At 41.9% G+C, this 72,089-nt stretch overlaps 1 protein-coding gene across 2 annotated transcripts; it reads right to left on the bottom strand.

Moving 5' to 3' along the window:
- Positions 1–22,085: 22,085 nt before the first annotated feature.
- On the bottom strand, positions 22,086–60,503 carry MYL3 (myosin light chain 3). 2 transcript variants are annotated; one of them, XM_074901062.1, is made up of 7 exons: positions 60,274–60,502; positions 37,380–37,407; positions 31,854–32,003; positions 30,194–30,367; positions 27,978–28,055; positions 26,425–26,460; positions 22,086–22,907 (listed from the first exon to the last, which is right to left on the bottom strand). In XM_074901062.1, exons 1-6 carry the CDS (start codon positions 60,394–60,396, stop codon positions 26,432–26,434), a joined length of 582 nt encoding a protein of 193 aa, XP_074757163.1. In that variant the 5' UTR covers positions 60,397–60,502; the 3' UTR covers positions 22,086–22,907; positions 26,425–26,431. The 2 variants fall into 2 exon arrangements, with proteins under 2 accessions (XP_074757163.1, XP_074757164.1); XM_074901063.1 differs by lacking the exon at positions 22,086–22,907 and adding an exon at positions 25,320–25,504 and having other exon boundaries at positions 60,274–60,503.
- Between the last annotated feature and the right edge of the window lie 11,586 nt (positions 60,504–72,089).

Raw genomic sequence — 72,089 nt, 5'->3', positions numbered from 1 at the left:
GCACATTTTTAACATCTTGTCCTGTCCGATCTGGCTCAAGGGCTACTGCATGAACTGTCTCCTGTTTAATTTGTTCAAAATTGTCATTTCTCTGGGCCCCACATAAAATCGTTCTTTTTCCAGGCCACAGAGAGGGCTGATAATCTGACTGTAATTTGGAATATGCAGTCTCCAGAAACCCACAATGCCTAACAAAGCTTGCGTTTCCCTTCTGTTAGTTGGTGGGGACATAGTTGTTATTTTATTTATTACCTCCATTGGAACCTGACAACATCCATCTTGCCATTTTACTCCTGAAAACTGAATCTCTTGTGCAGGTTGCTTGACCTTGCCACACTTTATGGCAAAACTGGCTCCCAGAAGGATTTGGATTTTTCTCCCCTTTCTCAAAAACTTCTGCTGTATTACTCCATATATGTCATCAATGTACTGTAAGTGTTCTGGAGTTTCACTCTGTTCCAGTGCAGTCTGGATCATTCCATGACAAATGGTGGCTGTGCTTCCACCCCTGGGGCAGTCAATTCCAGGTGTATTGGACACCCCTCCTGGTAAAAGCAAACTGTGGCCTGCACTCTGCTGCCAGAGGGATGGAGATAAATACGTTGGCAGTATCAGTCATGGCGTACCACTTGGCTGCCTTTGGCTCTAGTTCATATTGAAGCTCTAGCATGTCTGGCACAGCAGCACTCAGCGGTGGCGTGACCACGTTCAGGCCACGATAGTCCACTGTCAATCTCCACTCTCCATTAGACTTTCACACTGGCCATATCGGGCTGTTAAAGGGGGAGCACGTCTTGCTGATGACTCCTTGGCTCTCTAGCTGATGAATCAGTTTATGGACAGGGATTACAGAGTCTCGACTGGTGCAATTTTGCCATCTGAGCACTTTTGTAGTGGCAATTGGCACCCGTTGTTCTTTGACCCTCAGCAGTCCCACAACAGAAGGATCCTCCGACAGACCAGACAACACAAACAGCTGTTCAATTTCTTCTGTTTCCAAGACAGCTGTACCAAAAGCCCACTGATACACTTTTGGGTCCTTAAAATACCCTCTCTTGAGATAGTCTATATCAAGAATCATGGAGCATCTGGGCCAGTCACAATGGGGTATTTTTCCAACTCTTTTCCCGTTAGGCTCACCTTGGCCTCCAATACAGTCAACTGCTGAGACCCCCCTGTCACTTCTGAAACACAAATGTATTCTGCTCCTTTAAAATTTAGTGGCATTAGGGTGCATTGAGCACCAGTGTCCACTAGAGCCTTATACTGCTGGGGGTCAGATGTGCCAGGCCATCAAATCCATGTGGACTAATAAATTCAAATGTCCCTGTCCTCCCCCTGGCTGGAGGCAGGGCCCCTTTAGTGCTGGTCATAATACCTGCCAACAACAAATGGGTTAGTGTGATGTGCACAGGTTTCAGTCTCATCTTGATCTTTCACTTGTGAATACAAATCACAAGTTCTTCTCATAGGATTGTGAGCAAAGTGAACCTTTCTGCTCTGTTTGGGCACTTGTTTACTGGAAATCGGAGCAGCATTTCTCCTAAAAGAACCCTGTTTTGTAGTTGTTCTTCCTTCCAACTCATGTACTCACTCTTCTAGTAGGTAGGTAGTTTTCCATCCCATTTCTTCATGTCTTCTCCATAGTCACACAGGCAGTGCCACAGCTTCCCCCGTGGTCTGTACCGGTTCTCTCGAGTAAAGACTGCTCCCAATAGCTGAGATTCTAGTCCGTGCAGGTGTGGAGTAGGACATGTCCTCTTTAATTTGCTGGAATTCTTGAGATAATTTCTCCACAGCTGCAATGAGGACAGGAAGAGAGACTTTCCTCTTATTGTCGTAGTCGGTGACCCAGTTCATCAACTCTTGGTCCCTCCTTGTCTCTCCAGCCCATTACTGCTGATGCACTGACATACAAAGAGGGTGTGCTCTGTACAAACTTCCTCCACATGGGGCAGGTGCATTGGACTTCATCTGGATCTGTGGGTAGCTGTGCATTATCTGGGTCATACTAAACCATCTCCCACACAGCTAGCTCCCTCAAGTATTGAATACCTCTCTCCATAGTGGTCCACTTACTGGGATGACATCCAAAGTCTTCCTTGAAGGGATACCTCTCCCCTCTCACAGGAGTCACCTGCAGAGGCTGAGATTTTGTGTCTTCTTCCCAATGGCTTTGTTGATGCTCTCTTCCCTAGACAGGGATCCCAGCTGCCTTGCCTCCCTACCCTCTAATTCCACGCTACTGGCCCCTCCATCCCAGCATTGGAGCAAGCAGGTAACGAGATGCTCACCTGGATGGCAGCTGAAATCTTTTTGCACGTCTCGCAGCTCACTCAGGGATAAGGATTGGTTGACTATCACCGGCTCTGCATCCTCCTCCTTTTCTTGTTTGGCCTTATTCATCATCAGCTTGTATGCTGCGAGGAGATTTTCTTGTGCATTTCTTCTTATGTGTGGGAGCAACTGACACTGTCATAGGTTGGTCCTCTGGTTCACTTGCAGCCCCTGTGGTCAGGGCTGTAGTGGCTCCAGTTTCTGTTGCAGACTTTGGAGTGGTTTCAATGTCTGTTATTTTGTTACCAGACCCAGAGCCTTTTCCTTCATTTTGAGGGTGCTGAACAGTGTTGAGGAGCACTCGGTAAGTATGGGCCAGACCCCAGCATGTTGCAGTGAGCTGTGCCTCTCTGGAATTACCCAGGTGACAACATTCTTTTTCCAAATATTTTACTAGTTCTTCAGGATTTTACACCTGTTCAGGAGTAATTTCTGATACACCGGAGGTGCCCACTGTTCTAGGTACTTGCCCATGCTTCTCCACTCCCCCACCCACTCATAATTCTCCAACCTTGGGGTAGATCTCCAGGTGATACTCTTAAATAGTTACTTAACCCTGAACAAAACCTGAACCACATGCAGGAACACACTAGCTCCTAACAGTAAGAAGACCATATAAATGTCAACATTCCAAAGATATTTGAAAATCCTGAAATTCTCAAACACAATTGTAAATACTCTCAGAACCAATGACGGCATCATGTCATAGATCAGCATTACAGAGTACAGTAAAAACAAAATCTTAACCTCACTCTCACAGACAGTGAGCAAATGGGAAATACGTATTGCAAGTGAGGTGATAAAATCTTAAGGAGCCAAACAATAGACATTATGACCTGATCTGTTGTTATCTCAAACCTCAGGCCCCACATTGGTCATCAGAAACTGTGATGGTTTGAACTCTGCCAGTAGAAAATCACCACATAGCCAATTTTACTTTCCTCCCCGCTCCCCAGTGAAATAGCGAAGGGACAAAAGAAAATAAATTCTTAGGTTGAATAAAAAAAATCTAGTAATAGTAACAAAACAACAGTAACAATAGTAAGTCCAAGCAGGCAATATATAATGCAGTTGCTCACTGACCAGCGACCAGTACGCAGCCTGCCTTCAGCAGCGATCCCAACCACACCAGAAATCCTGTCGCACTGACAGGAAAACAGAAACAGAAATGAGAGAGCATGCATCCCCTTATACACTGAGCATGACGTCACATGATATAGAATACTCCAACGATCAGTCCAGGCTCCCTCTCAGCCCAGGGAAAGTTTACTCTGTCTTGGCCAAAACCAGGTGTCAGAAACCCTAGAAGATTTCAGATGACACTAAGAGCTAATGTTTAAGCATTGAGTTAAATCTGCAATATCCATTAAATTTGCCACCTTCCAAATTCTGTATCATTCCTCTGCTTTTCCAAGCTTGTTGCCCAATGACACAAACGAGTTAGTTGAGATGCAGTTAAAACCTTCATAGCCAGTCATTCAAATATAGGCCATTAACTAAAAGGATTTGCACAGATCACCATCTGTGACAACAGAAAAATAGAGACCCGGAGTCTTGATGGAAAAACAATAAGCTGAGCTTTTATATGAAAATGTCATTTGAGCGTCCCTGGGGTATTCAAATTATAAACAACCAAAAAGGTTCTAGTGATACATGAGTGGAAAGAACCTCATCTAATTCACTGCACTGCTTTGACTCATGATGTTCATACTTTCTCTGATATTCCCCTAAAAGTTTCTAGTAATTTCCCCAGAAAGAAATCTGTAATATGTTTAAATATTTTGCACCACTGCTTACCCAAATCTCAGTATTCAATATCAAAACTTTCTTTTAGTGTAAGAAAACAAATAATTTTCCTTCACCGAGTGGGCTCAGTGAACAGTTGATTCTTGAAACTTTTATAAGAACCTCTTTATTGTAAGAATTTATTTATAAGAACCTCAGAAAATCAGTATATTCCTGTTCTTAATTATTTACAATTTGAACCCTTTATTCCCTTAAGATAGCAGCAGATTGTTTTGCCATTTATCAGGCCTAGCATAAAGGACACAGCCAGCATCAAGATGAACCAATAACAAAATTGTATTTGACACAAAAGGGTCAGTACATGGGCGAGCGCTCGGGTACAAACAAGTCAGTCAGATTGTACATAATGGACATCAATCCCACTGACCCCAACAACGACACCGCACGACCAACAATGGGTGGAATGAATGGTGAAACGCAGTCTACCATAGAAGGGACGGGAGACAACAGAGTCAACAAGCCAAACACATAAGACCAAGGAAGCCACACACTGAATCTCTACACAGCCCATGTTTACAAGAGCCAGACCTGACTGGAGCCCAGTCCCAGGGAGGCGGGAGGTCCTTCCCCAACAGGGAACTCTGCACAGGGCATCCCCCTCACACACAGACACTGCCCCTCCTGCAAGGGGTCCCAGCTTTATCCCTCAGTGGGACACCTGACCTTTGGTCACTTAATGCAGACACCCGGGGCTCCTTTACCCAACGGCTCTGTCTGCCAGGCCGGCACCACCCTGGGGGGAAGCCTAAAGGGAAACTCACCCCCCTTTGGGAAGGGCTGTGGGAATCACCCAGATGTCAGCCTTCATTTGGGGCTTGGGGTTGAAACCCCAGCATTTCACAGATATACTTCATTGTGATGACTTTCTCAAGTTCCCTAATTTCAAGACCCATTGTGTGTTACACACATGTTTATTTAAAAACAGACGCCAGTAGAAGAATTTGGGTATCTAAAAATCATTGTCTAGTGCCATCTGAGGCACTTTTAGACACTCATGACATCTGTATAGGTCTGACAGATTTGATAGAAGACAGTTGGAAACCCATGACCATCTGACTTTGAAACTGGAGACCTGGTGGAATAACTTTAGTCATCTAAAATGTAATGAGATTTCTGAGACTAGATAGATGAGTCATTCCTGAGTAGATGAAGCAACTTTTGTAGCGTCTGTTTTGCAGATGGAAAGGAAAGGCCAAGGGAAATGTTGTATCCAGCATAAAAAATATTAATTTTCTGGTAAAGTCAGGTGTCAGATATAGAGCACTGGAGTCTCTCAGTTGTGGTTTGGCCAAGGTTTTGAAGCTGAATTTTATACCCCATGCACAAAAAAAGTTCTGCTCAGGCCTTTGGCAATAGATTCTCATTCCTAGTCAGAAAAAGGGTCATGTTTAATCCAGTTTTTTAAGTGTTTTATGTCTCATGATGGTTTTTCTCTGTTGGCTATGCAGGGATTAGAAACAGAGAAAGACATCTTGACATATCCAAAATCTAAGATATTGTGACAGGTGTCTAATTTTACCTTGAGTATCATGGCTAGTGATCTGAATAGGGATTATCGCTCACAGCTTGACTAATATGTCTCACATAAAGGTTGATTATCTATTTTATGGACAAGTTCATGTGGTTCTCTACAATTTTGGGGTTAGCAATTAACCTTCCTCATGATATTCCTGTAATTAATGTCAAATACAGGTTTAGCCTCAGGAATATCTGGAAAACATGTGGCTGAGGTAATTGCAAAAGCATTTGTAGAGATTTTAATAGGGACCACTGTATAAAACTTCCCTCTGTTGATGATTTTGGCATGCTGACATATATTTCTCAAGTCCCTTACACGGAAAGGTGTTCTAAATGGTTTATTTGCTGCCTTGTCTCCATTTCCTGAATTCTTTCTTATTAAAAAGCAAAGCAAGGGGTCAGCTATTAAAAGCTGAATTGGTTTGTCTGCTTTGATGAGACTCAGGTTTTGCACAAGTTTAGTAAGGTGCTGCCATTAAGGATTACTTAAGACATTAAGCGCCCAGCCCATTGTGGATTGAGCTGGACCATTTCAGGCACCCTGAGTTACCTGAAATTCTCACTTGGCCTTTGCCATTGGTCCTGTGGGAGGCAGAATCCTCAGCCTAGGGGATCTCAAATAGCACCACGTATCTATGTTGAGGAAGTCAAACTGAGTCTTGGCTCTCTCTTGACTGTGATGGGAGGTAGGAAACCCTGTGCACAAGCATTCACAGGGAGACACCTAAATGTGGGTGTCTAGATGTGGATCTGGCTTTAAGACAAGGACCTACATTAGGAAGCTAATGCTTCTATAATTAACAGAGAAAGATTCCCTTGAGAGAGCAATTTAGAACACTGAATTACATCCTTCCTCTAAATCAGTCTTCGAAACAACCTCTCTCTCTCTCTAGACTACAGGGTAGCATTGGGTTATCTAGGCTCTTAATGCTGGCCCTAATTTAGATGTCTGAATTTTTGGGGGATCACAGCTACAGCAGCATATAACCCGAGTGATTCACATGTGCTTAGGAAAATCTCTACCAGCTTTTTTCCTGGGGGAATGGAAAGTTTTGTTGTTATTTTCGTTCCATTCCCACCCACTGCAAGGATGGGGTACATCCTTCTACATATAACTAAGTACATGTTTGGCTGTGTCCTTACTGTCCAACGGTGACACAAACTTCATCATCCTTTAAGGCAGATTTGCTCTGACTGGGGTGGCCCTTGGATCAGCCCTACAAGATCAAAGATAAAAGGGAAGAGAGCCAAATGCAAATTTAGAAATATAATTAGCTAGCCATAGCTATATTCTTAATTAAATTGCTACAGGCCAACCACTGCTCCTTAGGGAGTCTCTAAAGTCTAACACATGCCCCTGTATTACAGTAGTAAAACCAAGGAATAATTTTTCTCAACAATAGCTTTCCTGTGTGCATTGAAATGGCCTAATTTACTTTCATGCCTGAATTTAGTGGTTTGAGGGTAAATATATAACTGTGAGGGGTTTTTTTTTTCCTTTTTTTTTTTTTTTCCCCCCCTAGTCCTCCAACCATGATGTCAAAGTAAGGGAAAGTATTTTGTAAAAAAACAAATTAACAAACCACAAGAAATCCATATGGCATTTCCCCTCATATTTCCCACTAACTCCTGCAGCTGTGAAATCCAAACTATACCTTTTCTGCACAAATACACCTCTCTGCAGAGTACCACAGACCTTAAACCAAAGCTGATGGCAGAAGCAGAGAAGGCAGCAATGACCTCTTATAGAAAGAGCTACCTATAAAGAGACTTGAGTGTCCCATCCATTCAAAGGGTAAGGGGAGTTCACGTGAGGGAAAAACCAAGGGAAAGGGTTCAGCATAACCCAGAAGATGCCATACAAGCCTTCTGAACTGAGGCTCTACTTCCCAGAAAATAGCTGGACATCACCTGCTGAGGGGAAGTAAAGAAAAAATATTTTTGTTTTCCTTTGCTTCTGCACATGGCCTTTGCTTTTCTATGTTAAATTGCCTTTATCTCAGCCCATGAGTTTTCCATCGTATTTTCTCCCCTTGTCCTGTTGAGAAGGGGGAGTGATAGAATGGCTTGGTGGGCACATGGTGGCCAGCCATGGTCAATGACCACAACTGGGCAAAGCCCTATATCTTCTTGACAAGCTACTCATAGATATTGGCAGGCTGTTATTCAGTCCCCACAAAGCCCTGTCTTCTCCAGGCTGTACAAACCCAGTTCCCTGAGCCTCTCCTCACAGGACAAGTGCTCCAGCTTCCAACCATCATGGTGGCTCTCCACTGAACTTACTCATTTGTCAATGCTTTTGATGTAACTGTGGCCCCAGACTGGGTGCAGTATTCTAGAAGTGGTCTAAATTTTGATCCAAAAAACCCAGCAAATCATCACTCCTTCTTTCACTTGATAGATACATGTGTCCCACACTACAATTTTTCCAGAAAATGTAAGAAAGCCTAGGCCTGACATTTACTTGACCTGGCTTTAGATGCCTAAGATATACATGTCTAGTTCAAAAGCCTTCCTTCACTTACCTTTCTCTGCTACAGGTCCCTACCCGCCAGCGTCCTGACCTGGATATCTCTCAGGGTAAGATGAATCAGGTGTAGGTAGACCACTTTTGGCTGCCTGAAGTTCCTAATTACAAACCTTTCTCACAGTATCTCAACCATCTCTAAATACATGGGAACAAGTATTTCAATCAATTGCTGCAACGAATGTTCTAGCCTCCTTCAGAAGTTATGAAAATGTCTGCAGTTAACGCCATCCAGCAATCCCATGGCAAATTTAAAAGTCTGGGAACTTGCACATAAATACACTCATAAGCCAATGGCATGCCACTTTTAAATGAACTCTCAAATAAGTACTCAAAACTCATGTCTGCCAAATCTCTTTTCCTTACGTGCTTTCCAACTCAACACCTTCGGTCAAAAGCAGAAAAACTCAATGAAGAAAGAAGGTGAACTCCATCAAATCAACACACAGTACATTTAAATGCTCCTTTATGTAACAGCTGGTTATTTCATTTAGAGTTAAATAATAGAGGATTTGTACATCTCCCAGCCTCTCACGTGTCTGCATGGCTTCCTTCCTATTGACAAATTGCCTTTGTGCAGATTGCACTGGAAATAGATATTAGTGTGGTGTATATGTGTGTGCGTGTAAAATGGTTTTAGGCTATGGTTAGTGTTTAAAAAAAGCAGAGTAAAATAGGAGGGTAATTTTCGGAGAGAAGCCAAAGAGACTGAAAAAGTACTGGCATGCTCAGATGCAGAGGTTTTTCAGAGGTCAAGTAAGTGAACACTGGGCGGCCAAGTGCTGTGTCTCAGCAGCTAGGAGAGGTTCAGAAAACCAGCTCAGTGGCCACTTCAGCCACATTGCTCTGCCCAGCTTCTGTGGTCACCGAGCTGCGAGAAGCAGTGAAAACGCAGTGCAAAGGCAGCGGGATGGAGTTCCATACCCCTGCTGCCTCTGTTACCTCAAGTCATACCAGGGACATGGCCAGGTGATCAGTACCACCAAAAATTGAGGTAAAGGCAATCGAAGAGGTCAGCATAAGCTAGCTGTAAATTACTTCTGGTTGCTACCTGTGGCTTTCTTGCAACAGAGATCTGCACCAGCTGCCAAACCCACCTGGCTTTTTTGGGGAAAAATATGCCCACATTAAGCTCTTAAATAGCTGCAGATGGTGAACACAGCCCCTGTGTCGGCAATGTCAACACATACAGCTGAGTTAGTCTCCCTTCTTCCAGTCAGCAGAGGGGAATGGGGATTTTAGGGAATAATTCATCTGACTTAGCTTCAACACAAATTTTAGGACAAGAAGAACTCCACTCCAGTTCATTAAACATACTGAGCACATCTCTGTTGACAATGAAAAGAATTCAGAGTATCCAGCTCATGTGGAAATGTTGACTCTTAGTCACATAAATCCCATAGCAAATACTTCATGACAGCTATTATATATTGCTGTCCTACAGGAGTCTGTCCAAGGACATTTATTCTGTGCTTTGCCATCCTATAGCAGATGTGAAAAATGAGACCTTCAGAGCATTAGAGGATACTATTCTCAGAAATTGCCACCTTTGTGTGAGGTGAGTTTCATTCCTGTGCATGTGGCAGGCAGAGCAGTACCTCAGCGAGTCCTCATTACATCTCTGCAGTCCAGCCAATTGTTTGCAAGGTGCTGATTACATCCACTGTCCACATCTTTCACTGTACAGAGACAGATAACCAGAAACCATAGAAAAATTATTAAGCCCCCTAAAACCCTACAGAAACTCAGAGACGAGCACACCTAGAAAGAACATAGCAAGGGAGGACAGGAATACAAACCGGCTTTCAGCAACACACACTTGTGCCAGTTTCCCTCAGACTTTCATCAATATATGCCCTTCAAGAAAGCCAGTAAGAAATCACCAGTTTCAGTAGTACCAATTTACACTCACAGCTAAGTCAATAATTGCATATATTTGGATTTTTATTTATATCAGTGAGATGAAACCTTCAGAAGGCTTCATAAGTAGGAAGGTACTCTTGTGGCAACTGATTCCTGACCCCACTGCAGATAACTATGCAATTCATGTTTAATTCAAACAAGTCTGTAATACAAATGGTCCCTCTGTCCACATGCAGAAGTCAAAAAATATCCCACTGGACCAAATTCCTGTGTCAAATTCAGGATCCCAACAACCTCAAATAAAAAGGTTTAAAAAGAATATATACCATAAGAAGGAAATAGGAGGAAGCCTGGATAATGGCAATGACAGAAGTCCCTGCAGGGACTAAAAATAACAGAAAGAAAATCAGACAGTGGGAAGTTGTCTCCTGAGTTGAACCACTGTCAGTTCAGTAGCAGGAATTTCCCCTTTTGTCCCTATATTTGGATCAGATTTAAGCACAAGAAATAGTCTTGCCACGGACTGCCTTTAATTTAATTGAGGAAAAAACCTCCTACTTTCTACCCTTCAGTGACAAACTATGGCACAAGCAGACTCAGTGTCACACCCAAGGCAAGATGCTCTCTGTGCTCCACAGACCCCTCAGATACCTTCTCCCTCGATGCCTGAGACAGCTTGGAGGGAAGGATGCTCTGATGCCAAGTCCCAGCCTGCAAGAAGGGCTCTGTGAGATGGTGCTCACCAGCACATACACGGCTTCCCTGAAGCCCTTGAGCTCCATCAGCCCAGCCAGCTGCTCCTACCGTTTGGAAACAACAGAGATGGAGGGAGGGTCACAAGGGTGTAAAAATCTGGCTGTGGGAAAAGTAAGAGATGAGCCCACCATGTATGTTTTAGGTACTGTGGATGTGACTGGCAAGCCTGTACAATTATTTGGCAAGCCAGGAGTAAAGTCTTATCTGTAGGAGCTAAAACATAAATTTGTGTGTGTTCATGCCACCGAAGCCCTGCACAGTGGGGACCTTCAGAGGTTTTTGCGGCTGGGGAATATTTCCTGGGTAAAAAGAAGGCCAGAGGTAAGACTGGGATTGCAAGAAGTCCCTCCAAACCTGAAGCATTTGCCCATCCTTGGGAAACTTTGTGATTGTCTGTCTGGTCATATCCCCACATCCTTTTTTTTTATTATTATTTTTAAATTTTTATTGTTTGTTTGTTTGTTTTTCTCCTAGAGGGGGTTGTGAGGGAAATCACCCCCTGGGGAGGGAAAGGAGGGAGAAAAAGTGTCTGTCTTTTGTTTATGCAACATCCAAGGATGCTGGGGACAAGCTGAGAATCTTGTTCTCTTGGAAAAAAAAAAAAAAAAAAAAAAAAAAAACAACAGCCAAAATAGAGCCAACATATCTTTAACGGTGGCACTGGGGAGGGGATGGTGGAGCATTTGCATTTTTGGGTGTCTTCAGGAGCCGTTGTCTTTGGTTACGCTGCCCTGTCTCTAGACGCTTCCTGTCTTTCTGAGGTTTTGTCAGTTTACAGAATATCAGTGTTGGGCTTGAGGTTCACCCAGCAAATTGTTTTTTGCTGTAGTCAGCAAATGTGAAGAGAATGAAGAAAAAGACAGGCTCCCTGCCCAACAATCCACCTCCTCTTGAAGACTCCAGAGCACTGTTTCCCCAAAGCAGTTTCTGAAACAGATGTGCTTTTATGGATTACAGGCAATTTATTTCTAGCGCTCTGTTTTAAAAAAGAGTTTTCCAACCATAAACATGTAGACATCCCAGAGATCCAGCTCTCTTCTTTCCACCAGACACCTCCTCTTTGGGGATAGGGAAGCCTGAAATTTCCCTTTTACATTGCAGGTAGCATTTAATCCTCCATTACAGCTCAGCCAACACAGGACCAGACCGAGAGTCTGAGAAATGGCAAAGGGAGATCTGAGATGGGGGTCATGTTTTGCTAAACACCGTAGCTGGGCTGAGTGTTTCTTATAACCTGTTCTACCACACTGTGTTTCAGACATCACGCTTTGCTCATCTTGGACATCATATACCTGTAGTGGCTCTACCGTTTCTCACCAAACTTACCTGGCTGTCACTCCTGCTTATATAAATGCAAAGGGAGACACAGACCACTGTACCATGACTATCCAGACTCAGGTACCTACATAGAAATGCACATAGATAAACATACCTGTCCAATCCTCTCCCTTCCCAAATACATTTTCACTCATGGATTGGAACCAGACCCAGGTACAGGCACGCTTTGACAGAGACACATGTAAAATTGGCTGCAAAGCCACATGCGAGCATCTAACTCAAATATGAGATGTGTGGGTACCGGTGTCCATAACAGATGTTTCTTCATAATCTTCTTTTATTGATAATGACTAGAAAGGGGTTTCTTTAGAACAAGAGAAGGATATGTTCACTGAAGAGAAATGTTTGATGCTGGTGTACAAGTTGTGATTAGAAACTAAACCTTCAAAATGACCATCAAGGAGTTTAATTTCCTTTTCAGCTATCACAGGATGCAGCCAGATAGCAAAAACCTCAATAAATTAATGTGGTAAAGGCCTGCCACAGGGTGACAGGTACCGGATACAATCCCTCCCTCCCCACAGAGGGATGGCAGCAATGTCATCTCCATTTTCTTGTGACATTATTCCTGGGAGCAGAACATCCTCTGATTTTTATTCTATTCTTTATCCTGCACCTTTTGCCTGTGGGTTTTTTTGAGCAGGAGAAGCTCCTTAGATCTCTGAGGTGATCTTACTCAAAGCTGTTCTGCACAAAACCATGTGGCTCAAATTATTCTGGTGTGTTCTCATAAATTCTGGCTGTATTTTCATCCTGAGAGAACTTTATTTAGCTTTTTTAGATGGTTGCTGTATTTTAAGCTCTGTCAGGGAGCAGCATGAAATTGCTAACACAGCCTACGGCACACACTTTGCCACCCACAGATCTGTATGCCATGAACCAATTCTAACCTTGAAACTTCTTAAAACAGTATTTTTGGCTTCTGCTATAAATATAAACCAGTCGCCTGTAGCACATATTTTCAGTTGTCTTCTGGGGTTTTACATTTCAGATCTTTGCTTTTATGGCAAAACTGGGCACTGAAGCAGAATTTACCATCTTGATTATTTCTGTATTATTTATTAATGTTTATCTGATTGCATTTTTTTTTTTTTCAGTGCTTGTGTACATAAAAACAGGGTCTGGACAGTAGCCAGTATTTCTTAAGTATTTACCCTGGCTCTGAAACAGACTCCAGCTTTGGCCTTGGAAAGAATCACTTTAATCCATCACCCTTATTTTAAATAGCAGCAATGGGAAGTTTGCTCTGATGTGTATGTGTCAGTGCCCCATACCACATTGTCCAAAGCTCCCAAACCCATTTATCATAAGCACTATATCATTAACTATGAACGAAGAGTCTCTTTTAAGATAAACAGTTTGTTTCTTTAGGATGAGGAGAACTTCAACATGGTCTCAGGTGTCCTATGATTCCCCAAGCAGGCATAGCATCCTTCTAAACTCTGCATCTGTGAGGCTAATTATTCTTCTCCCAGAAAAAGGCCCCTCAGATGATGAAACAGGGCCAGACTATGAGTTCATAACATGGGTGCCACACTAGGATCAGTATTTATTAATACTGGTCCTATCTGATATGCTGTGCACTTAAGACTGCAGTGCTGCAGAGGTATCACTACACACTCCCTGACATCTTCTTTGACATGGCTGTCAATAAAGTCCTGTTATTTGTATTTGTAAAGGGAGGTAAAAGCATCTCGATGTGATGCCAGATGCAACATCCCCTCTGTGCACATGGACAAAGAACTTACTACTTCCTAAATTCACTAGCTTGATGCTTAATCTAGGTTTCATTCATGTCTGGAATGCTGGATCTCTAGTTAAATCAGGCTTATAGTAGGGGAGCTTTGATCAGGCCACTTCGCCACTGTGCACAGACTATAGCAATAAAAAATAAGCAGTCTTGTTTGTATAATTATCCTCACAGCTTCTGCTGGCAGAGCTGCACCAGACAACACTCAACACCTTTTCATGCTACCGAACAACATATATAAAGGGAGAAACAAACATAAACACAGTTCACTGCATCAGCTCATGGTTTGAATCGGTTCCCTTTAGTCCAGTGCTCGTGATCATTCTGGAGGGTAAAATTCTTCATTGTATCACCTACAGCAAGTGTGGAAATCGATCCAACTGCTGTCTTCAGGACAGAAATGACAGGCTCTGGTTCCTAAGGGATCGCATCCTCTAAGGGATGGCACCAGAGAGCTATGGAGCGAGGCGAGGCAGATATCCTCTGAGAATGCCTCTAAACAAGGAAAGTTTCCAGCCTTTTGTGGCAACATTTCTTTGGGTGATGAAATGCTCGCACAGCAGACATGCTCACACTTTGCTGCTGAGTGGGACGTGACAATGGGAGTCAGCTGTAATGGGAATGCAGGAGAGGTGAAAAGTGTCAGAAAGCAAAACTCCGGCTTATGGGGATGTTGTTAACATTTTCCAGACTAGAATTCATCCTCATTGTCCAAAACAGAAATGTGAAATCACTCTGCTTCTTTTCATCTACAATTTGGCCCTAGAAAATCGCGGAAATTTGGGCTATGCTTTGAAGAATTTTCCTCTGTCCTTTTTTGTGTCCAGTTTCTGGATGCCTTAATATTGCTTAAAATGGTATATTTTTTTTGTCACTTGGTCACTTTTCTGTTTGATGGTGTCGTGAATCACTGAGAAAACATCAAAAAATATGCATTTTGATGAAATCAATGGTGTTGAAAGAAACTAGACTGAAAATGACCCAGTGAAGCAAATGTCTTTTTGTTCTGATCTGGTCTAGTATCAACCACAGCCTGATCCCAGTCAATGGCTGTAATCTTTGGCAAGAACAATGATTATTAGAGATTTATACATTAATAACAATTAATCATGGGGAGTAGTTACTAATAGTGCTTCTGTTCATTCTGGGCTTTGCACACCATCTTTGTGATACTGGAATGTATTAATGAAATATTTTGCCTTTCACAGAATCTTCGTCTCGGTTGGAAAAGACCTTGAAGCTCATCCAGTCCAACTGTTAACCTCATATTGACAGTTCCCAACTACACCTTATCCCTAAGGGCTATGTCGATTTGTTATCTGTTTCCCACATGCATGTATCAGTCTTCTCTTTCCACTTTTTTTTTTTTTTTTTTCAAAATGTAGGAGACTCCATTTGTTGGACAGTAAAAGAGGGTGTCTCCTGGCATTTTGTGGAATTTTACATTGCTGAACAAGAGAAAAGAAATTAATCTTCTAAGAGGCAGAGATCTCTGCAATCCACTGCCACAGGTGTTTCTGCAACCTCATGTCCTTCCTCTCCAATCTGCTGCCTTTGGTGTGTGTGTCCCAAATGTTCCCAACCTAAAGGAAATTTCTGAGACCTCCATAGTCCAGTAAAGTGATTGCTTCAGTAAGACAGGGACTTGAAGATATGCTTGCCTGTAGATAGTTTATTAATATGATATAGCTACTGCTGATGCTTCAGAAATACCCACAAGCGATGTGTAGAATTCAGACTCATTGGATTGTCCCAAGGCTACTCAGTTTATCCCAAGATCCACTTTTATGCAAAGAATTACATTACTATTATAAAATTTACCTCTTCAAACCGGGAACATGTGCAACTCCCACAACGTCCACTCTCTGCTCTGCAGCAAATGCCTCACCTGACCCAACCCCACCATATCAAGCAGGTACTCTATCCACAAGGCCAACAAATCAGAAGAACATCTTAGGAATCTCCAAGAGACTGTTTGGTTTGTTTGACTTTTTTTTTTTTTTTTTTTTTTTTTTTTTTGTGGGACTATAGATGTTATATATCTGAGACCTTGGAGAGATCTTCATAAAATTTATTCAAGTTTGAATCTGGGCAGAAGTTTGCTTTAGACGACTGTTACAAAGACAATAAATCAGCTATACAGACTAAACTTGGATTTTGGCTTCTAAATGTAGTACTTGGAAGGCCTGAATAGTTTCACTTGCTGACTATGGTGGGTGCTCCTCTCTACATGTCTGTACTGTAGGTGTCTGAGTTATCGGAAATAATTTCTGTCTCATTTACACACTAGCGTTGTAACCGTCTTTATGGGGATTTAACATCCACAGATATTTATGTGCTTTAGAAACATACCTGTACATAATTTCTTGGGAGAAGGGAGAGAACTGACCCCCACTAATATTAAAATCAGTAGTGACATTTCAACCTTGGGTACCCTGTGAGAGTAAATAAATCCCACTGACAGCACAGAGACATGAGATGGACTGACTCAATCGAAAAGACAACTATATTATTCTCTGGACACAATAAACCCTTCAAAAATATTTCTCTTCAAGAAATACCTGATTCCCAAAGATAGGCTTTGCATGGACTTACTCTGTGACTGTTTATGGTTTCTTGAAACATCTTGGCAAGTTTCAAATATTTTTGTTCCCATTATGTAGCAACCCTCAGCATTTACAAATGGCAGTGAAGAGGAATTAGCCATGGTTTCCACACACCTGGAAGGTTTTTGTCTGCAGTTGATTTGACTGGGATAAAGGGTTTTTTCTTCTTCTTCTTCTTTCTTTGGTGGGTGGTACAGTAAAATACAGGCAGTCTGGCAGGGGTAAGACATGATGAAGCATCATCAGACAATGACCTCCCCAAAACTAAAATGTTGAGCAGAAGCATCGCTCTCTAAGATTTCAGGTTGCTGAGCTCAGATGAGGTGAAACCTCTTGTTTTTCATACTCTGCTGGAAGCAGGGATAAACTGAGGATACATCTGCCTAGATCAGGGCAGGATTCCCCAAGGCTGTTAAGTTTTCTTCACTCATAAAAACACTGCATGATAGAGATAGACTTATACCCTCCTCTTCTGGCCCTAAACCACATCTTTTTTGGTTTTTTTTTCTATAATGAGAATCCTTTTTGCTCCTGCTTGATGCTCCAGTGATACCTGATCTGCCACTGGTAATACTGAATCTGGTCCGTTCTGAGGACAAGTGCATCCTCATGCGGCTAGAAGGTTTGAAATACAGAATAAACATGAAGAGATATGTCACAAAAGCAAAAGTTGCCTTCTGAAGGCAGTTGCCAAACGATTTTCAAGTTCTGTGTCTGTTTGTCAGTATCTGTGCATATAAGTTTGTCTATGAGTGCACCAGGAAGAGGCTCACAAACACACATGCACAGATTTTCATTCAGACCAACCCTGAGTGTGCGACTGAGATACTCTCGCTCTGTCTGGTGTGCATGACACAGAATGTGCTGAGTTTATACTCGTATACCTGTTTTACTCAAGTCACAGAAAAATATTACTGAAGTTTTATTTCTGGCAAGCCAGCAAGACATTAGAGTGGTAGAAAAAGGAGATGCCCTGTAAGTCTACCTAAACCAAGGGAAGTTCTTGAGAAGTTTTGAGCTGGTTGGAAGACACACAGTGAGTTTACACTAGAGAAGTACTTTGCGTTGCATTATGGTTGGTTGGGGTTTTTTTAAAAAAATCTGTTCCGAGGCTCCCCAAAACCTAGTAACATCAAACTAGAAACTTAATTCCAGAAACTTAAAACCACATTTTGAGCGATTCTGTGTGAGCCTGTGTTATCTATGTATCTATATACTTTTTCCTATGTACCCATTGAGTCCTTCTGGTGGGACAGAAGCACAGCTTTGAATGCTAATGCTGTCCCAAATGACACACCGTTACTTCAGTTCAGTATAGGTCTACCTACACACATATATTATTCTGTCATTTCTCCTGTCTTTTATCTTTGGCATGCATCATAACTCTCCCGTGGCACTTTTATTACAGGAAAGTGAAAGAATTCGAAGAATAGCTTGTTCAGAAACACAGGTAGTTTTGGATTTATAAATTAAAACATTCATTTTGCTGTTGTGCTGCGGTTTTGACATATTTAAATACTTTCACTAGATAAATGGGAGAAGGAGGATAGATGGACGCAGGCTACAGAAGACATTTCAGAGAATCCAAAGAATTTCTACCTTAAAAGTGGGAAAAAAAAATAGATATGCTGAATCACAAGGTGTTTGGTGAATTTCTAAATCCTATTGTCTACATTACGCAGTGTGGTTACATCTCTGCATAAACACTCCTGTATGTATTTAACATCGGTATCATATAATCAGATATTAATTCTACCAGTAAACATGAATTTTTGCATCATTACTCCTCCAAAAACACTGCTGCTACGATCAGATAAAAGCACCTCTTTTATCTTGGCAGGGCTTTATCTTGGTCGAGAGAGGTGGGAGTGAAGTAATATGCAGGCAAGGTCTGTGAAGCAACAGTTCTGTGAGTGAATTTGTCAAGCTTATAAGTTGAATAAGATGAATCTCATCCATAAGAGCTAAATCAGGACTTGCAGAAGATACGCGTATTTCTGAGAAACCTCTAGAGTATGAGATAATAGCCTAGAGCATTGCAAATGACAAGTCACACCACTGTTTAGGCCACTAAATTGAGCTCAAATAGCCTATTCTGGAAGCAGTTGCTTAGGGTCATTTTATTCTCAGTGGAGGGGAAAACAGCTTTTCTAAGGGACAATTGATCTCATCGTAAGAGCAAAAGTTATGAAAAATCACAAGGGTCAGCTAAGAAAAATGAATCCTGAAACTAGTCCTGGGAAAAACTGCAGATTCTCTACAGAATGACATTATGGAGGAAATTCACGCTTAAAATCAGGTGTAATTTTAACAACAGGTTTGGCTGGGAAAAAAAAAAAAAAAAACAAACAAAAAACAAAACACCAAACTCTGCTCAGAGAGGAAAATGTTGAGAATGTAAAAATGTTTAGTTTCAAAATGATACAGATTAATGCATTTTGATTTTTCATTCCAAAGCAGTAATTAATTACCGGAGGTTTAAAAATAGCTCTTAGAGTGATGAATAAGTAAAAATAAATAAATAAATAAAAATAAAGAGCCAGAACATATCATTAGGGGATAACATTTTTAATTGACTCCAAATTAAATTATTGATTTATTTACTTGGTTTTTTTTGCTTGTAGACATAGCTGAAAAAATATTACAGTATTGACTTTCCTTTCGGCTTCCACATCAAAAAACCCACGCTTCACCCCCTGCTCTAATCCAGGCTTGGGTGGGTTTAGGGAGAGGGTAATGAAATGCCAGACAATATCCTGGCTCTATCTGAACCTCCTTCTGCATGACTGGGTGTCGCAATGCGAGTTCCTGCTTGAATGTGCTATGTAATTCTGGCAAGAAGTCAATAGGCTCGAACTCCTCAAATAGCCAAAGCATGGCACTAAGAAATCGGTTGAGCAGGCAGCAGCCCAGACAGCCAGTCCATTAGCAGCTTAACCACAGCAGATGTAAAGTCACCAACAAAACTCCCTACGCAATCTCCCAAAGAGCCAGATGCTACTGCTATAAAAAGATCTAGAAACTTGGCATGTCTCCTGCCCACGTTTTTTTAAAGGAAACATTCTCCAGATAGGAGGGGGTGTGTGTGTGGGGGGGGGGGGGAGGGTGTTGTGGGTTGTTTTTTTTTTTTAGTTTGGGGTTAGGGGTAAAGGGGAGGAGGAAGGGAAGGGAAGGGAAGGGAAGGGAAGGGAAGGGAAGGGAAGGGAAGGGAAGGGAAGGGAAGGGAAGGGAAGGGAAGGGAAGGGAAGGGAAGGGAAGGGAAGGGAAGGGAAGGGAAGGGAAGGGAAGGGAAGGGAAGGGAAGGGAAGGGAAGGGAAGGGAAGGGAAGGGAAGGGAAGGGAAGGGAAGGGAAGGGAAGGGGGAGATATTGCTTATTTATTCTGGTTTGCTTGTGAGTGAATCTTGTGCTCATGGAAACAATTCAGCAACAGCATGTCCTGAGACACAGAAGGCAACAGGCACAATTCCAGCCTTCTCCCACACACAGCTTTGCATATGCACCTCGGACTGACCTGCAGATTCGTCCTCAAAGAGCCCTGGGGGTGAAATACCAGCCATTATTTTCTTCTGTTCTGCTTCACTGGTGACCCCAGCTTGCCCTGTGTGCCACACTCTTGTATTGGCAGGTAGACATAAACTCAGGTGGTTGTGCTTGTCGTGTTCGTCTTTCAGGTTACTCCATCGGATGACCTTGTTTGCTCACTTGCAGCACTACCAGCCTTTTTTTCTTTTTTTCTTTTTTTTTCTTTTTTTCTGAAATATGTGTGAGCCTCATATCTCAGCTGCTGGATTCGTATGATGAGGGCATTTCAACTGAGATTTTAGTAACAGCAACAACAAAAACAGTAACAAAACGAGGAAAAATGTGTAATCCTCATGGTACAGATACCATCTGTGCCAATAAGATAAGCATCGAAGCCTAGGACAGATGGAGACACCAACTCTACAGATATCTGCAATTAGATGGGTGAATGCCACCCATATGTCCAGATGAAAGGCTCACCTGCATCTGTGGATGAGGGCAGATGTTGTTTGGGGCATGTATGGTGAAGTATTCTGCAAGATTTAGATGTAATAGCTCAAGGTGAACCCATACTGGGACTCTGAGTAGAAGCAGGGTGCTGGCTTTATGTTTAGCAGTTGAGAAAGCAAGCAGATGATGGCCCATTGGAGAGATGAGGATTTCTCCTCCACCTGTGATGCACCTGATGTGGTAATTAAGTCTCCCTGAAGAGAAGTCAGAACAAAAACCCCATGCTTTGATCTTGAGAGAAATTTTGATTGTCTGGCCCTAGACTAGACCACCTAGCAATTGTGTGATGCCAATAGCCCAGTTCAGAGATGAGCTTTGGTGACAGAACAACGGGGGATGAAGGACAAAGAGGAAGTAGGCACATGGTACCTGCTAGCAGAGTGTTTCTGGATGGAGCCCTCATAATGTTCATCAGTTCATCAGTTGCATGAGCTCAAGGGGTCTTTAATGTAGAGATACTCTTGTAAGAACATGGCAGAAGACAGGAGACATTCCCAGATTATTCATTGCACCAGCAGGGAAGGGACAAAGAGCTACGTTGTCCAACCACTGTACACCTTTGATTCAAAACAATATTAGGCTATCATTAAGGTCTAAATATATATTTACAAGATGGTGACAAAAAGATGCCTATGAAATGCTGTTTGATCCAGGACAAACTAGGCCCTAGGAAATCACAGGAGCCAGTGCTGAGAATGGAAGTGGTTGCCCACAAAAGGAACCCTGAGGGGGACGTGGGCCTCTGGGGATGACTGTCTCTGGTGTTCCTCTGGTGTACTAGAGAAGACCCAGTTTCTAATCTCAAGGCTTTATCAATGGCCTGGTCAATGCATGGTTCTGTTCAGGACCACAGTTTCAGAGGTGTTTTTTTCAAAACCAATGATTCATGGTGATAATTTTTTTTTTTTTTTTTTTTTCCCCACTTACTTGCACCTCTGTGTACAGTTAACCCAGACTGGATATAAGATATTCCTGTCATTATCAGCATCTTTCTACTCCTCCCTCTTCACTAGCTTTTTAGATTTCCTTTAGCATTTTATTGCCATCAGTTTGATACCGCATTTAGCTCTCTAACTGCTCTTATGGCTATTCAGTGGCACATTTTGTTAGAGTTTGTATATTCACGAAATTTGATAGCTTGTGTTCTCTCATTCATAGCCAATCTTCTCTGTGGGGATGACCTATTCAGCCATTGCTATGCAGTTTGTATCCTGCCATTCCAATGTTCCGCTGATTATCTTTCCGCTACTAAGTTTCCAAGTTTTCTGTTTTAACCATACCTCCTGCTTAAATACAGTGTTACATATTCAGACTTTTTGATATTTCCTAAGAAACCGTATCAGCCTCTAGCTTCTCCTTTTTCAGCCCCAAAGGATATATCTTTTTTTTTTTCTTTTTAAATTATTATTCCCCAGAAAATGAGCCAACTGAATCAATGTGCTTTTTCACGCTTCTCAACTTTCCTTTGCCTCTACTGAGGTTTTTCCCAAGAGCATTTATTTCCCATTTCCCATTCCCTTACACAGACACAGAAACAATGATGAAACCAGGTGACAAAGCATCCCGTGTTTTACTGCGAAAAGCTACAGGACCAAGATATGTATATTAGAACAATTTCCAGTTTGCATTGGGAAAGACTTTTTGCTTGTTTCTTAGGTCAGACTGTTAGAATGGGAAATAATCCCTGTGGGGAAGAGATGCATTTTAGCAAACACTGTGTGCATTTCTGTTTTGTTATGTTTTGTCTTTTACATCTTATACATTAAAGGCGATATCTTCCAAAGCTGAGAAATGTGTGAACAAGGTTGTCTTTGTTGCAATTACTGGTCATTCTTCCTTTACTCTTTTTCTGTAAAGACTAGGAGTATTCCTTGCATACATGAAATTCATACAACTGATTTAGTTTCTTTTCTCCCTTACTCTTTTTTTTTTTTTTTTTTTTATGCAATAAATACAAAGAGAAAGATCCAGTTGTTTTGGAAGGAAGAGGGAAGGCAAGGATATGGCTACATGACAAATACACTTTTTGATTGATTTAGTAATGAGAAAACTTACTCCCTTTTTCTCCCCTCTCACTTAACAGTTTTGCATTGCTGTTTATATCCTGTAACGGAAAAAAAAAATTATAATGACCAGGTATTCACAGTTCAGATTCCAGTTTCTTCAGTTTCCTAAGTGTATTGAATCTTCACAGAGGCCACCCTCTTCCCATGAAGAAAGACGAAACAAACAAAAAAAATCATTTATCCAAATAACTTTAGAAATAGCACATTTTGTAGCTCTGTAATGGGAATCCAGGCTGAAAAATGAGAAGACATTCCATTCCATCAAAATCCAAGGCCAGCATCTGGGGTTCTCGACTCCTATCTTGTCCTAAAAACAAAGTTATTTTTAAGCATTAGAGGAAGAAAGAAGAAACAAACAACGCCACCAGGAATCAGCCTCACTTGTCCTCATGCATCTGTACTCAGCTTATTGGCAACGAGGCCTGCAGCTGAGTGTCTCTGCACTATGTAGATGCCAGCTGACATCAAAGAGTAATCCCACAATAGGACAAAATATCCTTAGTCAGTCCCAACCCCACATTCTTACACTCAGTGTGTAGATGATGGAGAAAACATGGGAAGCAGCAATATGAAGAGGCAATATAGCCATGCCATCCATGAAGCCAGGTTAAAGACTCAGCCTTCCAGAAACAGACCAGTTCCTGAGCCACTAGACTGTTTCTCCTACTTCTGTTATCCCTCTATTATCTGTATTTCGTCTCCTAGTAACATATGAGCACAGGGATTTCTCTTAGCTAACGTCTAGATTTCAGACAGGATTCAGTTCTCAAACCATAAGTATCTAATGTAATTTGAGACTCCCGAGGCATTCAGAACATTCCCATGCATATGGCAAATATGACATAGTGTTCGTGGGAGATTTGTCTTTCTCAGCATTGACAGCTGGACTCACTGCATCTACGTCCCTTCTTTGGATGACATGAACCACTTTGCATGCTCCGTCTAACTGGACCTCCTTTAGGTCTACAAACAGTGATACTCTGCTTTCACGTAGACACTTACTTGTAGGCATTTTAATCTGATGGGAGCCGAGGAAGACTATGTTGGCTGGCCAAATACTGATGGCATATTCTAGGATTTCACTTACAGCCACATGAGTTCAAGCCATAGGGCTCAATTCACTTCCCCGCACCTTGGCACCTAAAGCCACTTGAGATGTCCTAGAGTGCCCTACCTGGCTGCCAACTGCCAGAAAGCACTAGCCTGATATGGGCTCTGCATCCCATCTGTGAGGCCAGGGATATATGAGACACCAGGAGCATCTCAAACAATGCCATGAACCTACATGTGGGACACCGAATTGATCCTCTGTGTACACACTATGGACTGTCCCTACAGCTGTACTGTGCTACTACTTGAGCTTATGTCTTTAAATAGAGTGGGTTTGTAACACAAGGTCTGTGTTAGAGAAGTAGGTATCTGAACAACCCTGACAACATCCAACTCACTCCCAAAGATGTTCTTTCCCAGCATTTTGAGCTGTTTGATTAGCTCCCATGAGTAGATATGCACCCAAGAGATAGATGGTGAGATAAGGTTGACTCTGTTCATACACATTCAGTCACATGGCAGGAGGAGAGTTGTGTGCATTGCCTTCACAGGGGCTCCATGTAGTTCACTGTACATATCCCACAGCCCCGCTCCACATTGCAACCGTCACTGGAGCACAAGTAGGGTATAAGTGCTTTGCAGTTATGTGAGAAAGCTTAATGCATTCTCAATGCCAATCTGAGAGTATTCTCTACAGCAGTGTCTACTGTGAAGGATGACTAGCTGGCTATAATCCTGCAAAACACTTGAGCTGAGGGGGGAAAGGGGGGGGGGGGTGTGCTGAAAAAAAACCAGTGGATGAGTCACTAAGTGAAGATGTAATTGATTACACTGTTATAAATAGTGTGTAGCACCTGTGGACAAGCCCGTGGAGAGGCTTTATGTAAGAAGTCAATACAGAGTAGTCAAAAAGCTATGCTCAGAAAACAAAGAATGAGAAAAGGAAAGACACAATTCAGTTCTTACACTGGGATGCAGCTATACCTTTCCTCCAGCGTATGGGAATGGCCAAGACACACGCACCGCTACTTTATTTTTGGACTGAGATCCAGATTCCCCCTGAGTTCAAATCCAATGTTTTGGGATTTGTTTGTTATATGCTCTATGGCAAAGGGCCACCACCCTTTCAAGGGTAAAGATTGCGTTTGTCTTTCCCTAAACAGCAGGGAGTTGCCAACAGCAACACAGCAGGGAGTGGAAGATACCACCACTGAATGACGCCCTTCATGGCTCATGGGCAAATCAGTGGCACATTGGTTCTCTGTGAGCTAGGGTGTCTCAGCTCCCTTTCCAAAACCATCATAAGCAAAGACACACTTGCTGGCCCCTATGCTGCAGATCCCAGCCCTGTGAGAGCTTCACAGCCTACCACTGCTCACTTGTGTTCTTCAGTGGCTGACGTTGCTTTAGGTGACTAGAAAGGTGACTAGAAAGACTTTTGGCATCAGACTAGGAATTTCCCATGGGAGTGTAAGTAAGATTAAGTATTGAAATATCTCTAAACAACATGTAAGGATCATGCTAGCTGTGCAATCACCCCCTATGGCTGTGGACCAGTCCAAATCTTTGGAATCGGGGAGCCAGTGTTGGAAAACCAAGTGTATGTTCAGAGAAGATAAATGCCTTTAAGACAGAAAGGTGAACCATAATAAGAAAAGAAAACCAGTCATCTTTTTTAGCCAGTTTATATTTTGTTCAATTATGTCTTGGAACATAAATCCCAAAAATCTGGATGTGACTCCTCCTTAACTCATTCCCTGGGGTGCCAGTGAACATAATCAAAAGTTACCACACAACAGACAGGTCTCAGTGGGCTGGGATAATGTCAGCTCCAAAATGAAAACACAGCCAGGCCTGGTCAGGACAAAGTAGAAAAATAAACCAACGCAGAAGAAAAAAGAAACCCCAAACAAACAAAACCCAAACCAACCAGAACAAATTTGAAAGAAGCCACTGCTTCTCTCAGTTTATCAGATACTTTGCAGAATATATGGAGTTGGTTAGCTCTCAAGGTCAGACCTTCCCCAATAGCTGACAGAGATAAATAATGGTGAATGCCAGCTGAAAATAGCAGGCGCCTTTTCCAGGAATACAGAAGGAAACAATGACCAGGAAATACTGGAAATAAAGTGCAGCTCATTTGCAATGGCGAGACAGAGATACCCTTAATGGTGGTGTGGTTTGGAGAACGCTACTGAATAAAGCCAGACAAAGTGCTAGACAAAGCTCATGTCTTTTCTTGGAAAACCAAACCATTGGCCAGGAGGTGCTGGGAGTCAGATTTATGGAAGGCCGATAATTATCCTCCTAGTGTAGGTTCGGTGACATATGCATGCTTTACTCCTTATTTGCTTTTCCTTGTATTTTTTGCCCACTCTTTCTCTAGTCAGCTCAGTTCTATATCCTTGCCTTTTTAGGAGAAGTCTAGGAGCAGAGACTTGTAAGTGGACATGAAAAATATGCATCCTTTGAAGTTTCCAGTCAATCATAAAAGAATGAACACTTGTTCTTTGGAGATCAAACACTTTTAGGATATATTATGTTGGACTTCTGAAATAAAGATGTCTGGATTTACCAGACAATTGCAGAAAGGTCACTGATCTTCCATGCACTTGATAGGATGAAGATAACATTTGACTCATTCTGATCCTGCTTCCTTGTACGGCATGCTGAAAATATTCTCTTTGATTAGTCACTTACACATTCTTCAAGCCTGTCTCAGATGCTCAAACCAAAATAATAATAGATATTCATGGAGGAGAGAAGAGACTCACCTGTCATTCAGTTAGCCATGATATGTTTCACAAAAGCTGGGAAGAAGAAAAAGAGAAGGGTCATTTATCAATTCCTTTTCGTTGATCTCAGTAACATCCTGGGTATCATCTTGGTTGTTATTTAAATTCAACTCTTTGTGGCTCCTCTGATGCAACGAAGACCACACAATTTTGTAAATAAGTTTCCAGACACCAGGTGCTAAATGCTTTGTAAGACCTTAAGATAATCTATATGCAGTGCAGTGTAGTGTAGCCAGCAGTCTAGATATCCAGTGGGAATGAACACACACATCAGTCAGTCCATAGCTTGTTTAATCCCTTACCCCTGGCTGCCATACAGAACTGGCTTCCCAAAGTATACAGCCATGAGAAACTCTAGGGCCTCATCCTGCAAGTCTCTGAAGGCTTCAGCACATTCGTACTAAGTCAGGGGGCACTGAAGGTGCCTCTGGAGTAAACCTCCAGAATCCACAGAAGGTCACCGAGTCAAGTATTGTGACACTATCTCTCCAGTGAACTCAAGTTTACAAAAGAACAAAGTATTTCAAAGCCAAATTAAGCTTTTGTTTCAAAACTTTTGGGGTTTCATTTTTCTCAGTGTAAAAAAAAAAAAAACAAAACCAAAAACCAAAAAATTAGTTACACATAATTTTGAAATTCAAAAGGAAAAGGAAAAATACATTTTGCAGTAAAGGAATGTTTTTTTCCTTCCTAGTAATCCCCCCATGCTATGAATTTCTCTGAGCTCAGCGTAAGTTCACGAGTCATTTGGGTTGGCTAAATCAACAGATTTCTACAAATAAACTACTTGTAAGAAACCGTTCCCTGAGTTCAGATCATGGACATTTGTAAATAGAGGGGGAGCCACCAACCCAAATATTCATAAAAGGCTTAGCGGATATGACAATCGAGCTAAATGGTACAACGGTCAGTCCCCAGTTAGCCTTAAGGACTCAGCTGTGTACAAGTCATGTGTTCATGATTCCTTCCAGAATATTGTGGTTTTATTGAACAGCCTGAACAGCTTGCAAAATGCAGGAGAGAACCATGGTCCATTTACTCATGACCAAATCCTCTTATTGTGGCTTTCTACAATAACAATTAAATAAAATGGAAGGTCTTTGGACAGTCTTGTAGGATTATTAGGATACCAAAGAGGATGATAAGGATCAATTTTTTTTTTGAGTTTTTGAAGGAAAATTTATTGATTTTCTATAAGGAAGTCTCAAAAGGGATGTGTATCTCTTTTTGAGAGGAAAAGGAACTGTGAGACCAAGTAGAAAAAACAATGTAAAAATGTCTTTTAAAAGGCAAACAAAATAAGAATATACAGCCCCACCTCCTGAAAGGGCCAAGGCCATTAAGCTATGGAAAATAGAAGAAAACTTCAACAGATGGGGGATATCAGATCAATTATAAAATCTGAATTGGTCTAAAATGTGAAAAGCACACATCCTGCTCCAGATCTTCCACAGATTTAACCTTTCTCAGGACAATTGCCAGAAATCCTTCAGGCACGTGAGCACTACTCAGACTGGAGTGGCCATACCTACCTTCATAGTTGATACAGCCGTTGGCATCTTCCTGACCAGCCATTAGCTTATCAACTTCCTCTTCAGTCAACCTCTCACCTGGGTGGAAAGCAAAATGCCTGTTTGGTACCTGGGTCCTTTTTTTTGAGAATTTACGAAGCACATTTCAAAGAACCAAATAATACAAAAGAGAGTGAGAGGGAAGAGGGGGTATTCTCTTCAGTTTAATTTATGGTGCTGACTGCTAGGAAAGCTACTTTTGTACTTGCAAACTAAGAAAATTTGATCTGAAAACCAGAAAGAGAGAACAAATATGGAAAACCGCATGATATCATATACACATACTCATTCTTCTAAGTATAAGCTTTCTTGAAGTGCCAAATCTTGAAGGATTTAGCAATCTTTTAACCAAGTCCTCACTAAACAAACTGCCTCAGAGGTTCAGGAATATTCCAAGGTCAAACTTAGGACCTCTGATCTGTATCAGTAATCCATTCCATTTAATATAATTATCCAAATATTAGGTACCTATTTGCTCGTAAGCTTTCATTTTGGTTAAGCAGAGATCAACCAATTCCATCCCCTTATTCTCGTATTAGCCACTGATTTTAGGGTGCAATCAAATGAGTTCCAGAAAAGTGAAAGAGAAATTTGACAGTAAATCAGCTGAAATCATAGGAAAAAAACAAAAAAAATAGAATAGAATAGGATAGGATAGAATAGGATAGAATTGAATCAGATAAAATAAAATAAAAATAATAAAATAAAATAAAATAAAATAAAATAAAATAAAATAAAATAAAATAAAATAAAATAAAATAAAATAAAATAAAATAAAATAAAATAAAATTAAATAAAATAAAATAAAATAAAATACATTGGTTGTGTCCTGCTGCTCATGTTGTTCCACTTTTCCACCACTGAGTTCTGGCTCATAGAGACAAACCTGTGAAAATTCAACTGATTTTTTGAAAATCAGACAGAAAAGCATGCTAATTTACAGAATATTTGGCTGTGCCTAGGATTTGATCAGTATTTAGAGGTACTACTCTAAACAGAACCATTAACTTTTATGATTGAAATACTGTCTGTCAGTGCTTGAAAATTAGGCATTCCCACATTGTCCCTGGTTACTGGAAATAGAATAGTAAGTGCAAAAATATTTATTGTATTACTGTGAAACCCACAGAACTGCCCATCGTGGTTTCTTTGTCCCAGGTAAGGTTAGACAGAACATCAGTCCTGACCATGGGGGTGGTTTTTTTGTCATCGCTGAATTTGGTCCCCAACCTGATCCAATAGCATCAGTGAAATAGGAGAGAAAATAGCATTGTGCTCTTTCCTTATTCCCTGTGTCATCAATAGACATGGGTATGTCATCGAATGAAAACCCCCAGGCATAAAATATTTGGCTTCTTGAGTTGATATCCCAGGTCAAAACCCATCATTGGAACCTTTTGGTTTAAATCATACCTCTTTTCTAAAAGTTGTGGGAGTTTTTCTGTTGTGGTTTTTTTTTTTTTTTTTGGAGGGGGGGTGTTTAATTGTGAACAAACACTATTGGAAAAGGCTGATCTTGAGAAATGCTTAATGGATTCAGATGACAACATGTCAGTGCCATCTAATCCAAATTGGAAACCTGTCATTAACTTACAGCCAGATTTTCTGTCCTGCAGTCATTCTGTTGTCATCACTCTCTCTGAAAAATTTGAGAGGACAGACAGATATTGATCCCTCCTTTAAAAACAGGGGCTTTCCATTTCAGAGACACTGCTGTTAAACAGATGACTGATAAAGTGTTTCATCATAAAACTTTTATTGAAGGTACAGAAAAATGGAGACAAATATGGAAGGAATAGATGGGGTTTCCAATATTTAGATAATTTTATGGTGACAGAACATTTATGGGAGAAATAAAACACGGGAGGGAGGAAGGGAGGAAGGGAGGAAGAGAGGAAGGAAGGAAGGAAGGAAGGAAGGAAGGAAGGAAGGAAGGAAGGAAGGAAGGAAGGAAGGAAGGAAGGAAGGAAGGAAGGAAGGAAGGACAAATATTTGAGCTGTAGGTCAGTGATTTTTAGCTTCATTGTTAAAGAACTTTTTTTAGCCTTTGTAACTGAGAACAATGTACTAGCTGAAGGTTTGCCCAGTCATTTTCTCCGTAGTGATTGCCCATAATGATAGAAGCTGTTTGGGAAAGACCTCAGTGATGAAACTGCATGAAGAAAGGTTCACCTTACCCAGCGTAGCCAAAACATGGCGGAGTTCAGCCCCCATCACTGTTCCATTTCCCTCCTTGTCAAACACACGCAGCCCCTCCACAAAGTCCTCATAGGTGCCTGTGTCTTTTGTCTTGGCAATATGTTGGAGCATGGGAAGGAAGGTCTCAAAGTCAATCATCTTGGAATTCATTTCTACAAAAACATGGATAGAAATGAAAGTTTTGGTGGATTCTGGGAGAGCTGAGGACTAACTCTGGGGCAAACACCATGGATATGTGATGACAGTAGAAGAACATAAGTACAGATGGAAGAATGGTCAGTGGGAAAGAGGTCTGGCAAAGAGAGAAATATGAGGTTTTGATAGATAGATACATACATAGATATGTCCTAGTATCTGATAAAATCACAGAATCATCTAGGTTGGAAAGGACCTTGAAGATCATCCAGCCCAACTGTTCACCTAGCACTGACAGTTCCCACCTACAGCATATCCTTAAGTGCTAAATCAACCCTACTCTTCAACCCCTCCAGGGATGGGGACTCCCCCCCCTGCCCTGGGCAGCCCATTCCAACGCCCAACAACCCCTTCTGCAAAGAAATGCTTCCTGACATCTAGTATAAACTTTCCCTGGTGCAACTTGAGGCCATTTCCTCTTGTCTTGTTGCTTACTACTAGGTTAAAGTGGCTCATCCCCAGTTATCTCCATCCTCCTTTCAGGTAGTTGTAGAGAGTGATAAGGTCTCCCCTCAGCCTCCTCTTCTCCAGACTAAACAACCCCAGTTCCCTCAGCTGTTCCTCATACGACAAATACACATAAACATCAAGGAAAATAATAGACACCAAAGGCTGTTTCATGCAACATAAAATTATGAAACCAAGCAGAAGACAGTAAGAGATACCCAATATGAAATCAGCTTTGCTTTACAGCCCCATAAGGCAGAAAAGTTTAAAACTCTACTGGGAGAGGAGCTTCCAAGCAAATAGGCAGGACCAGGGCTGTGTGCCCCATTTTCCTGAATCTTTAACTTTCAAGAGCATTAGAAGACATTTTGTCCCCATATGACTCCTTGTCCTACCTGCCACCGTGTCATTGTCATATCCTGACATATCATAGCTGTTGAATGATGGACTAATGGTCGGTTCCACCCAACCCAGTGGAAGGAAAGACAGAGAAGTAATCTAGAAAATGCCTGAATGTAGGTATGTTCTGAGAGAGTTCTGAAGAACCTCTGTTCTTGAAGAGATATCCAGTGTATAATGAATGCTGAAGGGAGATACTACTGCAATCATTACAGAGCTTCTCACATGTACTTTGTATAAAAAACTGTGTCCTCGCAATCTGTCTATCCCTTTGTTTCTTCAGATGTATTCAAAATGTCTGTGTTTTTGCAAACAGATGTGAATGCCTGTCATCAAAGCAATTTTAAAAGAAAAAAAATTGTCATTGTAAAACACATTCATGCACAGGGCCATTAAATTAATTCATTCCTCTAAGTCTGAGACAATTACATTGACCATGCGGTCACTTTTTTCCTCATTTACTTTTCTCCTAGTTATCTGCAGAGGCTCTTCCATATCCTTTGTTCTTTCACAATTAATCTTTCCATCAGAAAATGGAGACCTTCACAAAAAATTATTGGAGGGATCTTTTTCAAAACAAACACAGAGAACACCAACCTTCCGGTTTGGGTCTGCCAAGCACTTTCAAGACTTCAGCCTGGGTTGGATTCTGCCCCAAAGCTCTCAGGACATCTCCGCATTGTGCATATGTGATTTTCATCTCAGATTTAGGAGTCCGGTCAAAGAGCGAGAACGCTTCCTTAAATTCTGGAAGACAAAAAGATAAGAAGAAATGCATTCCATGCTCCCTCAGATAAAGTCAAAGCAGCCCTAGACCTTCCCTCTTAACTATGCCTGACCCTTTTATTTTGCAGTTTGGGAACGAGTTTGATGAGCTTTGTTGTTGCTGTTATCTGCAATGTTTGTGTTCCTCCTCCCCTGCATTTGCTGTTTCAATAAGGGAATGGACTCAGAAAGGTCAGATGCTCTTCTCATGGTATTTCCGTCTCAGCTAATATGAGGAAGTGCAGGAAATCTTAGAGAAATTGTTGGCCTTGAGAGCTTTCTGGCTCATCAGGAGCACTCAGCATGGCACAGAATTCAATAACAGCTCTGCCCATTAGCTAACTGGATATTGTATTCAGTATTATACACTTAGAGAGCACTGACACAGCCCACTGAGATAAAGGAGCACCTCTGGTAGCAGGTAACAAGATGTGCCATGATAACCTACTGGAATTAACGCACAACAAACAATCAGTGGAGGAGGTCAAAGGTGTATGGAGAACCGTATAATTGATCAATTGTTGTATCTAACAGTGCAGTTCTAGAAAAAATCCTGATTTTTCTTTTTCCTAGCACCCAGCCCAATTGCATCTGGAGAAGTAATGTTTAGTATGGCATCAGCTACCGACAGCAGGCCGGATCTCATGTGGAGATGAAGTCATTCCCTCCAGTGGTTTCACATCTGCCTGCTTTCCCCTGTGCACCCATGAAGAGCCCTTCCCCTTGCGAGACAGGCAGCTCCCTCCACTACATGCTTGTGAACATATCCTCATGTTTTCTCTTTACTTCTGGCCAAAGAGGGAGTCCCTTACCACTACAAGCAGCAACATCTTGGCAAGAGCATTCGCATGGGAGAGGTCCCTGTTCTACCACTAATCATGTGCAGACGTGGTGCTTGGGGACATAATTTATTGGTGGATTTGGCCATGTTAACAGTCGGACTTGATGATCTTAAAGGTCTTTTCCAACCTAAATGATTTTATGATTCTAATTAGTGGGGTCCATGCAGGTCCCTGCAAGAACACTAATTACTCAGGCTCCTTACTGGAGTTGCAGACACAGAGCAGCATCCCAGGGTGCAAGCAACAGTAACAGGCTGTTATACTTTACTAACACACTGCATAGTGCATGATCTATGAGTGATCACAAATATCCCTTTGGCTTTAAAGCTGTGAATCCCTCAATCTGCCCCTTGTCCTGCTATTACTCTTCTGTATATGTTTCCCTCCCACTCTCCTGACTCATTCAACCATTCAGCCGTATGCTGCGAATGCAAGATTTTCACTATCTTTCCTTTCTCAATTCATTCTCCTCGTTATTCCACCTCCCTCTTTTTTATTTCCGCTCCTTTGTTTATTTCCCTCTCTCCTTCCTTGTTCTAGTGTTGCTGGATTTGCCTTTTCTCTCTCCCTCTCTTTTCATTTTTATCATTCCCCTCATAGCTTTTATCATTATCCTCATTTCTCTCTTCATCCAACACCTTCAAACTGATGCATTTTCTCATTTTAGAAATTAATGTTTCTCTTGTTCTCTTCTTTGAATTTTCCTCTTTGCTGTCTCTTTCTCTCCCTGCCTCTCTCTCCTGGATCTTTGCCTCCTCCTCTGTCACCGGCTGGAGCCCAGGTCCCATTGGCAGCCCTTATTCCAGCAGAGGGCAATGGTGGATTTTCATGGGCTCCTTGCTGACAGTGGAGGGGGCCACAGCCCCACTCCCCGATCTGTCTTCTCCTGGGGGTCTCAGCAGCTGAGATGGATGAGAAATACACCGACCTTCCTGAGCTACTCCTCTGACTCCTGCTTACCTACTCCCTGAGACCAACCGCCAGAGCACCACCTTCAAAATGTTCACAATTCATCATAGTAATGACAGCTCACCTTTTTTTTTTTTTTTTTTTTTTTTTTTTTAATTTAAAATCAGATGTAACCACCTCTCACCAGAGCATTGTCCTGTGGGTTTGGAAACACCATTTTGTCTATATAAAGAAGCAGCCTTTTTTATTATTATTACTATTCATTTGCATTAGCATTTGCTGTCTTAATGCAAGTTTCCATCAAACCAGTATGACTGTAGTCTCCTTTGTCATCCTGATAGGCATTAAACCACCGGCAGGAGCAGTGTATATTTTCATATGCCTAGTTACTACCCATCTTCTCATATTTAATAGCTCATATTCTTCTCTTTTCAGCAATTTAGGGGGCTGAAGAGGCAAGGGATCCAGTTTTCACATTCAATGAATTTCACTTGCAGTTGAGGTAGGAGGACCTATAAAGATGGGTGTGCTACCCATGGTTTCACCCAGAGACCATTCTTCTCCTTCTGAGAGTAACATTTTGGGAACTAACATAATGAATCCTTGAAGGGAAGTAAGCCTGGCGCAGCAACATCTTTTCTTTAAGAAGAGGAAGAGGTTCAGAGTATCCTAGAAGATAGGGTTGGAACCCCCCCAGTCTCAAGGTTGGATCTTGAGATGCTGCGTTGCCTGTTTCTCCTCTATCATGACAGTTCGGAACAAGCTGTCAGAAAACCACTTGGGTCAGTGGTGGTAGACTGACGGCCAGTATTATCTAACACATAGGATGGACTTCCTATTAATCTGGTTTCAGCTAACAAATGGGGAAGCATCTACTCTCACTGAGACACCTAGGTCCTCATCTGGTCAAGAGAGAGAGAGGGAATTATTATACATTGGAGGTCTATTTTTTAAAAAACACATATAAAGGTGTGACAGGTGACCTTGACCTCCTAATGACTTCCTGAAAGATGAAATTTGACAAAATTAACAGTGCAGCACAGAGTTAAAAAGGAACCCAGAACAAAACAAGTACAACTAAAACCCAGAAGAAAGGGAGAGCTGGCGATCTTGGAAGCTTCAGAGGCTGAGGAGAGAATGGGAAGGAGAAAAGAAAACAAAAATATGTATTCTAGAGGTCTGGTGAGTTCCAACTCTCAAGTCATGACAACAGCCAGTATAACAGCTATAAACCATAGCAAGTCATGCTTGCTTTCCAACCTGTGATTTTAACACAAAATAATACAGTCTCAAGCACAGGAATACTGATTGTCCACTTTCTTAAACTGGTAGCACACTTACTAGCAAGGTTTTGACATGTGCAAACTAGTATAGATGACGGCACATGTCAGAGACAATCCAGGGACAGCTGTGGTCCATGCTGTAGATATAATTCTACATTTGGAGTATCTAATCTCTACCTAGAAGTAAATGTCTATCTAGCACTATCAATCTGTCTGCGTACCTGCCTATGAACTTACAGACTTTCTAAATATCAGGTGAAGGAGAGGAGACTAAAAAAAAAAAAAAAAAAAAAAAGAACCAGAAAAGGCCAGGAGGAAAGGAATTGAGGAGCTGAGTGATGAGCTGTGATCAGTCCCCAGGTAATGTGCAGGATATCAGTTACTACTTCCAGCAACTCATAGAAGAACATGTGAACCAACTGTGGGATGTGGGATTAACCTTGAGTGATATAATGTTTCTCACCAGTGCTAACACACACTATAACTCTGCTATGTTATTGTAGCTGATGTGGAGGTCTCATAGCCTTTCTCACACAGATGTTATCTGCTTCCTGCCCCATGACTTTCCCTTTGATATTTCAAGGACATTTTATTCACAATTCTTGGTTTCCCAGCTTTGCGCTTTCTTGGTTTCCCAGCTTTGCGCTGTGTATGCACTAAGTACAGCTAGACTAGAAGGGAGCAGAGGCTGTTGAAAAGAAGATGGAACTTCCTGTTTCTAGAGATGGTTTACATCTGCTCTAGACCTGCTACCTTTTATAGCAGCCCTGGAGTTGCTCCAAATTTGCCATTTCCTAACCAGTCCTATGGGCTAATGAGTAGACAAGCATCCCATTTCTTTTCTTTTCTTTTCTTTTCTTTTCTTTTCTTTTCTTTTCTTTTCTTTTCTTTTCTTTTCTTTTCTTTTCTTTTCTTTTCTTTTCTTTTCTTTTCTTTTCTTTTCTCTTCTCTTTTCTTTTCTTTTCTTTTCTTTTCTTTTCTTTTCTTTTCTTTTCTTTTCTTTTCTTTTCTTTTCTTTTCTTTTCTTTTCTTTTCTTTTCTTTTCTTTTCTTTTCTTTTCTTTTCTTTTTTTCTCTTCTCCTCTCCTCTCCTCTCCTCTCCTCTCCTCTCCTCTCCTCTCCTCTCCTCTCCTCTCCTCTCCTCTCCTCTTCTTTCTTCTTTCATTCTCTGATATAGTCTCTAGAGCTAGTTCTCCTCAGGGAGAGAGAAAACAAGGCATAGAAACTAGATGGGTCCTATCCAGTCCCCAAACACAAGCTGATGAGATATCCAGCTGTTGTGTGTTTCTGTAATAGTTCAAAGGTTTGTGGCTCAGAATTGTGCCTCTTGTATGATTCTCCCATGACTTTGGGACTAGAAAATGGGTAGGTTCCCACAAATTGGCAGTTGCCTTCAATCATATGTTACTTTTGACCTGCTGTTAGAAAACAGAAACTAAAGCTATTAAGGGGGGCTTGAAAATCCCAAGGTAATGTTGGAAGTCTGTGGCAAAGCCTCAGTCACTAAGGCATTATCACATTTGTTTCCAGTTCAGGAAATCCTTCCTTCTGTATTTTTCTTCTCTGAATTAGCCTGACTAGATAGTCCATGGGTTTTTTTTTTCATCTAATTAACCCATTTTCTGATACCATCTTTCATAGGCTCTGCCAAGTTCTGCCAAAAGACCAAAGAATAATTTTGCCAGATGCTTGCTTCCAATATGAATTATCCCTTTAAGTAAAAGGCTGGTAGTTGGGGAAAAAGAGGACAGCTGCAGTAGTAGTATTCCCAGAACTTCATGCATGAGGTTTCAATATCAGTTTCTTGGGCTGGGACAAAGGTTTCAGAAACTAACACTGATGTTTTGCTTTGAAAGGAAAAAAAAAAAAATCACTATTGTTGTCATTATTTGCTTCTTTCTGAAAAGCTGTTACAAAACATTTAATTCTGACTGTATACAGGGAAATGTTCTTAAAAGCAGAGAGGGTAGACATTCTCTCGAAAGGATTGATAGTTTGCTACTGGGTTTTCTTAAATAAAAGATACATACTTGGACTGAGGATTTGGGGGGGGGGTTGGTGTCTTTTCTGGTTTTGACTCATTGTTAGAGCAGCTGATGCTTTCTTTAATGACATAAGTACCCAATCTGCACAGTGCATGACCTTCCCCCTTTTCTCTTGACCAACTCAACAGAGGATTTGGAGGAGGGATGAAGCAGGAGTAAAGCCATGAATTCAGTGTTCTCAGTGGAGCACAAATACTGCACCTGTGTTTGCCCCAGCACTTGCCAGCACCTCCCAGTGAGGGTATTTACTATGCACAAAGGAGAAACACAACTTCCTCACCTTCAATCTGATCAGGGGTGAATTCAACCTGAAAGAGACAAAGAATAAAAGCCAGGTAAATACAGAAAACAGAAGCAAGTAAGAACACCAAGTTAGTCTCTGTGTTATGGTTCTGGATGCTTGTGAGGTCCATGAAAGAGACTAACTCATAAATCCAGTAAAATAATCTTGTAGAGCCTGTAGATTCTTCTTTTTCCTCTGCCTTCCCTTATCAGCCTTTGCCCCCACCACATGGCTACAGATGCCCTTTGTCCATTCTTCTGCCCTCCTGTGTTCCTGATGTAGTTGTTTTCCCTATCCCAAGTGATTCCCCCAGAGGGAAGATGATGTCCCCTCCAGAGATGATTATGTTAAATCCCAGGCTACTTCACTGAGAGGGTTTTAACTGTAGACAGGTAGGGATCTACTCTCTATAGTCTTTTCTGGCAGAAGAACTAGGGAGTATCAAATGAACTGGCATGAATCAGGCTCAAAAGACAGTAAAGGAAGTGGTTCTTCGTTCTTACAGATAAATTGTGGAAAGATGGTCATGGGATACCGTGAATGCTCACAGTCTACATGTGTGTAAAGGGTCACAGGATCATTTCCTGGAAAATAAATTCATTTCTATACAGTACATAATGTACAGAAATGCTTAGCTTAGGAAGTCTCTGTTTGATGTTTAGATGAGTGTCTTGGGGAAGTTTTGCCTGGTTCTTGTACCTTTTCCTAAAGCATCCTCTAATAACCACTGCTGAACAACTCTCTGGACCTTGCTCTGACTCTGCCATCTGTCTTTTCTCATCATAGAAACATAGAGCCATGGAATACTAGAGTGGTTTCGGTTGGAAGGAACCTTAAAGATCATTTAGTTGCAACTCTGCTACCATGGTCAGGGACACCTTCCAATAGACCAGGGTGCTCAGAGACCTGTCCAGCCTGGCCTTGAACACTTCAAGGGAATCGGGATTCAAAACCTCTCTGGGCAACCTGTTCCAGTGTCTCACCACCCTCACAGGGAATAATTTCTTCCCAATATCTAATAAAAATCTACTCTCATTTTATATTTCCTCCTCTTTCCTAAGTTTTAGGGTTGTCCCGCACCCTACTGTTACATGGCAGTACCCTCTAGCAGCTCTGGACTCCAAAAATGCTACAAGATGCCCACAGGCTGTTGCTGGGCTCAGATGCAAAATAAGGAAATACAATGACAGAATGTAACGTCCACGCTTCTGAACAAACAGGCACAGGTCAACAACGTGAATTTATGTCAGAATTTACACTTGCCTCTCACAGAAAACTAGCAGGGTGGGTATCTCTGCTGATGGGGACATTCCTGCAGTGCAGGAAGACTGACAGATCACCCTTATGGTGAATACATAAATAAAGAGAAACCGTATTTTGGTATGCATAAACATGCAAACGCATAAACAAGCAAATGCATCCATGCAAAGCATGCGTTTGGGACAGGCTTAACAGTACCTGAAGGTAAAACCTTGGAAGCATTGCTCTGTGGGCATACACGACCCTTCCCCTCTCCCCAACATATGTACAACCCCACACATTTTGGGTCAGATTTTCCTTATGAAGCTGACGACCTCTCATTGTTTAGTATCGTATTTTGTTCCTTACTAGCAAAGCAGCCAAGTGGAAGAAAGGCCTAGTGAGAACCTCAAACGCAAACTCCCTGTTTCCTTGGCTCAAGGTGAAATTCAATGTGACGCATCATATTAAAGGCTGGAGCTGTTGTAACTCCCCAGCTCTCCAGCTAGGATGTCTGTGACATGGCAGAGCATGACAACACCAACCTCTTCATTCCACCCAGGGCTCTATGGGTAACTCCCAGATGATTTTCTGTCTCCAGATACCATGAGCAGCACAAGGAGCTCTAGCATTCATAGGACAAAATGAGGGTCTACAGGGCAGATACAGAGAGCCCCAAACTCCTGTTACCTACCAGTGTCCTGCCTATCTCTCCCTACCACAGTGTTTCTGAGCATCTTCTGGCTTAGGAGAAGGAAGAACAGAAAAACTTCTGCTGGACTCGGAAGGCAGGACTTGCCACTGATCCTGCAAGTTGTTGAAAATCAAGGCCACTATTTTTGTGTCTGCCCTGTTCAATCCTTATCTGAACTAGCTCATTCAGGGGGTCACCACTTTGTTGGCAGTTCCCAGCCATGATTTACCTTGAATGAAATCCATTTAATAAAACAGTTGCCTAAGTGGCAGCCAGGAGGCTGTCTGGAAGGAAGCGTTTAAGAAATGCAAATAAGGAGCCCCTGAAAGAATAGCAACACTCTTCCCTTTTCTAACACATGGAGAGATTCAAACACACTTTTGTCATGTATAATCATCTAGATTGGGTGCTATCCCCAATCCTCATACCTTGGTTTAATTAGAAATAAATAACCATTGGGGAACACATTGATACAGGCACATTGTCAGCAGCAGCCTTATGCCCAGTGTGTGTAATTATATCAAGCTTTGAGAATTTGACTGAAGCTAGTTGCATATTGAGTTTATTCAGGCATCAATAGCCAGCATGGGTGAAATAAGGCCAGAGCTGCCGGCAATTCATGTTTAAATCACTATGATGGATGATTCCTGGAGAAGAATTCATCTTAGCTACACTTAGCTGTAGAAATTCAGCTGTGACAGTGACCCCACATTTGCTGTATACCAGTAGAAGGCAGCGGGCGCTTCTAGGGTGTGATTTGACTTGTTTTAGGTCTAAACTTGGGGAGAAGATGAGTGATGCTCTCCTTTTCACTGAGTGGATGAATCAGTTCTGCAATGACAATAAAGAGTGCGGGTGACTAACACAGATGGTCCTTTTCTGATCTGGTGAGCCCCACCCAGAAAGTGTGAGCTAGCCCTTTGGCAGACTGCAGGTCAGGAGAAACTGTGCCAGAGGGAAAAAAAAAAAAAAAAAAAAAGGATTACTGCAATTTCCCACAGCTGGATCAAAAGGAAGGTTTGAGCTAAAGGGCTGAACGTGCCTCAGCTCTAATCATGGCCTCTATAAAAACACCAGCTGGAGCTGGAGTACCATGCGTGACAGCTGGTCAGGCAGTGGCAGATGGTTTGACCAGACCTACCACCCAGGCATGGCTTCCTCTCAGGAAAGCTGCAGAGATGTGTGGGTGGTGGCTGCTGCTTCTATTTTCTCCCCTCTCAGCACATACCACTATGGAGTTGTAAGGAAAGGCAAGTCATCATTTACCCAGCCACAAGGTATCATTGAAGATGGATGGAACCAACCCTGGATTATATTTAGGCTGAAGACGGCTAGGGTTTTGTTTTCCTTCACGTCTCCCTCGGAATGGTGTGGATCATGCAAAACCAAAGCCATCTCCTTGTACCAAGAGCAAGGGTGCATCTGTCCATGAGGACAATAGATTCACTGTCCCAGAGAACCCAGGCAGAAGGGATCCAGAGGACAGGCTGTAAAAATGGGGTCAGGCTAAGGCAAGCAGTGGGCAAAGGTGCAGCCACAGACAGTGGCCCCCATACCCATTCTCTGAGGCAGATCTACTTTTGCTGCTCTACTGCAATGAGTATCCAAGGGACTGAAAGCCCACAGTGGTATCTCCAATGCTCAGGTCCACTCCTGCCCCCAGGCACTTACACCAGCATCATCCCACACTTCACTGAGCTCAGTAAGCTGAGCAGCCCTCATCACCCAAAGCTGGAGGTTGCAAAACCGCAGGCTTAACATGAACTTGCTTTCCAAGATACGTCTTTACATTCTCCTGTTCCTTGGAAGTAGACTAGGATGATTTCCCTTGGGGGTTGGTTTGTTTGTTTGTTTAAAATATACTGTCACTTCAGCAGAATTGAGTTTCCCCTAGCATTTTTTCTGTTGGAAACTGAGGTTTTAAAGCAAGGACATTCCTATGAAGCATCCACAGTACCAAGCTTACAGTGGTTGTATTTGATACAAATCCATATGAGAGATAGAGCTGTTGGTGGCAAATCTCTTTCCACTTGTGTCCTGCCCTGGTGTGTGTGTCTGTGCTGCATGTCCTCTGAAGATACCAGATGTCTGAATTAAATCCTTTCCATAACAAATAAGAAGTGTTATGACAGCTTCCCTGCTGTTTTAGCAGTCTTAGCTTTGGGGTGGCCCGTCACCTGGTCACTGGTGTCATCAGCTGTAGCCCAAATACTAGTGTTCTCTTTGCTTAAACAATAGCATTACGCTGATTTTGTCCCAGAGACAGCAGGGGGGACGCATGCACGCCTTTGCACTGTTAATGTCATTCACAGCTTCATATCTCAGGGAATTTTTTTATAAACCCATTGTATCTCAATCAAGAACATAGCTCTGTGCATGATAAGTCAGACATAACTCAGTCTGAAGTAAGTCCTATTAATAAAACTGTTGCTAACCAGCAGTCAGGTTATCTGGGGGAAAGCATTTAGACAATGCAAGCAAGGAACCCCTCCAGAAAAGAAAAAATACTCTTCTTGTTTCACAGTCTTCTGAGGAATCTTAATAAAAACAACAAGGTTTTCACTTAGCCGTGGCAGGGCTACTTTTGGTGAAGGTTGGGGTTTTTTAACTGTGCAATTAGGAGACCAATCTAAGAGGCAGAAAAGCAGCAGATGAAAAGAGGCCCAGAAAGAAAGACATCAAGATCAGTATCATCGTGTTGAGGTTACATTTATATTTTACAAGCCTGTGATTTTTTTTTTTTCCACTAAGACCTTTCTAAACCTATTAATATACATCATTCCATCATCCGCTCTCCCATCACTTTCTGTGCAGAGTAATTATGATGTATACATAAACTCCACTTGCCCATGGGCAAACCTTAACATGTGGTCAAGTCTCACACAGCTCCATCCCTTACTGTTGTTTAATAGTCACTCCTGATCTCTCATCTCCTCTGCCTTCTGAAACTCTTTTGGTACATCTACATTTAGCTCCCAGGGTTGCCTCAAGGACTGCTCATTATTTCTACTCAGCTCATGGTCTGATGGGAGGGAAGGCAAAGTACAGCACGTAGACACTTGACTAGTAGCATATGAGCTGTACACACAAGAGTACAAGATGTTCTACCTGGTCTCACGGGGAACAGATAAAATACAGTGAACATTTCGCAGAACAGAAACACAACCATAAAATTCTATTGATAGTCTGTGTTCTCCGTTTTATGTTTGGTCCTCAATGTTTTCGGAAGAAAAATTGTATCAAGTTGGACTGAAATGACAGGTCATTTTGAAATGGCAACAAATATATTGTTTGGGATTCACATGGAGAAATTATCTGTTGACCTTCTACAATACATAACTACACTGATAATGAAAGTGAAGTGAAAATAGAAATCAACCATTATTTTCAGCTGAATTGGTGAAGCCTTTCATTAAAAAGGCAGTCTTTGTCAAGCTCATGCATAGGATGCTGCTACATAAGGAAATACACAAGCACTTTTTTCTCTAGCCTGGAGTCTTTCCATGAGAAGATTGTCACCCTGAATCTTTCTTTTATCTAGTTTTCCCAAGAAGTGAAAAATTACAGCAGTATATCACCACTGCTCCTGCTATAACTTCAGCAGACTTTATGGCTTCCCGGTCTCTATTTTGGAATAAGCCTGGATGAGGTCTGCCATGTTGTGGCTTTTGATTCACCTTGGTCCCTCAAGAAGTGGATGTAAAAACCTTGTGTGAAGCAGCAGTGTCTGGTTTGGGGTTAGGAAGCACTGGTTTGAGTCTCAGAGTCACTCCATGGGATGCTCCCAGGTGGTGACAGAGATGGAGAGAGAGAGAGCTGAAGTAGGTTAATTGCACTGAAGGTGTGAAGGGGTGTGTGTGAAGGTCTATGGAGAGACTGAGAAATGGATTTGGGGAACCCATGAGGTTCCTAGCCTAAGGAAAGAAATACAACACAATCCTGAACCTCAGACTAAATCTGCTCAGCCATACTATTGTGCTCTGAATCCTCACTAAGTGGGGAACCACGGCCTGGATAAGTCTCCAGGGCACAGGTTCAGCTTTGCAGGAAGTTTGTCCAAGCACATGGCGACTCAAAGCAGCCTCACATTTGGCACTGATGCTCGGCACCTTCAGCCTGAGCTAGAGCACTGAGTGGCAGTTCCTTGGTAGGGTTTCACATCCCCTTGCTTCTTACTTTCTTGTAAACACCTTCTGCGGTTTAAGGACCCGCGCACTTTTCAATCACTGTGCTTTTCCAACTCTGGCAGTGGACTATAAATTGATATCTCCCTTTCTTGGATGTGGAATGTGTCGCCGCAACTTTCCGGAGTGCAAAGGGAAATTCCAGAACCTTGACAGGAGAATGACACAGCCACTTTAGAGAACTGAGCTTCTGGCAACGGCCAGTGCTAGAAATATAAAACACTCTGTAGACTGACTGTTCTCCCTGTAGCAACATGGTTTTGGATTCTCCAACCATTTACTGACAGCTGGCTTCCTGCCTTCTCTGCAAGTCCCCCCTTCACCAGCCTCACCAGCAGATGTTTGTTCAGATGTTCGCAACCATGGAAGACATTAAAAAACCTTAAAAAATACCCTCTGCTAAATCCTGGAGGGGAGCCTGGGGTGTATGAGAGGTCAGACATTGCCTGTGCTGTCTGTTCAAAGTAGGCAATGTCTTGTGGGTTGGGTGTTTGATGGAGAAGAACCCCAAAGATACAACTTGTGGACCACATTGCAACACTTCCTGGGGTCTTCAGGCTCTCAAACCTCCTGGTAAGTGGGTGCTAAGAAGGAAGAACGTGCACCTCTCAGCCGTCATGTATGGGGACAGGTGAATTCCACCATTCCACACGTAGTTATGGAACAATATTGCACTTGTGCCCCTTGTAATATGATTGTCTTAAGATGGAAGGTCTCAAACTGGACAGGAAAAATTAGTCACCAGGTAATACATTTGGTGGCTATGATATGGTGGAAGGTGCTGGTTAAACGGTTTAAAATAAGGGAAAAAAATGAGGCATTATCATAATTACACTTATTATTTTGACATAAATGCCTTTCACTTTGTCTTTCATTTCCAAAATCAAATGTTTGTTTTGTAAACACTGGCAACTTTTTTTTTTGTTTGTTTGTTTTAATTTTAAATTCAAATATTTTTACATTAACATGGCATATTTCATGTAAAATAAACTTTAAAAATCCCACCCCACCCCACCCCCACGTTAGATCACTCCCAACCCTACCAAAACAATTCTTTTGGGGCTGAACATAGTCATTTCGAGTTGCCAAAGAAGAATTTTTGTGGGTTTTTTGTGTGTTGCTGAATCCTCCTCCTGCAAATGCAAGCTGGTTTCTTTTAATATTTTAATTCCCCCACCAAGCCTGAAAACAACTTTGGTTAGCTTATTTTGCTCTCAGATGACACAGTTGTGTAACACCTCTAGGTTGCTGATTGACACGTCAGTCATGCTAGTAGTGAGCGAGACCGTGTGAGGCATTAAGCTGGCCTAAGTGAAATTAGCTTGATGGGTCTCAGGCAAGATGTAGCAGAAGGGCATCTGTGAAGCAAAAATCTCCTGGTAGTAAAGGAGTCGGGTTTGGATGTGGAAGCTGAAAGTCTTGCTTGTACACAATGACGTCCCCCAAGAAACAAAACACCTTGGCAAAGTACCTCCACCAACAGCATCAGCCACCACAACCACCTCCTGTGCTTTTCCTCCTCCAGTGTCTAATCTGACAGTGGTTTACAGCCCCAAAACAGATGCAAAAGAGCTTCAGTGTCCTGGGTAGAAAATATTTTTTCCCAGACATTCCCTCACACAACCCCACATCATGGGGTTCACACAGCAACATGATGTAAACATCATACTCTCCCAGTTCTGTCCCAAAGGTGTTGTTTTTCTCCATCATCCTCATTGTAGCTATCCCCCAGTCATCCCTCAACAAATCCAGTCCATCCTCATAGCTTCTGCAAAATCAAACAGTAGCTGGACCCCTTTAAAATGTCACACCCCTTGCCCTGCAACTGTCTTGGAAAAAAAAAAAAAAAAACAACAAACCCAAACCACAACAGGGTTGAGCTGCCAAAGAGTCACCATGATAACGTGCTGGCAATAGGGAGAGCTCTGCCTTGGTTTCATGAAGCTGGCAGGCACAGCACACATGCCACTCCCAAAATAATCACACTATAACCCAGCCCCAGTTGCAAATGGGCCAAAACTTCCCCGTAGAAAATTCAAGAGTATAAATTAATATCTGCTATACTTCATACTCCGGGTGTTGGTTTTGGTTGTTTGGTTTTGTTTTTTTTTTTAAATTATTTTCTGAAGCAGCACATTATTCATTGTGAGATGAAAAACAACGTGCTCTGATCTTACTATGTAACCACAACCGGACTGGATGTTCCTGCCTGCCCTCAGCATCAGCAGAGAGACCAAGTTCAAAAAGCTGACCCTCATCTGGGACACTGGTCAAGAGGACAGAAATTTTAAATCCTGACCTTGTATTGAAATGTCAAATTCTGACAGAAAAAAAAAAGAAAGAAGAAGGAACCCTCTCCCTGCCATCACAAGATTTTCCTTTTTTGTTCAGCCTGATGGGGTCCTTTGCTTGATTTAGAGGTTTATTTATTTATGTAGAAAGAAGCCAACTCTGAAGTTTCCTACAACAGCAATTGGAGCTGACATTTCAGAGTTTTGTTCTGGCTTCTTTTTGGTCCACTTACAATGGTGTCGATGTCCAAAACCTCATCATATTAACAAGTTCTCTGACCTATGAGGGTTTTCTCCAGGCTTTGCAGGAGAGCCTGCAAGGTGACACTGAAAAATAAGTTTCCCCAGAGACCCACAGGGTCTGTGCGTGTCCCACAGCCTCGGTCCCCAACGTCCTTTCACACTTAATACAGCCAGCTCCTGCCGTCACACACAAGGATATTGGAGGTAGATTCAGTCGCCATGTTTATAAAGTGCTGTCACCACGCAGTTTGACATTCAACGATATTTCATTTCTAGACACAGGCGGGTGCATTATGGGGGTGGTGTTTTTGCAACCATTAAATCAAAGACAGAGAACATTTTTACCCCCTGCCAGGCTGTGACTGTTACCTACTAGTCAGCAGTAACCACAAACAGTGAAAAGTTTGAGCTGTTTTCCTTACCAATACTTTATCTTTTTTTTTTTCTTCCCCCCCCCCCCAGCACTCAGCAGTTATTGTGAGGCTGCTTTTAACCATAGCTGGGTTCTCAGTGATGCCTTTTCCTTAATTTCCTTGCTTCCCATTGCTGTTTTTATAAGGCTGGGTGGGTTATAAACTGGTTTGTTTTTCTAAGATCATTCACAGGAGCAGACTTCTCGCAGGAGATTTTTCAGCTGCGGCTGCGATGTTCTGCTGCTTCCCAGAAAACACAATCGACGGATTGTCACTGTTTCTATTCTGGGGCTTGGATGTGTAAGTTTGCTGGAGCAGAGAAGCTTGTGTAGGCTGGAGGTTGGGTTGGCTCCGGCTGGATTCCACCATCCTTCCCAGAGCAATCCCGGCAGGATGGACTGAGGGGTTCAGCTCTCCTGTACCTAGTGGAGGTCTGGGAGGGGGGCAGTGGTCCCAGAGTTGGCCGTGCAGACACTTTGCATGGCTACAGTGTGTGCTTACACATGCACCAAGCATTAGGATAAAGAAAAGAAACTGCATAGGGGTGTATGCATGGGTGTAAATGTTTGCTCATGTATATCTATCTATCTATAGATGTGTGTATTGATTCATATTTACATATGAATATACATAAATGCACACCCACATTTCTTTCCTACCCATGTCTATGCACACATACACATACTATATATTTTTATATACATACTTACTACATATATATAGATGTCAGAATGGTCAGAATGGTTTGTGTTGGAGGAGACCTTAAAGTTCATCTAGTTCCATGGACAGGGACACCTTCCATTAGCCCAGGTTGCCCAAAGCCCCGTCCAACCTGGCCTTGAACCCTTCCAGGGAGGGGGCAGCCACAGCTGCTCTGGGCAACCTGTGCCAGGGCCTCACCACCCTCACAGGGAAGAATTTTTTCCTAATATATATAGTACGCGCAAGTCACACTGATAACCATACCCATACGTTAACCCCCAAGGCAGTCAGAGAAACCAGAAGTGAGAGATGATGGTTTATAAAGGACTGGTATAAACCTGCACTGATATTTTTGAATCTATAGGATCTTTTGGATGTGGAGCACAGATCTTTGGAAAAGTAAGATGCAGATGTTCAGCTGGGATAAATCAGTACGGGTGCATGCATGACTGGAGGGAGCTATGCTGATTGACCCCTCCTGGGAATCCATGACATGGACAGCATTCACAAGTAAAAGCCGTTAAAGCTCTCCTGATCCCTCTTATTAGCAGCAGTAACATCCAGTTCCCTGGCCATGGCTGGGATTCTGGGAAGCAGCTATCTCATCAAAGAGATCTGGGCTGCAAGCTGACCACATAGCCCGAGCATAGCATGATGATTTCAGTTTAAATTTAGGTGAGTTCCTCTCTGCTTGTCTGCTTTTTTAGGATTCAGATTGCAGATAGGGCAGGGGAGGGAACAATGCCGTGTATGAGATGTGAAATTAAAGTCAAGAAGGAAATTTGCTTAGCAGGGAAAAAAACCCCTAACATTCTGGAGATTACATTGGCATTGCCCCTCTACTAATATTACATTCATTTCCTTTCCCATATTTCTTTCCACTTCTTTAGACTGGCCAGCATATAATAGTTTTATATGAGAATATATATATATCTGAAATATTGTTAGGAGTTATGCTTTGTTGTTGTTTTGCTGGTGGTAGTTTTAGTACTACCTGTGCTTTAACCAATCCTTTTGCCACTTGGAAACCTTACAACAAAGTCTGAGTAAACAGATCAGTCCCTGGGCTGGGGGAGGAAAGAAGATGGAGGTGAAGGAGCTCACTACTAATCTAACATCAGAAAACTCTATACTTTGAGACTATTCAGAGACATTACAGCTTTAGGAGAGGCTGGGATGATTTCAGGCTCAAAGTCCCAGAGCCTGTGCAGCGAGGTGACCGGTTCTCATCAGTTGAGGCCATGTATTTTGGTGCAGAACTAACTGGTTACCCTGGTTTGGGCCAGTCCGGAGCAGGTACCCATGGCACAACTCTGCCTGAAAATCACTGTAGATACACTCTGCCTTTTCCTGCTGTCAAGGGGAACTGCTTTGTAGCAGGATTTAGGTATTTATATCAGCTCTACTCTTCTGACACATCAAAACCCTTCATGAAAACCCAGAGATACAATGATCACTATCCCCACTTTTCTTCTGGAGAATGTAAGTGCAGAAATAAGTCTTTACCCAAGATGTCTCCTCCCAAAATCACCACTGGGACTTGCACAGAGAAGCTTTTTCACTTGGGAATGCATTTCACATGAAGATGCATTGCCCTTGTCCAGCATGGCAAGGACTTGATGACAGTTTGGGAAGCAGCCCGGCCCTGGAAGGGATGGGATGCAGGACCAGGAGGGAAGGCAGCCCATCCTCGTCTGAGTCACGTTCCCACCCAACTCACAACCTGTGTGGCTCCGCTCCCCGCAGGGAATACCCACTAATGCCTTTTTCCATCCTGTCAGCACAGACACTGGGGAAAAGTGCACCCAGGCACCTCTACCCAAACACTATTGTCTTTGTAAAAGTTAGGGGAAACCCAAAGTTTCTGTTGCTGTTAAGAGCCACTGTTTGTCTCCACCCTCATCCTTCCTATAGCTACTCTCAACATTTTTTCCCCTTCTCCAAGTTAAGCCTTAACTGGTTTATGAGAGGAATAAATACTCTGACTCTTTCCAGCAACTTGGGAAAAGTTAGCACTTTGGCCAGGGCTTTCTGCATGCTCTGCGCTGTGCATTTAATTTAAATTTAATAGTTATTGCATGTTACACAAATGGTGATTAAAACCATATTGATTGAGGTTTAGCAGCTATGTGAGAAATGCAGATCTTATTACAGAGCTGCTCCATATCCAGAGTGTGCTTTTAATAACTCCCTGCTCATCAAGGGGCAGATTGGAGAGAGGAAAAAGAAAAGGCAAGGCTGGAGGGACGATGGTGAAGCTGCAGGCCAGGCAGCTCTCGCTCGCTTCCCACCTACAGGCACACACCCCCATCGCACGAGATCTCCACACCGATATGTTGCTTGCTTGCCCATCTATAAATCAGAGAAAACCTACCCTTACGCACAACTAAAGACATGCAAACAAGCCTACAGAGGCCACATCCACACCACGTGCTGGAGAAACAGACAAACACGTTGGCTGAGATCTCAGAAGATAAATTTCCATGGCAGGACGTATTGCTGTAAGGGCTTTCTAGGTCAGGACCTGCTGCAGAGCCTCTTGAAAACCCCAGAAACTGTCAAAACAGGGCTTATTTGTTATTCTCTCATTCCCCCCCCCCCCCCATTCTTTTCAAAAAGTTGCAAAGTTTATTTGGTGACAAAGCAAAAATAAACAACCTCTTGTGTCCTAGTTTGCCTGAGACAATGACTGAAAAGAGAAAACGAACCGGGGAAAATAAGAAGTGCATTAAAATCACCCTGCTGAGAGCAGTGTAAACCCTTTCAAACCAACTCTTTATTTTGCTCAGTTCTTTGCTTTGCATGATTTCAGTGCTTGATGCAGAAGTGAAAAACAGGCTGGGAGATACTGCAGAGAGACAAGGGGTGTATGATAGCGCGGGACAGATAAAGATGTGAAACATGCAGAGGGGAAATGTAGTGGGAGATGAAAAATAAACCCTATCTGTGCTTGCAGAAAATCTTACTTTAGATCATTTCAAATGACTCAGTAAAGCTGGGCTACCCTTGGATGGGGTTTAACCAGTGCCACAGCCTTTTCTTCTGTATTAGGCAAATAAGGTTAATGGGTTTTAAGACCCACTAACAGAAATCTTCTCTTTTCCATGACAGACTAAGGAAAGCCACATTCAGAAAATCCCTCTGTGCTTCTGTCTCTCAGCAGTCCGGACACAGACTCAGAAAGCTGCACATTTTGCTTTAAATGCTCCAAGGCCTGAGGATTCAGTAATGCTACAACTCTGAGTTATTTCAAATAAAAAAGAACATATGAAAATTGACAGGTTTCCATCTCTCTACGTCCCTCAGACCAAGCTGAGCTGTTTACAGATTTGGTTTTGTACATCCCTGTGCCACAGACATCAGACATTGCAGCAAAGTTATTTTTTGGCAGCTGCATAACAAAGAGTTGGAAGAGGAAACTGTCTAGAAAAAAAAAAAAAAAAAAAAAAGGTTTTTAAAAATAATCATACTACTATGCGTTTTAGGGTTCCACTGAATAATTTCCAAATTTTCGGAGAAAAAGACATTTTAGTTAAGAATGAAAACAGGTTTGAGTTTGTGTTCTACTTGATGACAGTTTTAGTTGGAAATGAGGGAGAAAAATTGTTCCAGGTTGGTCAAAATATTCTCTTTTGCCCAAACTGCAGTAATTTCAACCATTAAAGATTTCTGGGTGGGGTTTTTTTGTTTGTTTGTTTGTTTTTGCTTGTTCGTTTTTTGTTTATATATATATATATATATATATATATATATATATAAGGAAAGAACCCTCCAAAATTAATGGTTGCTTCAGATAAAAAAAAAATCTAACCACGGAATTAATTCAAAATTTGAAACTGGTAATTTTCCTTACCCTTTTCAGATTTTTTTTGAAATCTCTTCACAAAATCTGTGTGTATTTGCAAAACATTCCCGTACCATCAAACTGCACTTTTCAAGTCTCCCCAAAAAGTACTTTTACGAGGAATGTCACCCAGCTCTGTGAACAAGAGAGATATACAAAGATAGCCAGACTTTCATTGGACTAGAAAATTCATCTGGAAAGTTTTTTTGATTTCCAGTACTATTTGGGTTTTGGCCCTAAGAATGAGTGGAATATACCACAAAGAAACCCTTTTGCTGTGTTTTAATGCATGCTTTCTTAACATCTTCATATTTCTTTGCCATTCCTCATCCTGGCCTGCACCTCTTAGGGATCACTGCTTTGGTGTTGCCCCAGCCATCCATCCCACATCCCTTCTTCTGATGAAACATTTCACTGGGTGAAGGCTACAGGTTGTTCCTTAATGTTGAAATACCCTCTACACTTTCAGTCACTGATTCATTTCTGTCAAGCAAGCTTCCAAATTCATGTCAACCTGGGGCCATCCCCTCCGAAGGAAGGGACAGGAGGGACAAAGGTGCTCTCTCCATTATTAAAAGCTGTTACACAATGGCCAGCCTGGCTGGGAACATCCTGTGCTTCCAGGCTGACATGGATTGTGATAAATAAAGGAGAGAATAAAGGATCAGAGCTTCCTTCAGAAGCGTGCTATGGCATCATGGCATTTTAATTATGCTTTTCTCTAGGGTCCATCCAGAAGAACTGAAGTAAATTGTTAATGGGGCATTATAAGTTTGACCATCATCTGATTTTTATGTATAAGGCAGCACGTCTCAGCCACTGACTCCTGAGAAATACCTGTGGTAGCTGCATACAACAGCCTCGACGGATGGGAGCCTTTGGAGAGGGAACAGAGACTGCTGACAGCCCTGACAGCATCCTCCATCTTAGCTCCCCTCTCTGTGCACACTTGTGTGTGAGTAAATCGTGAAACATCGGACCTCTGCACCCTCCACTACACAGATGGCATGAGACAGGATGGGAGAAAGCACCATTTATAACTGGAAAGTGCTATGCTGCAGACTTTAGCTCTCACGAATTTGCAGGATGGTCCTTTTCCAGCTCCCTCTCAAAGCCATTGCTGCCCACCATGACCTGAAATCCTCAAGTTTTTCCTAGGAAGGACGATAGACTACTGAATTAGGATTCCCCCTCAGCTTCATGGGGGTGATGGATGCAGGATTTTCTTTCAGACACGGTAGAGATTGCTCAGGTTTGGGATCCTGCAGATCTATTCCCCTCCATGGTCAGCCCAGAGCCAGGATTTTGGAGTAGGTCCATCACTTCTTTTAGAGCAGGGCTTTAGGCAGAAGAGTTAACATTCAGCAGCCAATAACCATACTGTGAAAAAGTCCCCACACTGGTAGAAATCCAAACCAGTGGATCTATACAGCATCGTACAAACCAGATAGTTTTACTGGCTTGAATCCAAGCACAGTCCAGGTCTGGCAGTGTTCTACTGGTGAGCACCAAGTATTTGCAGTTCTCATTATCTGGAGAAAATAAAAAGAGCTGTCAGGGCTCTTCACTGCATCCAGATCATGGCTCAAGTGTGCCTATACTTCAGAGAGCCCTCTTCTCTACCACTGCTTTATTCAGTCTATCTTAGATGCTCATCTTTGGGTGAAATGAATGAACTTCTGAAAGCACCTGTTTCTATTTAGCAGCTGTAATGGGATCTTGAAGAGATGAGCTCAGTCTTGAATATCTAACTTGTAGATGCCTGAAATACAGCAGGTGAAGCCCAATTTTATCTTTCTTTTCAGTCATTGGGCCCAAAATGCTTTTCCCTAATCTTTGGGCTCAGTAGAGCTCACATGAGTAAAAATCTGCATATAAGATGTCCAATTAGATGATTAAACAGCCTTAAGCTCTTTAAAACAAGTACTCACCACACTCAGTGACATGAAATGCCAATAGATCATGCAGGAGCCTTTGGTCTTCTTCACTCATCCTCATATTTCTATTTAGTGTAGGCTGAGCAGGGCAGAGGACCCTGGATATTCTGATTATTCCAACTGAATGGAATTTCTCCCATTTTACTCTTTTATGGTTCTTCTCTTGTGCCCAACCCAAGAGTATGAGGGAACTTTGGTTTATTAGCATTCTAGTGCAAGAGGGCAGTGGGTCATACTGTTCATTAGTTGTGAAAACTTTGAATAAAGCAATCCAAACCTCCAGGGACTTTATGCATTTATCTGGGTAGTCCACTAAGAGCCTGTGCTTGAGATAGTAACTCCAATTTGTGCAGCCAAAGGTTTCACAGTGGAGCTGGTTTTTCTTCACTATAACCAGCTGAGATAGCCATCTCATCTAAGCTAAATATCTAGGTCCCTCCCCTAGAAGTCAGGCTGGACTTTTTCCGCTTTCAAATAAAGATACATCCCATACTAAGAAAGATATCTGGTATTTAAGACAGGTGGCATCTGAAATCTCTGGAGCTACAGGAGTTTGTCCCATTACTGTGCTGAAAAGGGAGTTCTTTCTATGCATCTGAAGATATTTTGCCAGTCAATGCAATTTCTGAGCACACACCTAAGAGGCATTTGTCGCTCACTAAATTAAAAATAAACCACAATCAGCTTACAGAAGTTCTCACACCTCGTCAGAGCACTGGTCCATAGCAGGAACAGTGATTCAGAGGTAAATCCCATAAAATGCAAAAGGAAAAATTTCCTACTGACTCCCACGAGTTTGCAATGGGATCTCTTTGCTAAACTTTCAGTTGTTTTTGCCTGGGGCCTCATCAAGACTCACTACTTAAATTTCTCTGTGCTTGAAAGGCTCAGGAAGAAGCCACTGAGAGAGAAAGAGGCCCAGCATGGGCTGGGTTTAGCCTGGCATGTGTCTGCCCACTTCAGAAACCTTCAAATATGTGAGCACAGGAGGGAAATTGCTCTCTAAAAGTATTTCTACTGAGATGGACTGTAGGCCAATAATAGTAACGGTGATGACCATGGGAATATGTAGCACCTGAAAGGAAGGAAACTAAGGGAAAAAATAGGTTGGAGAGAGAAAGATAAGAGGGTGTTGGGAGGTTGAATGCATATGGTGGCCACCTTCAGCTGTCTTGTTGCCTGATCTTGGAGGCTCAGGTAGACACGTGTAAAGTGTTCCCACATCATTCTCAGGGAAGGTTTGGCCAAACTCATGGAGATCTAGCATCCTGACAAGTTTCACAGTGGACAAAGACCTGCATCCCCTTACCCCACTGTGGGCAAAGACCTGCATCCCCTTACTCCACATCTTACTAAAGAAACATGATTTCTTCCGAACTGGATAAGATACTTGCACACCACATGGGATAGCCAGAAAGGCTTTCTTCTGTATCAGACAAGCAATTTGTATTTTGGATGCCTTTAGCATGTCCCAGCTCACTCAGAGACTCACACAAAGTGTCCTCACACTGAGTATTGTGCTGCCCTGTGTGGGCGGCTTGGGGACAGCTCCGTACCACCTTCTACCCCATGCACTGTTGACATAGAGCTGTGCTCTTCTGGTGTAAAGCAGGGGTCAAACAGATTGTTGAATAGGTTTGAAGAAACCTGCTTCTCTTTTCGCTGTAGCACAGAGAAGGTGTTCTTCAATATGCTGAGATTCCAATCACGCCCACACTGGGATGTCCTGACCTTAGCCCAGCAAATTACTTTTTCTGGCAAGAAAAGTCCCCCTCTTTCCTAAGAAACTTCTGTTGTATCATGCTTTCTGTGGGTTTATGTTGCAGATGACCTTATCCTCCTGTCACCAGCCAGCTACAAGGTCACCTGCTGTTGAGCATCTCACGCCAGAAGAGATGTGTGCCCATGAGTTCATAGTCTGGTTTCCTCACACATCCAGATAAAATACTACTTTTGCACACTCAGAATCTCTCTCGAGTGGGCCAGCATCTCAGCTTTCTTATTCATAAAGAAGCCTTTTCGCTTACAAAACCTTTCACCCCTGTACACTCCCCACCTCTTCTTACAGAGGTCGGGGATGCAGCTAAATTCCTCTCTCTGAATTAGAGATACAGTCAAAACCTCCCGTGTAGCTACAAAACTTCAAGAAATCAGGGCACACACCCCATGGCTACTGACTGCACACACAAACTCCTCAAAAACATGACCACAAAACCTCCGTCTCACACATGTACCTCTTCACACACAAAGGTGCTTCACCCTCTCTAGTACACACATGCATTCCTCCCATAAACTGGATTTCTTGAATGTAGCCACATGTTTAATAGAACACTTTTTTTCTCTCATGCACACTAATGCAACACATTTAACACCACCACCCCCAAAAAAAAAAAAAAAAAAAAAAATCCTTTTTATCCACAAAGTAACTCCTGGTTTTTTTCATTCCCCCATCTGAGCTGTTCTCACAGGTATGTCCACTATTAACTCATATACATTTCTCCCACATCCAAACTCACCTCAAAATAATAATTTCAGTCACTTCAGCCCCACAAAAAATTCTTCAGCAAGGCACCAAACACTGCTCTGACAATTCCACCTAGCAAGGCATTTGTTGTTGAATGGGTTTTTTCCCCCCATGAAAATCAATGCATGTCCCCCAAGAGACATTTGCTTCCCTTCCCCCAGACTGCAGCCACCTCGACCTCTACTCAGCCCCTCTGCACGCTGTAGTGGAGGCTCACGCATGCATCCCTGAACATCTGCATCCCTGCTATCGCACTGCAGCATGCTCCGTGCTTCAGAGATCCACAGGCAAGTCCAGCAGGATCTCATCTTTACTGGTGCTGCACGACGCCTGCTTATTTCTCTCATGTCTGATTCCATCCCTGATGCTCTTACATGTTTTCTTGCAGAAAAAAGGGAAGACGTTTTTATTTTTTAAGTATCCCTGCAGATGTTTAGAACGCTGCAGGGCTTTTCAGGGAACACAGAGTTCCCATGGCTTCAAGATCACAGTACTCCACAAAAATAAACAATGATTTTTTTATTTTTTTTTTCCCCCAGGCACCTGTATTACTGCTTGCTGCTACAATGAGCTTATCAAGTGACGACAAGGGAAAATGTGGTTATTAAGGATAACTTTATATAGTAAGCCATGTCCCTTCCACATCTTCACATAGGCCAGCTGTCTCTGCATGGCCTTTTTGCACCCAGGACTCACTGGAATTTGAGCAGACATCATCTCAGCTAATTTTAGCTGCTGAAATGTTGACTCCCAAATACCTGTTTCATCTCCCTCTATAAACAGCATCTCCCAAGGATGATTCAGTCCCTCCTAATATAGGTGTTTAGCATTACTGCAAGGGACTAAACTCTAGAGAGTTTGTCTCGGCTGATTATAGATTATCTGTATAAGATCGATGATGAGCCAATCCCATTTTCTGGGTCCATAACAATACCAATTTAATCCTGTTTTGTTTCAGCATTACTATTTTTCAGGAGAACAGAATATATTTCTGGCAAAATGTGCCCACTGCTAAAAGACAGAATTCAGGTAGGAATTAATCAGATATATGGAAAATTAGATATATTGCTGCAAAATCTTTTCAGGATGGGACCATTCTAGAGAAACACTTAAAAAAAGACTTCCTCATGGACTCAGTCAAACTGTTACAGAAAAATAAAGAAACAAAAAAACCCCAAACCCTCTTTTTCTGTAAGTTGCAAACAACATTTGATCAATCACTATCTATTTTGATAATTTCTAAGTATTAAGTCAAATCCTATACTCACATGTGTATGTAAGTAACATTAAAACTTTAGAATAACTGCATTTACTTGAGGGGAGGTATCTAACATTTAGGCCACTGTAACTGGCACCCAATAGACACCCAGTATAGACCACAACCATGAAACAGCAAGAGAAAGACGGTAAGAAAATCTAATATGATTCTGGAGTGCAAAATAAGGCTCTTAGACCATTATCATGACAGCAGACTATAATAGTCAGGAAAATTGAAACAAGAAGTACTTTACCACATAAATATTTTACTTTTGAGACTTTTTAGCGTAAAAAAAAAAAAAAAAAAAGTGTTTAAAAATTCCAAATACAAAATTGCACAATAAGGTTTGAAAATTAATATTGACAGTTTGAGACATTCCCATAAAAAGATGCATTTTGATAATTTTTAACATTTTGTTTTGATATGAGGTTGTTTTTCTCGCCTTTTTTTTTTTAAACTACTGATTGTCTTCTGCATGAAAACAAGATCCAGTTTCATCCTGGAATGCAGAAATGGGATGTTTGGAGAATTTCAAAACTCATTAAAGCATTTTTTTTAAATGTTGTACAATGATCTAGGGAGGTATTCTGATCTACACCAGATGGCCTGAGCTCCACCAGAGCTAGGTTTATGAAGCAGGAAGCAGTATCTTTGCCAGACCCAGCCCCTGTACACAAATAGTTTCAATTTTGACAAAAGCATTTTTTGATTAAAAACACTTAATTCAAAAATTCCCAGAAAACTTCTCTAGAGAATATCATCTCCCCTTTTGGAAAAAAAAGCAAACAAACAGACCCAAACATCTACCAGCACTTTGACTAGTCCAGTTTTCTATATAGCAGATAATGGAATAGTCTCTGCAAAGATTAAGAGATGTTATCACAGGAGTACTGGGTTTACTTATTTTTTAGAAACTTAAGACATGTTTTTTAGCACTTTAAAAAAACGTAAGAGTCCATAAGTGCAAACTGTGCTGGAGGGAATAAATAAGAATTTGCATAAAGAAGTGTGAGGTCAATAAACTCAAAAAAAAAAAAAAAAAAAAAAAAGCGCAGAAATTAGTTGGTTTCAAATCCTGTTTGGACTAAAATGTATTTGGTGATCCTGAATCTGTCTTGACTACAATGATGCATGAGAGAGGTATGAGAGGTACCAGTTAGGGATTTGTATTTCTAAATTACGACTCATCTCTCCACTGGATTTAGTTGCCCTTCATACCACAGTGTCACAGTATCCCAGCTGAACATTATCACAATGTCACAGTATCCTGGCTGAAGCTCTCCGTGCCCTCAGAGAGAAGTTATGGCAATTATCTCCTCCTCTTTTCACAGTGCAGGAATGTCAAGTACAGAGATGCTAGCAGGGAGCTGGATCCCACCACGTACCACTTGCCCAGGGTCATGGTGGAAGTTCTTCTCAGAGCCACAGCAATAACTCTGATGTCATTACCTTAAAAGCTAGCTCAAAACTGAATTCCTCGTAATTTGACTTTTTCTTGATATAGTTACAAATGATTTTTTTTTTTTCCCACCAGTATTTCAACAACAAGAATTGCAAGGTGTTTATGATTCAAGGTAAGACAAATGCACTTTCAGTACTCCCTCTGTTAGAAATCCCCAGATGCAAGAGTCATTCCCGTGTGCAAGAAATAAAAGGTTTCAGCAGCCCATGATTTACAAGCAAACCATGAGACCTGTTGTGGTGCACTCAGGAGGCATGCTGAAGTGACAGAGTAACATGTTCCCTGTCTCACATAGTTTCTGTGTTTCCCTGAGGGAGAAACTATATTTTTTAGCTAACAAGAGAGGATCCCTGAGACTTTCATCCCTCATCTCAGCTCCATGGATGGCAGTGGAACTCTGTCCGTTTTCTTCTTTGGCATTATCCAGTCTTGTCTCCTGTCCTCTGGTTCACCTTAAACACAGGTGATCACCACGACTCCCCTGTTGGTTTCTCAATTCCTTGTAAGAAACAGGAAAGAATCTCGCTGCTTTAAACTAATCCACAAAATAATGCTGGTTTATACCCAGCTGCTGGCTGGTCCAAATCCCCATAAGAAATTAACCTGTGAGATTATGCAAAGCTCTTTTTCCTGAGGGCAACACCTTTTCCCAAAGGACAATTCCCAAAGGACAATACCTTGAAAAGAAATCTTGCTATGTCTTGCAATGTCTACCTGTCATGAGGTACTTACTGTGCAAACACTATGGGAAAGATATTCCTAAAGATGCACGCAGGGGTCTCTGACATTGCAGAAGGAGCAAAGAGGAACTACTCATTTTTAGATCTTTGTTTGCTTATTGCAGTTTTATAAGTCAGGAGATCACTCTTTGACAGTCCATTTCATATTCATTTCCAATTCTATAAATTTCTTCTCCTTATCACTCTCTGAGAGAAATTTCTTTTGAAATAAAAGAGTCACTCTCAGATATCTGCTGAAGGGACGATTCCCATGAAAAAAGCATTTTGGAGGGAAGCAAGATCTCCAGCGTAATTTCACCTGAATTATCTACTTCACGGCTTTAAAACTCTGAGTGTTCCCTAAACATTGGCAGTTTCCTATCACTGGAGTAGTTCACTGAAAGGGCAATGTGATGCCAGTTAGACAGCTGAGGATTAGTGACCCCAAATTCTCTCAAAACTTACTTCTGAAATGACTTTGGAAATATAAGCTTGTCCTTACACATTTGAGCGAAACTTCAGCAAATGCTGCTGAGATCAGCAGTGACTCTTTCCAGCAGAGACTTCTCGAGGAGAAGGAGAAGGAGAAGGAGAAGGAGAAGGAGAAGGAGAAGGAGAAGGAGAAGGAGAAGGAGAAGGAGAAGGAGAAGGAGAAGGAGAAGGAGAAGGAGAAGGAGAAGGAAGTCTCATGCCCTTTGGAGGAATCCTTGGAGCAGAACCTGAAGGCAGCAAGTCATGCAGGAAATCTGGATTTTTGCCCAAGTTTCTCTCTGCCTTCCAACACACACACACATAAGCACACAGTTTCTTTGCCATTCAGTTGGGCTTTTTCTGGAAAACCACGGGAGCTGTCACTGGCTCACTTTAAGGAAGTCCCAATCTGGTGATGTCTACCTAAGTGATGCATTCCAGGCAGCGAGAAATGAATTCAATCCATTGTCCAAGCCCCCTCCAAGCCTGCAATCTAACCTTGGCCGTTGGTTAGTCAGTAGTCAGCCCCAAGTACAATCTAAACTTCCCACCATCTACCTCCAACATCGCCTGCAGAAGATCACTAAGTTTCCCACTGAGGTCAGGGAGTCTTGCATGCAATAAAATTTGCTATTTTAGGGATAAGACAGCACAAACAGGGCTGAACATCCTCAGATAAAATAAGATTCAGCTTTTAGTTTCTCTGTTTAGCAGACTCCCCCAGCGATTTTGCTCCCACTCTTACTCTACCTTTGGCAATTGCCTTTGCTGCTCACTTTCTGCTTAAAACCAAGAGCTGCTTTTGGAGAATGTCATCTCACAGCATTGAATACACCACCACCACCAAACCCACCATGAACCCAAGCCCCAACAGCCTGCTTTATCCCACGCCAGGTTAAAAGATACATACTTTGATAGAAGCTGGGTTAAATTCAACTTCTTTTTTGGGTTCTGGTTCTGCTGGTTTAGGTGCTGGTTTGGGTTCTTCCTTCTTAGGTTCGGCCTTCTTAGGTTCAGGCTTCTTTGGAGGCATGTTGGTTTGCTGGTGGGCTGCTTTAGAAAGGGAGAGAAGGAGACAGACAGACAGACAGGAAAGAGGTGGCTGCTGCAGAATAGATCACCAGCGCGCACAGGTCTTTATCCCTGTCCAGTCTCTCGAAGTCACACATTGTGTCACTCTCAGACCTGTCACATGCCAGAGCTTACAATAGGGCCAGTACTATAAAAGGACAGGACATTTACCGGGCTATTTTAGAGCCATCATATACGGCATTGTCATGAATTAGCACTTAAATGGAAAAAGAATTTGGGGGTTTTAGGACGGAGGCTGGCCCTGGGTCAAACATTTTTGGTGTGTGTGTACATGCGTGTACATGTATGTGTACAAGGGGGAGGTTGGCTTACGACGCAGGTCCCACTGATAGTTTTTTTCCTCCCCAAAGCCATGCTGACATTCCCCTTCCCATCTCACTTGCAGCACAGCGTCTCTCTTTCAGGCTGGATGGCACCCCTGTCCTTTGTTGTGCTGCGGTTCATTAAAAGACAAGCACAGTTTTATATTTAGATGTGAGGATAGAACTATATGGGAGGTTGACCATCAACTTGTCAGCTGGTGCAGGGGAGCATTCACGCCTCACATCACACACTGGTTGCTTCCTGGGAAGGTGCAAAGAACCGGTATTGCTTATAGCTGAATGCATCTAAGGAACAGGGAAACACACACACATACACACACGGTCTGGGGTAGTACTGAGTGTCTGTAAATACATCCTCATGGCTGAGATTTTCCAGACCATTTTAGGGTCTTGAATGTCAAATTCCTATTAAAATAACTAAGATAAGGGTATCCAACTGAAGCCTTTCTAATCCCAGCCTTACTTTGATTTAAATAACTCCCCTTCAAAGAAAAACAGAAATTTCTGTTTGAATTTACTTATGTCATTTTTCTAAATCAGGAAGTCAATCTCTGAGACATGGTCGCTTCCACATTGCCTAGATTAATTATTTTTCAAAAATAAAAACATCATCCCCTGTAACAAGACAACCCCCCACCAAATCACAATGTATTTGAAAAGGGGTTCTACACTGGCTTTTCAAATCAATATCAGTTGAACCATAAATGCTTGCTTTACTTACTCTTTCACCCTTATAATCTACCATTCAAACCCCTTTGAGACCTGCTTTTTCTGACACTGCTGCCAGCCTGACCCCTCAGTGCCTGCCTCTCTGCACTCATCAATCTTTGCTGGAAGAAAGTTTGTGCTTTATCCCGCCCAACAAATCACAGCACACCCATTACTGGCAGTACACAAGCAGCTTTGAAATGGGACGTGAATACTGCACAGAAAGCTGGCCACCTCAGTTAAGCTGCTATCTCCACCATGGCTTCAGCAAGTGAAAACTGTTGGGGTTCTGAATGCTACCTGAATGAGAGCCTGCTTTCTGATTCCATGTTTGAGGCAATGCCTCAGTATTTATTGCAGTAATAAATACATCGCTGCAATAACATGATTATCACAGTAATGGTAATTTGTGGGTTTTGGGTAATGGGAAGCAAATCTCATTCCTCTAATCAAAGAGGACGCTTTGAGAATGCTGTCTATGACCAAGCTGGTGAGGTGTTTTGGTGTTTCAGGGACAGCCTGGAGAGCTGCATTTTTCCATGCAGTGTGTCACCTTCCAGGAAACTCAATTCCAGTCAAAGCTGGTAGTAGAGAAAGGTTGTGTCTCCATGAGAAACTGTGCAGAGATCTGTCTACTTACTCTGACTAGACCACACTCTAGTCCTGCCAATAGTCTTCAGTTCACAAAAGCCACAAGACTCCCTCTGATGGAGCCCACCAGTCCCAACTGATGTTTGTGTGGTCATCTAGGGGAGAAATTTCTGACAGAAGCTTATCAACATATTGATCTACTCACTAAACCAGCACAGCCAGAGGAGAAGTTCAAATACCCTGAGGTAGAAAACTACATTTGGTCCATGGGTGATCAAGTGGAATTTGTATTGGAGATGCAATGGAGATGCAACAGAGATGCACTAGATGATCCCACCAGGCTGCTGTTGCAGAAGGGCCTCAGTCTTCCATAGGGTCTGTGCTGTAAGTTCCTATCTGCCAGTCCCATCCATGTCCCAGATCCCATAGGATATCAGAAATGGCTCTAGAAACACTTATGCTGGCAAATTAATCCCATCCCCTGTGAATTATTAAACTGCAGGACACCCACACAGTTCTGGAGAGGCTACTGTAGACAGAGGCATCTCAGATGACACTAGATACTTGCATTTAAGCAACTGAGAGAAGAAACACCTACAGCTGAAAGAGACGCATCATCCTCACACTGAATATATGGTCTAGATTTCTGTTGACTGTGATGGGAGCAGAGCCACATAGTTCACATAATGATATTTACATTGTAGACACTTAAATTCAGTGAGATTAACCCTACAAGGGCTGAACTCCATCTCCTGAGATCTTCAAATTGCAAAGCCCCAGACTAAAGGTTTTTCTGCAGGTTTCTATTTCTTGTTTGCCCATTTTCTGTCCAGCACAAGCAGGAATTAACTGTGGAAAGTGTCTGATGTACCCTGCTGATCAGAATAAATGATCCCTGCAAATCTTGCAAGCTGTAGATATTTCTGCCAAGAAATTACAGAAATCATGCATTGTTTTCATGCCCTGTAAAAAAGTTTTGCCGCACTGATTTCTGCACTGAAATGAGTCATGGCTGCCGAATTGTAAGAGCTTTCTATAAACCCAAAGAAATACTAGGGAGTAATTTCACCATGTTCCCCTACTACAGACTTCTCAATTAACATTGCAGGAGCCAGCACAGATCCAGGAAATTCTGGGTTCTGCTAATTCGAAGCAGCAAGACTGCAGTGTAAATTAGTGAGTGCTCTGAGAGCAGCCGTAACCATAAGACAGCGTTTGAGCAGGCACCAGCCTAAGCATGTAAGTGTGTTTTACCCAACATTTGAAAAAGCCACCAGGTCTTATTCCTGAACCGAAAACAGCACTGGAAAATATCAGGCAATTAAGATGCCAACAGCAGCTCAACAGCAGCTTGGAATCCTGTCACTTCCACCTCTGCAAGATAAGAAGAGACCATAATAACAAGGAGAGTCATATTTCACTTTCTCTTCCGAATTGCACAAATCAGTCATGGCTGTGGTGTTTTGGTGTTTGTTGGTGGTTGGGTGGGTTTTTGTGGTTTTTTTTTTTTTTTTTTTCTTTTTTTCTTTTTTCCCCTCAGCTGTTCTTTAATAAAAATACATTAGAGAAATAATAGCCAAGACAATCCAGAAAGGTGGCTGAAATCTCACTCGGTCTGATTCTCAGACAAAATTCAGTATATACCCTCATACACAGTTTATCTTAATAATATCAGTATATACTGTCAGTATATATCAGTATGTACTGTCACACATAGATTACCTCATTATTTTTAAAAAATATATTCATGATAAAGCATATTTGCAGTACAGCTGTCTTGACACAGTTCGCAGAAAAGATCCTTTGCCCTTCTGTCAAAATCAAAATGGTTTCAGTATCCAACTAATTTTTGTAAATTGTTCGTTCTGCTTGGAGAGGAGGCTTCTGACAATGCCAAAAAATCCTAGTTAAATGCTCCAGGATTCTATTCAGTCTCCTCCCTGTCTCTTCTTCTAGACCCGTGGCACATTCCCTTCTGACTTCTGTTTAGTTTATTTGCGTAGACCTATCGATGACCAAAATACTCAAACAGATCAGCCCTTTCTCACAGTTTCAGGTAGTTCTTCACTCTTTCGTCACAATGTAGTGTAGATGGCAGGCAATAGCCTCGTCTGTGTGATTATTGCATATAATCATGCTTATTTTTATTTAAATATAGAATGTCAAGGTAAAATTGGGAGGTACATTATGAGTTTTAAGTATCTGCAGGACTAGCTAACCACTGCTGGGTGCATGCCTTAGATCAATTCCACAGATTAAAGATACTCCAATGCCCTGTAAATCCTTCTGCAAACAGCCAAATCAGTGCAGCTGATCTTGCCCTAAATCCCCAATTCATCTCTTCCATGAGGATCCCTAGAGTGCCAGCAGCTTCAAAAAAAATCCTGACCAAACATTCCCCTTCCTATTAATGGGTTTTGAAGGGCAGGGGGTGGGGGGAGTGCTCTTTAATTTTTCAGTCAAGCTCACAACTGATGTTAGCAGCAGATCTCAGTGCCAAAAATCCTACAGTGCCTCAGTCCTGCATGAGAGGCTGGGCTAGCTATGAATTTTCTAAAATTCTATTAATCATTGGGGTATGATGTTTCTTCTGAGAGATGGACTGGGATCATCCATAGAAAACACTGCTCGTCAAGACATTTCCCACAGAAATAAAATGGATTTAAGAACCAGAATAATAGAATATAAGTGAAAACAAAGTATTCTTGCCATAATGTGAATCATTTAAATTTGGGAATACTGACACAGTGCCTTATGATTCTCTGGTCCTTGATAAGTCTGTCTGTCTAGTTTTATTAGAATCGTAGAACAGTCCAGGTTTGAAGGGACTTCAAATATCATCTGGTTCACCTTTTTGTAGGAAAGGGAGCCTAGATGAGATTGTCTGGCAATATTACTCCATTTACTGCAATTTGTCACACTCCCGCTCAGACCAAATAAAGGAGATTTTATAGAGAATAGGAATTGCCTCTTTCTGAGGAAAATGAAAAGCTGAGAGAAGTTAACCATTTTAATGAAATATTGTTGTGGGATATCTGAATTGAACTATTTGGGGCCAAACCATATCATTTTTCAGATATTTGACTTCTCAATAGAATAAAATCCCCCTCCCCAAGTACATTGGGGCTTGTTCCTGTTTAAAAAAAAAAAAAAAATAAAAATAAAAAATTATATTTGAATTTAAACTTTGATTCTCTCTTCAAAAACAACCATTGATGGAAACTCTCCAGACATCTTTAAATGAGAGGTTGAGAGCACGTCAAAGATGTTCCCTCTCCAACTAAAAGTGATTGTGCAACTACTTTTCCCTATAAGGAATGCTGTCCTTAGAGTTGTAAGATGGCCACAGCTTGAATGTCTTCCCCAGAGAACAGAGAAAAAGTAGGTTTAGAAGATTTGTAACCAGAAGATGATTCATTTTTCTACTTCTTCAGTCTCCAGCACAGCAGATGTCTTGTCAGCTGTTGGACAAAGAAAGCAAGATCCAAACCACGTCTTCTCATATGCTACTCAACCTCTGTACTTTAATATAACCAAGTTATAAACAGAAAGATATTTTCAAATGGCAGCGGCATTTCAAAGATAGTTAATGGAAAGAAAAAAAAAAAAAAGACAGGGAATTTCCAAGAAATCTCCATTTCTCTCCCTATTTTTTGGTCAACTATAGAGCTCATCAGTTTTTCCATCCATACCTTAACACCTAAGTGGTTAAAACCAGACAAGAAGATACTGGAAGGAAAAACAGAAGGAACTGTATCTGTATGGAGACAGAGGGATGGCGCGGCCTGACTGGGAGAGTGTTTATCTGATGGGACGCTGCTGTGAGCAAAGGTGGAGAAGGACAGAAATCAAAGTAAAAATAAGAATTTTCTCTGAGATTACTATTGCTGCTCCCAATATCCATAGGGTGAACTGTCTGACTAGTATTACCACTGCTCCATATAAGAACATCAGCTCAAAAGAAGAGCAAATGCCTGCCTTTGGACCAACTCTTCAGCTGCTATAAATCAGTGAGTTCCACTAACTTCAAGGGAACTATGTTGATTTATACCAGCTGTGGATATGGACCAGAATAGTAGATTGTCTGGCAGTAACCATCATTACTTTCTTACTATTGGGATCAGGAGAACACATGTTTGCTCTTCATTGGGGTGGGGGATAGGGAAGGGAAGGGAAGGGAAGGGAAGGGAAGGGAAGGGAAGGGAAGGGAAGGGAAGGGAAGGGAAGGGAAGGGAGAAGGAGAGGAGAGGAGAGGAGAGGAGAGGAGAGGAGAGGAGAGGAGAGGAGAGGAGAGGAGAGGAGAGGAGAGGAGAGGAGAGGAGAGGAGAGGAGAGGAGAGGAGAAAAGAAAAGAAAAGAAAAGAAAAGAAAAGAAAAGAAAAGAAAAGAAAAGAAAAGAAAAGAAAAGAAAAGAAAAGAAAAGAAAAGAAAAGAAAAGAAAAGAAAAGAAAAGAAAAGAAAAGAAAAGAAAAGAAAAGAAAAGAAAAGAAAAGAAAAGAAAAGAAAAGAAAAACATCTGTACAGAAAATGTAACACTGAAGCAGCAAAGCAGCACTGGTGATACAAAACTTGGTGGAAATGTGCTCTTGCTCTTGCTAAATGTGGGATTTAGTAGAAAATGAGTATATAATGGAGCCTGAGACAAGGTATGATGGGACGAGGAACAAAGATTAAATGCTTTCTGTGATACAGCCTTAGCAAATTTTCAAAGTCCTTCTGCAAAGGCAGTAAAAGTCTGCAAAAATCAACAGTATCTTTCCAGCGGTTGTTGAAAGGAAGAAATGTTAGATGTCAGTTAAAAAGCCTTATTAACAGCTATTTTACAGACTTCGTGATAGCCTATTTCTTTTAAGCATAGACATTTTCTTCAGAAAATCATCTATTTCCTATTAGAAACATTAGGGGACAGTGATGTCATTTAACTTCAGCATCGGTGAAAGGTCTAGCTTTGAGATCAGTGATCAGCTATGCCTTTTCTTTGTCAAAATGAAGAAACATTCCCCGATGGTAATTCTTTCCAACCATTGGTCTTTATAACAGGTCGGATGAATATCCTTCTAGACTTTTCTTTTGCTGTATATATTGGCAAATGATGTCCCAGCCATTCATATTGGAGGCTTAATTTTCAGATGCTTGAGGTGAGGAAATTCCACATTTCCATACTCATACAGCCCACTTCATCCTCACTAGAATATTTCTTTTTCAGGAAAGGAATAAAATAATGCATTCCTTTCTTTCCAAAAGGAGCATATCTACTCCTAGACTCCACCCAGCACAGGTTTCTATGTTGTTTGTTTTTTTGGTTTTTTTTTTTTTTTCTCTGGAACTCAACAGAGTCTGAGATCTCTTCTCATTTGAATACTTATGGGCTACAAGCAAGTCAGTTCGTGATCTTCTCAAGGACAAACTAAAATGACCAGCCTTAGTGACTGACAGGTTGACAACAGGTTACTACCTATAACCTGATCACCTTAGTAAGCAAGCAAATATTTTTTTACAGGGGGATCCTGCAGATCCCAGAGCAGATTCTAAGGCAAAGGTGGTAGCTGTATGCTGATTTATCCAGAAGTCCCCACTACCATCACCGTTCCATCATTACCTTGTGTTTTCGACTTGATAAAGCTCATTATAAGGTAATTGAGATACACACGGCTGATTTCAATGGGGCTGTGGCATTTTGCTCTCCTCCTTTTTGCTCCTCCTCTCTCCTTTTTTTTGGTGGTGGATGAGATCAGCAGACCATATGGTCCTTCAACTATTTTTACAGTCATTGACTGTCCCCACTTATACAGCAATGTGGCTGCTGTACATTTCAAAGCTGAACATTTCATGTTGTTACCAGAGACAGCTGCAGTGCAAGGGACAGGCAAAGGTGGATTACTTCCATCCTTCCTTCCAATCTGTGTTGTTCTCAGTGGTATTAACTGAAAAGCAGTTTCATGGACAGTAAATAACAGCTGCCCTCTGCTAGCGACCTGAAGGGAATTCACAGAGATCTAGATCTACACTAGGAAAATAACCCAAAACAGGTCAGTGATAGACACAGCAGAGAATAAAAAAAAAAAAAATAAAATCTGGATTCACAGCAAAGTATGAAAACAGGATATCTCAGGAGACTTCTCTAACCTGGACACAGGAGATAATTAATCATACAGCCTTCTTAATGGGATCATCTATAAAAAGTTGAACCTCTCTGCACATTCACATGCAAGAAAATATGTAGCATAAGCTCTTGCCACTTAAACCAATGTATCACACACTGAAGGGAATGTGGTAGGTATTTTGGGAAACATCTTCACTCAGACACATCATCAAACACTGACTTTTTTTGGTGGGTTTTTTTGGTTTTTTGGGGGTTTTTTTGTCCGTCCCAAAGTATATGAATCACAGTGGCAGATCAGATCTCCTAAAGAAAAGTTTCTTCTTAAGTCCTCCAAAAACTGAAGATTTCCAATCCCCTCCAGAGTCTGGGCACTGGGCACTGTTAAATACCTTTTATAATCAAGATTTTTGTCTTCAATCTCAAAAAAAAAATCTCTAATCAGAGCCTGCAAATGACTTTTTCCTTAATTGAAATCACCAAAAGGCAGCACATTAATGTGGAAGCCAAATCTCCCACACTGAATCTACAAGTCATCCTTCCCTCTTTCCTTCCTCCCCCTAAATACACATACTCATTTATATTATTGTCCATTCAGATTCCCTTTTAGGAACTAATAGATATACTTCCATAGAAACAGGGCAATTTATCACATTCTCTTGGACATCTGTCTTGCTTTCTTTTCAAAGGCATATATATCAAGCCACTTACCAGACAAGAAGCCTGGAAGGCTAATCAGGATGGTTAGTTATATGAAACGAGTTCCAGCCAAATAAAACTGTATTTCAAGCTGTGAAGCTGTGGTAACTGCTACAGTATTGCAACTTTGGGGTTAGCAAAAGTTCCAGACTGAGCATGAAACTCTCACTTTTATGTTCTGATGCTCTCAGAGTGATGCGTAAGAGACAGTCCTGAATTTTCCAGGGAGCTGTCTCCACTCAAGTTGTTACCAAAGCCAGAGTCCATCAGAGGAAGTCCCCAGGACATACACAACTACAGCATCAAACATAACTTTAAGCAGCTTAAGCTTGTTGTCTCCTGATGTGATGGGAGATGAAGGCAGAAAATCCACATCATGAGAAACAGCCTCCAACAAGTCAGACCTCTGTTGGAACTTTCTGTTCAACAACAAAAATAGATGTACCCAGCTTATCTCACTTCTGCTTCCTGGAGGCCTGTCATGGTTTGAGCCCAGAGGACAACTGAGCACCACACAGCCCCTTGCTCACTCCTTTCCCCCTCAGGAATGGGAAGGAGAAAAATACAACAAAAGCTTGGGAATCGAGATAAGGATAGGGGGGGATGATTCACTCATTATGGTCACAGGCAAAAGACAGACTTGTTAGGGGAAGAAAGGAACATGAATTTAATTGAAACACCACCACTTAACAGAGCAGGACAATGAGAAGCATTACCACATCCTAAAAACACTTTCCCCACACCCATCCCTTATTTCCCAGCTCAGCTTTGCTCTGGATTTCTCTACCTCCTCCCTCCAGTGGCACAGGCTTCAGGGGATGAGCGGTGCAGTCAGACCCTCACAGGTTGTTTCTTTGACCCGAGTCCTTCTCATGGGTCGCTGCTCCAGCGTGGGTCCCTCCTGCATGTTGCAGTACTCCCAGCACTGAACTACAATAGTGAGGGCTTCCCTCAGAATCCTGGCTTTCTTTGGGTGCAGACCTCTGCTCCAGCATGGGGTCCTCCACGGGCTGCTGGTCAACATCTTCTTCACCAGTGACCTCCCGGGGCAGCAGAAGGTTGGCCTGCCCTCTCACCATGGGCTGCAGGGAGATCTCTGCTCCAGCCCACCTCTCCCTCCTCCTCCTTCTTTCTTCTACTGACCTCAGTGTTTGCAGAGGTCTCCTTGCAACGGCTCCTCACAACTCCCTCTCCCCCTCCCGTGTTCCTCTTCTTAAATACGTTATTGCAGAGGATCAGCCACCATCAGTAAATGGCTCGGCCTTGGTCAGAGACAGGTTTGACTTGGAGCCAGAGGAGCTTTGAGAAACTTCTCACAGGGGCCACTGCTGTAGCCCCCTCCCCACCGCTACAAAAAACCCTGCCACACACACAAAAAACAACACAAAGCCAAATCCTACTTGGAGATGTGCACTGACTTCAAATAAACCATAAAGACTCATGATCTGGCCCTGTTAGTCATCTATCTATTCTTTTTTTGTTACCAGATATAGTGAAAATTCTGAGCCATAACCATAAAGGCAGCTTTTGCACTGATGGTCAGACTAATTTACACCTTGTTATCAGTTATTATTAACATTTAAGTCACAGGACTATATCGAGGTCCCAACAGAAACCATAATTCCAGTTTACTAGTTACAGACATGGAGAAAAAAAGACTTTTAAATTATGTAAAATATAGAAATAAAAAATATAAAAAAATAGAATATACATACAAGTGACAGGAGGAGGAAAAGTGAGTGGGGACTGTTATCCTATACCTTTTTCTTTGTGGTGGGAGGATTGATGATTTGATTACAGTCAAACAGAGAGTCTGTGACAGATTTAGGAAATAAATACATTTCTCATGATGTTTCCACATTTCTATATATCCTGGAAGCTAAATACAATTCCTGCAGAAGGGATGCAGTGGGTGCTATGGGAACATACTCATGAAACCTTGCACAGCAATGTTAATTAAATAATTTAATTTAATTAATAAATTAAATAATTTACTCAATGGTGATATGTTTGGGGGTTTTTTGTGGTTTTTTTTGTTTTGTTTTGTTTTGTTTTGTTTTGTTTTTTAAATAAGAAAAGGGGATATCAGAAGGGAACATGGAATCTTTTACTGTGATGTCACAGGCATAACATTAATGTCACTTCCCAAAATACTCATCTTCCTTTTTCATGCGGTGACATTTCTGGCCTGATTGTGAAAACCAGCCACCCCTGTGAAGGGCTGTAACCCAATCTGAATCAGCAGCTTGGGAACAATAGTCACATAGAGTCGGCTGGGAGAGGAACGCCAGGAAAGTCCTAGACTGAAGGGCTCAAGGGCTAGGTCCATTCTGCTCTCTTGAAACCCTGGGGACCCTCCGCCAGGCCCTGATTATCTGAAAAAGCCGCGGAGGTGTGAAAAGAAAGCTTAGCTCCAGCAGCCGAGTTAGCACTCAATTATGTGCAAAGCACATGGAGATCCTGATCTGCCCATGAATTAGTTTGTGATATACAGACACAATTCAGTCCACAAACAGGGAATATGATCTCATGCTAACCCCTCAGCATCCATACCCAGGACTTGCCCTAGTTACTTCTAGTTACATTTCTCTGCCTTACTTATCCTCTTATTTCTTATCTCTTAGTTGATCACCTGGCACATTTCTGAAGGAGCTTGAGATGTTTTTTTAAAAAGGTGTCCACCAAACACATAATTTTGGTCTTGGCATCCAATTGAACTTTCATTGCTCTTCAAAAATTACACTTTTCCCCCGTTTTGTTGTTGCACTCTTCCCTCTCCTTCGCCTAGCTTTTTAGTCGTGCCACAAGAGATTTCCCACACACAGACTGAAGAAGCTGGAATAAGAGTTGGACCGATATCTAATGACTGAAGACTTCACGAGCTCTATGATTGGGTGGCCGATCCACTGCTAACATTCACTGAACCTCATTTGAGACAAGAGAGGCACAGATTTTGGGACCTGGAAAGCTGTTTGTCATGAGTCAGTTCTATTTACTGTGCATTTTTCACTGGCAAGGCCAGTGCATATCACTGACTCTCAAGTGTTACTTCAAACTGGAGCTTTTTCCTTTGACATTGTGCTCAGTTGATGATGGAAAGGGCTAATGATGGATATCCTTTCACATGAAGAATACATCTACAAGACTCTTTTCCCCTTTTCACTATTTTCCTCATACTCTTGTTGAAAATGGCTTGAGTATGTTGACCTACAAA

This window comes from Athene noctua, chromosome 2, assembly GCF_965140245.1.
Source record: "Athene noctua chromosome 2, bAthNoc1.hap1.1, whole genome shotgun sequence".
Lineage (NCBI taxonomy): Eukaryota > Metazoa > Chordata > Aves > Strigiformes > Strigidae > Athene > Athene noctua.
The sequence above is the reverse complement of the archived record's forward strand: the minus strand, read 5'-3'. Positions and strand labels throughout refer to the sequence as shown.

Excerpts from the sequence above, each read along its gene's own strand:
- MYL3 (XM_074901063.1), bottom strand. The coding sequence starts at position 60,396 with ATGCCTCCAAAGAAGCCTGAACCTAAGAAGGCCGAACCTAAGAAGGAA. Across the intron at positions 28,056-30,193 it reads CCATGTTTTGGCTACGCTGG|GTGAGAGGTTGACTGAAGAG; the intron begins GTAAGGTGAACC and ends CTTTCCACCCAG. Across the intron at positions 26,461-27,977 it reads CGGCTGTATCAACTATGAAG|CTTTTGTGAAACATATCATG; the intron begins GTAGGTATGGCC and ends TCTTCTTCCCAG.